The sequence below is a fragment of the Akebia trifoliata genome, chromosome 7 (assembly GCF_017979445.1).
Source record: "Akebia trifoliata isolate Shusen 1 chromosome 7, ASM1797944v1, whole genome shotgun sequence".
In the NCBI taxonomy this organism is placed as follows: Eukaryota; Viridiplantae; Streptophyta; class Magnoliopsida; order Ranunculales; family Lardizabalaceae; genus Akebia; species Akebia trifoliata.
Genome location: NC_141381.1, coordinates 8,563,590 through 8,635,678, shown reverse-complemented (window position 1 = coordinate 8,635,678; position 72,089 = coordinate 8,563,590). Strand labels below are relative to the sequence as shown.

The following is a 72,089-nucleotide window of genomic DNA, read 5'->3' as shown; positions in this document are numbered from 1 at the left end:
TCGTTTAGTGAAAAAAGAAAATGGTGTATTGATCTTTGCGGGTTTTACTGATTTGGACTTTAAGTTTAAACTCAATCTCTTTAGAATTGGGAGTTTACCCTTTCACCTTACCAAAAGAGTAAAATGTTTTTCACTGTTCTCAAGTTTGTCTTGGAAGTTGTTACCTAGACTTGAATCTAATACATAGCAGATGGTACGGTTTGTATTACACAAAATTTCTTAATGAAGATTATTATTTTATTTTTTACATACATCTTCCTATTTTCATCATTTTACATTATTAAGTTCAAAATGAAACTCCATTAAGGAAGAAGTTCCATTGAAGAATAAGTTTTATTCACAAAGCTCTATTATTAAGTACTGAAGCTTCATTTTTATGTAATGAATCTGCTGGTATTGAATTCTTAGGATTTTTATGCCTAATGAAATTGCTAGTAATGGTTCATTAACGAAAGTCTATTATTAAGTTACCAAAGTTCTATTTTTACATAATAAAGCTCTATGTTTACATAATGAAGCTATTGGTATTGGATTCTACTTCTAGAAATCTGCCTAATGAAGTTATTGATATTGATTCCTACATAACGAAGTTGTTAGTAATTGTATACTTACATTTTTAATGTATCAAAGCATCTGGTATTGATTCCTACATCCATTATTTACATAAGGAAGCTTCTAATATTGATTCTTACATCCATTTTTACATAACGAAGCTCTCGATATTGATCCATATTGCATGACTAAACTAGTATTATCTCCAACTCTTTTTTTACACTATTAAGTTTCTTGTATTAACTCCAACCTATATACTTTACATTCATTTGTCTCATTTTTCTCATAATAAGAAATGGAAAAAAAAAGAGGTTAACAATTTTATTATATAAAACAACAACATACTTTAACAATGCTCAACACTTTCATGAAATCTAATTATGTTCTGGTAAGAAAATTTATATTACTTGAATAGAAAAGGAACTGTTTTACACCATCAATTTTTGTTTATTTTCATATAAGTTTGGTATGTCTCAAGTATTGCCTATAGTTGTAATAAAGTATGTACACTTAAGTAACACCTTTCCAAATAAGCGCTTAGTCCCAGTATCAACATGTTGTGCTTTTTTACGTAGTGTTAAATATCCCTGATAAAAGTTCTATTATAACTTAAGAATATTTCACTTTATATTTACTTTTTTGTTGCAACAACTCCACTATTATTTCATTGTTAAAATGTAATCCACTGACCTTTCAACTCTCACTCCTGCATATCACTTGAGATTAACGCTTTCTCAACTTCGTTTGTCATTTTCGTATAATTATTTTACGCTTCTGTATATATGTTTCAATATTTTAATGTTTACTTATTTTCATTTTTATTGAATGGACTAGTTCCTTTACATTCCCACTTCGATGGAACACTAATACAAGAAAATTTATTTCCAACGCATCAAGGTGGAAAACGTAGACTTACCCATATTAAGTCTAATATCAATTTCATGGAGATCATTGGGAAAATGTATGAAATAAGTTATTCTAACCACGAGCAAACATGTCTATCATTTAGTTTCTCAATACATATTGAGGAAGAAGTGCTCAGGGTAGATTTGGTTAACTTTAAAGATATAAGTAATTTATTCCTTGCTTATCATCGTAATTGTTGAAAGATTATTAATGTTTATTTAACTAAGATAGTTAGTGAGGATGACAATATTGGGGCTAGTGGTACAACAATACTTACTGATACCCACATTACCAAAATCAATCATTGATGCATACGATCCCAAACAATTAGAACCAATAATCAATAGTTCACATATCCTAAATTTGAATCAAGATCTTAATACCCCCTTTGATGTTCCCAGGGATTTTGTTGGAAATGATACGTGTTTCGAAAGGAACGAGATCTTTAATGATGATGGAATTTGATCAAATATCAGAATATGCTTATGATGATTTGTTCAATCATATAGTAGATGATGCGATGCGTGAAGAGAATGATATCTTCAATCATGCCATGGATAGTGAACATTTCCATGATGAATATATGACTGTGTTCACTGATGCATCAGATTATTGCAATTCATCTAAAAATGAAAAATGTTACAGATTTATTGACTTGGCACTTAGTCAACAATTCAAAGACTGAGATTCCTTTCATAAAGTATTGAAAGAGTTTGATATGTACAATGATTTTGAATATAAATCATTAAAGACAGAAGAATTAGATCACTGTAGGGTGTGACACAAAATGATGCAAGTGGCGTATACATGCATATAAGGTTACTGGTAAGGACATTTTTAAAATCAAATCTTTGAACCCTTTACACTCATATAATAAACCTTGTATTAGACGTGGTCATCGGCAAGCCACAAGTATTTGGATATGTTGCTACCTAGAAAATCGTTTGAAGAACATCTCAATTACAAAGTAAGTGAAATAACCACCAACATTGTGAAAGAATTTGGTGTCGTACTCAGTTACTACAAAGCATGGAAGGCAAAATGACACAGCAATTGGAAAATTTTATGAACATTGAGAGAACCAGTATAGGACGTTTCCCGCATATCTTCTTGAGCTAAAAAGGGTTGATCATGATGTCGTGACAATACTCAAAAAAGGTGTTGATGATATTTTTTTCCAGATTATGACTTGCTTTTAGTCCTTGCATTCGTAGTTATGATATTATTCTTCGTTGAGTTGTTTCAATGGATGGAACACATTTGATAGGTAAGTATAGGGGGGCCATGTTAATTGCCATGGGAGTTTAAGGAAATGGACATCTAGTACCTCTTGTTTTTATAGTAGCTAAATAAGAGTACATTGATTGTTGGTATTGGTTTTTACAAAATTTAGGTGGCCATATTGTTGGATTTTCTTATGAGTTTGTTATATCATCTGATAGGCAACAGGGACTAATGGATGCCATTTTGAAGGTCTTTCTTACAACACATCACAGTTACTGTATAAGACATTTAGCTCAAGACTTATATGGTGTGAATAAGGATGAGAAAGCAAGGAAGTTGTTATGGGTTGTTACAAGAGCATATACCCGATTATCCTTCATTAGTATTATGCCTAAAATAAGATATTCAACCCCACAGAAGAACTTTGAATGGATTTATGAGATTCTAGAAAAGCATTGGGCTTGATTAGCATTTCCCAATCATAGATATGATCTGATTACCACAAATATTTTAGAAAGTGTGAATAGTCTAATTAAGGATGCTAGATAATTTCCCAATCATTGTTATGATAGAGTGTATGCATCGTAAGGTGGCTGAGTTTTATTGCACACGCTGCGAAGAAGGAGGAAAATGACTACGGTTCTAACACCTACCATAGAGGCTCACGTGGCCAAGGTAAATGAATGGTATCGTAGGAGGACTGTTCTACCTTATTCACAACTTGTTTTTTCAGATTGATTCCAGAGAATTTACTCATGAAGTCAATCTTAAGGATTAAACGTGGACTTGTAGACGATGGATTGTATGCGGGTTACCATGTTCGCATGCTTTGGCAGTAATAAGTCACAAAAATTTGGATAATCAATACTGTGAAATGTGGTTCACTGCAAATTATTTTCAGAAAACATATAAACATGCTTTATGCCCAACTATCGATGAAAGGCAATGGGTTGCCCCAGAGGAACTTGTAATCGTACACCCATCGAGGATGAGGATTCTTGTAGGAAGAAGAGAGAAGAGAATAATTAAGTTTATAGGGGATGTACTTCAACTTAGATGTGGTATATGCAGAGAATATGGATACAATCGTACCACATGTCATAACCCACTAGCTTGAAAAGCCTAGAGTTACAATCATACAGAAGCGTGACATTGTTTTATTGTGGCATCGCGCTTTCATACGATTAAACTATCAAAATGTGACTAACCTTTTTTTGTATATCATACACACACATACACCATTTTATTCAAGCATCGACTTTTTAAATGCATATTTGAATTACTTATACTACGATTCTCTAAAAAATTTGTCATTCTTTTGTATTGGAGTATTTTATATTTATATCAAAGCCCCAAAAAAAAATTGTATTTTACAAGCCTTATTTTACATACGTGTTTCAAAAATATTCGTTTGTTGACCAAGAGAATTTAAAAGTCGTTGGCTAGTTTCCTATTCTCTAGATATTTTATCCAAATAAGTAATAAAAACATAAGATTCTGTAGTACATTACATTTATTTTTTATCCATCTTCTCCATTAAAAAAACATATATTTGTTATATTGAATTCTTTCTTTTTTAGAAATGAAAAGTTTTCTTTCGTGTCAGATTCAATCTCCAAACTTAAATCACAGCCAATGTTTAGGAATGGAAAACCTTCTTTCTTAAGCTCATTCTTGGTGGGAATATTAACAGTATCATGAGTTCGATCTTCATTTCCCCTATCTTTCTCTCTCTCTTTATTGTTTTTAGGTAGTCTAATCTCTTATAAAAAAAATTTATGTATATATGATTTTCTTCTTTTTTTCTCGGAAAGTATAAGGGACATGTTTCACTTCTGAAAATATGTGTGACAACTCAGCATGACACAATGATATTAAGGCTTACGTCATTATAAAGTTTGATATTAGTAGATAAAATGTTGCATTACAAATACATTAGGCTAAACTAAAAATACAATACACTTTCGTAAAATAGCACATTTTCATTTTTCAAATACATTTTCTTCTCCATTTAAAATCTTCTTATTCTTCTACGTATATGTGTTTTCAAACTTCTTCTGAAATCTTCTTTCCATCTAAAATCTTATCATTCATTTTCAATTTTCTTCTTCAAATTTATGTCTTCTTCTCATGCTAGTCTTAATTCAATCCCCATCTCGTAAAATTTCTTCATTCCCTATCTTGCTTAGGTCTTCTTCTGTGTTTTTTTTTTTTGATAATTTCTTATTCTGGTGAAAACGGTGATAAGGTGAGAGAAATATATTTTCTTTTAAAATAATGTAACTATTACACTTATAAAGGACGACAGTAGTAGGTTTAGTGTCAGATCAGAAGTAAAGGGCATTTTGGATATAAAACACACTTTTTGATGATGTAGAAACTTCTAAGGGTAAACTTCTAATTCTAAAGAGATCAGGCATGAAATCTTAACTTATGAAAGTTAGGAGTCTGAATCACTAAAAAATCCTTGATCATTTACATCATAAATGCTTATTTATATAATAAATGTTACGAGCATTTAAGTATTTTGAATTAAATGTTTTTTGGTAATAAATACTTTGGAAATCAATGTCAACATAATAAATTCATTTATTAATGATATAATAATTGTATTTATTGTATAAAATACTAACATACCCTTGTTTTTTCACTAAAAAACAAAACAATGAGGGTGCTATTGGAATTAAAAATGATTAAACAATACTAACGTCACTATGAGATATTGGACATTATCATTCCCTTATAAATAATATTTTTTAAAAATACATATATATTATTAAAATAGTTGTACCACTTAAGTGATTGTCTTCATATCCAAATAAAAATCAAGTTTTTATAGTTCTTACAACTAAATAACGATTAAATAATTACATCGGATTAAAAAAATGGTAGCATTGTAGAGACTAGTGCATAAATGAGATGTATCTTTGGGATTAGAACGTTCACTTAGTGTAAATAATTAGAGTTTTCTCAAGGTTCTATGGTGAACTTGTCTTAAATCAAGGACCCTTAAAAACGAATTAAATTCTTTACACATACTTTTCTCCATGAGGTTAAGTGATCTATCTATTTTGCACATTAATGGCCACGTGATATCCTATTTTCATCAATATTTTTAGAAATGATCTAGTTTTTATAAGAAACAATTTGATTTTCTAACTCATATAGATAAGTTCACTTGGAGTGATTTCGTGAGTAATTTTAGATTTTATAACTTATTAAGGATTTATGTTCATCCTTTATCTTCTAGAAACCAATACTAGATATTGGAAATGAGGTAAAATTAATTCTACTGTCTTGTTAAACCACTCATTTGACTTGTTTGTATCCATTAACCCTTGTCTATCTTTTACAAGATTCCCATCAAAGGTGGTTGATTTATTTTATAGGCCTATACCTTTTAAAATTTTGGATATCAGATATGTTGGAAGTTTTTTTAATTAAAGGATATGTTAAATTCATATTAAATTCTACATAGTAAATTGTAAATACTTCATTTTTGAGTAATTGTCTCACCAAATTGTGCCTAAGGTTTATATGTCTTGATTTTTCATTATGCATTTTATTTTTTGACTTTGTACAGTGTTGTTTGGATATCACAATTGATCATTATAGTTGAAATGGGATTTTTCATAATAGTATATCTATTAATAAGTTCCTAATCCACTTTGCCTCTTTACATAATCTGCTAATGCTATCATCCCTGATATTATAGTAGAACCTGAAATACAAGTCTACTTTTTGGATGCCCAAGAAATTATAGTTCCACCTAATGTAAAGATATAGCCAGTTGTAAACTTTAAATTAGACTCTACATTATTCCAACTTGCATCAATGTACTCTTTGAGTACATTTAGATATCCTTAAAATGTAGTCCATATTCCTAAGTTCCCTTTAAGCACTTTAAAATTCTAGATACAATATTATAATGCTCAGTACTTGGATTACTAGTAAAACGACATAACACACTTACAACGTGTGCAATGTCAGGTCTTATGTAATGCATAGTATACATAAAACTCCCAATAACACTAACGTATTATAGTTGACTTTTAACACAATTAGTGTTCTTCATTAAGTATGGGCTAGTTTATGATCAAAATAACTATATTTTTAAGATTTGTTTTAACTGAATGAAACTAAGATAAAACCATTGCATTATCTTTCTTTAGGATTTTGATTCTTAGCATTATGTCAATTTCCCCTAAATTTTTCATATTAAAGCTAATAATAGAAACCTTTTGACTTCTTCCACATTAGCAAAATTAGTTTCAAAGATCAACATATTATCAATATAGAGATAAATAATGACATTGATATGTCATTTGTCAATGTCATTAACTTTAAAACCATGAGACAATACTATTTTGTCAAATTTCTCATGCCATTAAATATGACCTTGCTTTAAATCATGAAGAAATTTAATTAGTTTGCAAACTTTCTTCTTTTGATCAAATTTGATAAAATTTTTGGTTGTTCCATGTAAATTTATTCTGAATCAACGTTTAAAAAAATTATTTTTAAATCCATTTTATGGACAATTATTTTATGAATAGAAATAAGAGAAATAGTAGTCTAATAAATGATATTTAAACTACTAGAGCATAAGTGTCAAAATAGTTTATGACGTATCTCTAGTTAAAACCCTTGGCAAGTAATCTAACTTTAAAATTATTTATTGATCCATCTGCATTCAATTTTTTCTTGAAAATCTACTTACATTTTATATATTTTGTATTTGAAGATAAGTTTGAGAGTACCCAAGTCTAATTTGAGATAATAAAATTTATATCATCATTAATGCCCTATTTTCAAAATGATGAATCTTTATAGTTCATAAACTCAAAAAATGTGGAGGGTTCATTTTCCTTTATATTTAACACAAATCTAATAATATTCTTGACTTCATTTTATCTCCTACAATGAGATAACTAGAAAATTAGGTCTAAATATGCACTAAACTCTAGGTCTCTTATTCCTCTTAGGTTCAGGATCTTGTTCATGATTAGAACCTAGGTCGCCACTAATGTTATCTTGAACAGGTTGAGGAACATGTTTGAGAGTTGAATTTTCATAAGTAGGGTTATGAGGACTTGACTTATCAAAACTTAAAAAAATTCTACATCCACAAATTCAATGATATCACCAGTATCTAGGTCAAGAAAATGATAAGTTAGATTATTCTGAAAATAATCAATAAATACACTCTTATAAATTCTAACTCTTAATTTTGATCTTTTAAGGTTGGGTTTTCTTACATAAGTAAAATACCTTTACACTTTGAGACGACTTAGATTAGGGTTCCTTTTGAGCCATATGTCATAAGGAATAATATATGTTTCTATGTAGGAACTCTATTTAAAATGTAATTGGGAGACAAAATAACTTCACCCATTAACGAATAAGATAAACATTAAATTATAACATTTACCATTTCAACTAATGTTATGTTCTTTCTTTCTACAACTCCATTTTGTTATAACGTGTAAGGAGACGTAACTTGATGGATAATGCCATGAGTTTTACAAAAATTAATGAACACATTTGGATAGTATTCATCACCCCTATCAGAACATAGAATTTTAATTTTATGATTAATCTTATTTTAAACCTTTGCCTTAAAGATTCAAAATTTCTCAAAAACTTAATTTTTGATTTTCATTAAGTAAACATAAGTGTACCTTGAATAATTATCAATAAAAGTAACAATGTATCTATTATCTCCACGTGTTTGATTTTTAAGGTCGTAAACATTACTTTAAATGAGTTCTAAAATGGTAGAAGTTCTTTCAAATAATTTAAAGGATTTCGTAGTTATTTTAGATTGAATACAGATTTGACATTTAAAAAAATCTTTAAATTACATTTTGGAATAAGTCTTATATTAGTCACATATTTAATTGAACCACAATTAACGTGTCATAATCTACCATGCCATAAACATAATGAATCAATAATATAAATAATAATATAAATTTATTATCTAAATTTAGGCAAATTATGCATTTTCAAGAATAACTATGTCCTACAAATACATTGTTCTTGGATAAAGTAAGCCTATATGATTCATACATAAATTTTAAACCTGATTTGTTAACCATGTCTTCTAAAATGAGATTTTTGGTGATATTTGGAATATAAAAGATGTTGATAAGATAGATAGCCTTCCCAAAAGTGAAGTTAAGCTTTATAGACTCGATTATGAGAATGTTAAAAAGAGCATTGTTAGTGATCTTCACTTTTTCACCTTCTACGCAAGTTACATAACTTGTATAGAAACTTTTACCATTACAGAAGTATTTTGTTACTCTAGTGTAAACCCACCAATTATTGTTGTTTGACATGACATTTGCTAGTAGATGAGCATAGGAAATTATTGCAACCATTGCATTCTCAATCACTACCGCATTTGTTTCTTTCTTAAATTACTTATTTCAATGTTGGCATTCTCGTGCATAATGACCAGGATTATTGTAGTAAAAATACTTGTTGTTCTTATCAATTTTCTTTTTGAATGAGGAAGTCTTCTTAAGTTTTAACCTTAAATCAATCTTCTTTGATTTTCTCTTTTTGGTCATTTTTGTGTTCCTTCTTACGGACATCTTCTTCTATACGAAGATGACACTGTAGAGACTCCAAAGTATATTTATTCTCATCATATTTATTTTTCTTATAATATTTTCAAGATTAGGAAAGCTTTCAAATAACATCCCCCACTTGAAAGTCTTCTGGAAGATCAATCCCAACAATCTTAATATCCCCAGTGATTAATTACAGCTCATGTACTTGGGACAAAATTGATTTGTTGTTGAACATCTTAAAATAAAAATAATTACTAATAAAAAAAATCGATTACTTGTCTCTTCTATTTTGTACTTATTTTTCAGAACTTTTCAAAGTTCCTTGATTGAGTTTATAGTACAGTAAATATCATAAATCGAGTTGGAGAGTGCATTAAGAATATGATTTTTGCAGAGGAAGTTGTCAATATTTTTTTACTTTTTACACCTCCCTTTCAATTCAGTGTTGTCTTTTAGAGTAGCATGGGGATTGGATTCTAGATCATTTTCTAGAACGTAGGTAATATGACAATAGTAAGGAAAAACAACACTTTCTGTTTCCATTTAGTGAAGTGTTGTCCATTGAAGTGGTCAAAGTGAACAAATTTTGGTTAATGACTTAGAGAGAATGAAATAACGAAACCTCTATCGAACAATATATTTGTCTAAAATTGTTGAAATATTGTATATGAAAATGAAATAATTCGATGGAAGATATTTTAAGACTTCAAGGTTCTAATCAAATTCGATCCCTTTTAGACAAATATTCTCTCTTACTTGTTAGAACCAAGGTACACAAAGGATAAAAAAACAAGTGCCTTTAGGATACAGAGAAGTCTACATTCAAGTTGTTTAATCAGATAATATACGATTTGATTTAACCTAGAACACTTAGAAATAATTGAGAATTGAAGACACCAAGTTCTTAAGCTTGGAAATAGGAGAGTACAAAAATTTTTGGTGAAGAAATCTAATTTTTGGTTGGCTTTTTATAATCATTTATGTGTCTGTTGACTAAGAATCGTGTCCAAATGTCTCTTGGTTCAAAAGTCGTAGAATTGTATTTGATTTTAGATCTAATGATCTAGATCGCACCCCATCGAAGGTATGTAATCCGTTCGCTATCATCAACACCTATTGGTTGAAACTATGTGATCTAACGATTTCAATCGCATCTAATCAATCACCACTTAATCTAACAGATCCAATCATCCTTGATCTGATACCAATCACGAATCAACACACCTGATTGATACTAATCGGGTACTAACTTGACCCAACGCGCCTGGTTTCCAAGTGTTAAGTGCACCACAAAGTGTTTTTTCGCATGCACATGCACTTTCGCATGACGCACATGCACAAATGGTGTTTCGCACCACCTCAAAGCACCAGATCAAATTATTAAAGGTATGATACAAATATAACTAATTTTGTTTGCGCCTTCTTAATAAGTATCTCATATTCTCACTTGTGAGAAATGTGAGACTAACTCTTGTACACAAAAATCATCAAATTTCCAACTTAAGAAAACGCAAAGCAAAATCACAAAAATAGTAATTTTATTTTGAAAATTTTCAACATAGCAACCATGGGTTTGACTCCAAATATGAATTTGGGGTGGTAATCTATAAATTTCTTTTAAGAGTCAGGTTATGGGATCCGAAAGGTGTAGGCTCCATCCCATTGATCAAGATCGATTTTCATTGCGATCCATTTATTATTTAATGGCATAACAAAAGGGTTGGAGTTAACTTGTTTGATCATGATGGGTGATTAATTGATTCATATTTTTTGAGCATGCATAACAAAACTAGATTTTTGAAACAGTTAAAAGAGGTTTTAAAAATGCAATTGGTATGATGTGGCTGCAATTGCGGATGATTGGTCACTGAGGTTATTATGTGTTAACTTTTATGGTAAATGGCCAAGAATTGTGACCACAATTGTGAGAACATATCGGCCGGAGGGGTTCTGAAACACCAAAATCAATACAAAACTATCAAAATCAAGTGTAAACCAACCAAATTGATAAAAGAGTTAGAATACCTACCTAAATCCAATGTTCGTAGTGATTTCATTTAGATATTGAATATAAATACATGTGATTCCTTCACAATATTCTTCAAACTTTCTTCGATTGAGGATTACATCTAGAACTCCTAAACAGGGGATTTCTAAACTTATTTAACATTTTTTTATGCAATTTTATTAGTGAAACCCATAAAATGTAGTTTTAGGACATAATATTTTGGACTTTTCTTGCCTCAAGATCTCCATCAACATGACTGTTAGGATTTGAAGAAAAACAAAGATTTTCTAGAGATTAATTCCTATCATCTAGGGATTAAGATTGTATTTAAACTCTCTTTTCTAGTGATATTCATGGGGATCCCTAGCATCGCAATGATCATGTTTATGGAGAGCCTGAACCCACAGGTTGAGGAAAGAATTTTCCCAATGCTTTATTTAGGAGGGCATAAAATAATAGTTGGTGCTTTAGTTTAAATACAAGGGAATTTTTATCATTTTTTTTAGAATGTGAGGTGATTCCCAAACACCAATCCAACTCACCAAAACTTCTCACAATACTTCTCCATCATGTACATAATAATTTATAAATACAATTTAAAAAAAATACTATTAAATATAAGATGTTTAGGAAAGGTATTATTATTTCATTCTACAAGACAAATGTTAATAATACATATTTAATAGTTATCTTTTAAAAAAATATTTAAAAATGGGAGCTTCTATCGCCGCACCAACTTTTACTAATAACACCCCATGATGTGTACTAATTCTTCCTTAATATCATATGAATTGTTATGCTTTTAGTAAAGGTTGGTGTGGCAATAGAATCACTCTAAAAACAATTTTGTTATTGCCTAATCTAAGAAGATGGCTTAAGTGGAAGTCCACGGGCATTCCCTTCAAAAGAGAAATAAATTAGATGAAATTATTATTTGATAAAGATTTTATTTTTTCACATCATTTTTAAGGGAAATTTTTTGTGATTCTTTCCCTACATTTTTAAAGGAAAAATTACTTAATAAATCTCATGGGTGGGGTTTCTTTCTAAATAGTCCCTAACTTTTGAGCGGTGACTTGATAGTCCATTTACTAATATTTTTTTTCTTGATTTTGTGTGAACCTCATCTTTCCTTATGGTATTTTTTGAGTACTAAAACTACATTTTTCTCATCTTTTTTACATATTAGGTTTTTCAACGTTTATTAATTGCAATCATTTTTGACAATTTTTTATTGTGAATGACAAATGAAGAATGATATGCTCCTAATTTTAAAATTTATATGCATTTTTTTTTTATTTCAACGATTTATAACAAAAAAAAGAAAAAATTGACGAACAACGTTGGGATTTTGGAATTTTTAAAGATTAAGTTACAACTTTAGATTTTCAGTATCAGTTTCGTAACTATAATACATGAATTTTGGTTGTTTCAAGAAGATCTATCCAAAATGAATAAATTGAAAAAACGTAAATATATATATATATATATATATACGATCACATTCACAGTTTTAGATCACCACCTTTTATTGTCAAGCTCACCACTTTTTATTATCAAATTCGACATTTATTATTGTTGAGTTTGACAATTTTAAAAGTTGTTGTGAGAGCTATAACAACAACTATAACTCAACAATAAAAATTGTTAATCTTGACAATTATTAAAAAATTTGTTAAGTTTTGACAATTATTAAGTAAATGGACAATTATCATAAAATTGTTGAGTTTGACAATGTACTTTTGTTGAGTATGAATTGTTGAACTCAAAAAAATTAAAAAATAATAATAATTTGAATTCAACAATTTTTATTAGTTAGCTATAGTGGTTATGTTCGCTCTAATAACTCTTAAAAATTGTCAAACTCGAAAATAAAAATGTTGAAGTCGACAATAAAAAGTGGTCAACTAGACAATAAAAATGTTGAATTCGATATTGTAAATGTGACACAATTTTTTTCATGTTTTTCGACTTCAATGTTGGATAGATCTTCTTGAAATACCCAAAATGCATATATAACAATTGTGAAATGAACACTTGGATCATAAAATTACGATGAAATTTTCAAAAAATTTAGAATCCCAAATTTTCGTTTGTCATTGTTTGTTACAAATCATTTAAATAAATTATAAAAATACGTTTTAATGTTTAAAATTAGGAGTATATTATTCTCAATTTATTGTTCATAGTACAAATTTGTAGGAAATACTTTTAACTGCATTTGAAACACTTAAGTATGTGAAGAAGATTACAAAAGGGTACTTTAGGTAGTCCAAAAATATCATAAAAAGAGATGAGGTTCAATGACTATTAAGAAAGAAAAAATTAGTAAATGGACCATCAAGTCACCATGCAAAAGGTTGGGACTATTTACAAAGAAACTCTTCCCATTAGGTCTATTAAGTAATTTTTCCTCTGTTAAATGTTATGTAGTAGAGGCAATCTTTCGATTAGGATTAAACGTAGGGGTGTCAATGGATAGTCAAAAATTCGAATTCTAAAAATCGAATATTATCCAAAATTTTTGGATATCGAATTCGAATTTGGATAGTTTTATATATTTGAATCCTTATCGAATAAGGATATTAACATTTCGAATCTGATTCGAAATAATATATAATATATAATATATTTGATTTATTTATTATATAAATATTATAATATATATTATTTTATTTATTTATTTATTATATAAATAGTATAATATATAATAGGTTTTTTTAATAATGAAAAATCAATTGAATAAGAAAAAATTGTGTTTTTTTCAATATTCAAATTATTCGAATTCTAATCGGATATTATTTGATATATGATAGGATAATTGGATTCGAATTTGGATAGAATTTTAGAACATCCGTAGGATGCAAATTTGAAAATCAAACAAAAATTTTGGATTCAAATTCGGATATTACTGTATCCGAACCAATAAGCATTTGTTGGCAGCCCTAATTAAAATCGAGAAAATAAACATTTCAAAACATTTTGAAATATTTATGGGAGGAATGTTCATTCTTGTAAGCCTAACATTCATATATAGTAACAAAGTTCCTATTCTATTGGACTTCAAATCGATTTCAAATTAATAAGGAAAATTTTTGTATAAAATTGACAAAATTTTGTAAAATATTTTTTCGTTTCATGCCAAAATCAATCATCTTCAACCGATCTAAAAATCATAGTTTTCTTCTTGATGTGTATTATTATGTTGAACGATAAATAGAGGAATTTTCAATTAGTTCATGAATTCGTGGGTTCCAACACTTAATTCGGAGAATTTTACCAAATTTTTTTGCCATGCATTCATGTATACTTTTAAACTATATAATTGATATAAATCATTTTGTACCAAATTCAAGTAGATGTCCAGTGGGGGAGTTTTGGGTCTAGGCGTGGGTAGGTTTTTTACAAGTTTACATGCACTTTTGCGTATAGAGAGAGACCAGCTGGATGATTGGATATCTAGCAGAGTAGTACGAGCTTTAAAAGCTGTTGGGTTTTATTATTGATTTGAAATGGAAGGTCAATCTATTTATATATAAAAATAAAAAATGGAAGGTCAATCTCCAGCCTCCTATTATATTTAATTCTATTACTATATTTTCTTTCTGCCCTAAATCTCCATCTAATCCTACCAAAAGACTTCCATGCCCATTGCCTTCTATTTAAACACTCCAAACCTCATCTTTTCTCACTCACACCATTCTGTCTCTCTCTCGTTGTATATGTGTGATTGTGTGTGTAAGCATTTGTATGCATGAAAACCCTTGACATGGTGTGAAGTGTTCTACCCTTTGATGGCTTTGATTTTCTTCCTAAAATCCATCTTTGGATCACTAGATTATCCTTTGATATTGTGCTTCGTTTGTTAGTATAGAATTTTGGTGGGTAGTTGATTAGATTTTGTTATTAGGGTTTTGGTGGGTACTATTATTTATTCTTTTATTTATTTATTAAATAAATTAAAAAAAAAAAAAAAATCTCAGTTAGAAAGAAGGGTAAGAATCAAATTAATCTCTTCTCATTTTTTTTATTTTAATTTTATATTTTTATTGGGCTAATAAGTAGGCTGTTACTATTATTAATCATATTTTTTTTATTTATATTATCTTCTTTTGAATAAGAAAGATAAGGGTAAGTTTTAATTTATGCTGTTTTTATGTTTTTTATTTTATTATTTTGATTTAATAAGTAGGTTTTGGTAGAAGGAGCTCTCTTCAGTCCAGTCCAAGATGGTTTTAGGCTGTTCTCTGCTGTTGACTCGTTGGTTCATGAACTCATCATACGGCTGGGAGACGATGTGTTTTTGATCGAACGATGCAGGAGCCGAGTTCAGTTATTTCTGTCGTGTCTTGGACTGAAGGGAGCTCCTTGTAATCCACCCTTTCTTCTTCATTGATGATAAATCGGACTATACTAGTGTCCAGCGACGTTTTACACGGATTTTCCAACAAACATACCACGAGACATGACGTAAGCACATGTTTCCTAGGAATTTGTAAGGTTTCCTTAATCAATCCTTCTACATCAGCCGTTGGTTGCACATTAAAATTTGTTAAAAAAATCAAGTCTGACTCTTTTTTTTTTTGTTATAGGTAAAGACAGATGATTGGTTACATATGCATCATATCAAGGAAGATGTCGATTGCATTGGATGCATCTTTTCTTAGATAACAGTGCTATCTATCTATTGATTAGTGCAGGTTTTTCTAGGGATACATTCTTGGGAATCCCTAGCATCTCAATCGTGTGATTGGCCATCTTTGAGTATCTATTTACTTCTTTCAGAAGCGTGTCGCGGTGGTCAAAGCTTCAGTGGACCAGTGGTTGTTCCATGTGGAGCAAAGATGAGACATGGAGTCAGATATCTACCCAACACTCTGGAGCACCGGAATTTTCTAATCTTCCTTACTCTTTCTAATATTTGAAGAGACGTGAGGCATAAAAATATAACTAATTCAAAGGGCCGAGTAATTTTAATATTTTAGATAGGTGTATCTCGATGATTTTAGATACCAGTTGGAATCTTCTTTCCCTTTTATTTATTTATTTTTGTAATCGAATATGAGTTGATTACGCACTACAAATCCTTGTTAAATTACGTACCATACTTTAAATTATAATTAAATTCAATTGAAAAATGAATGATTGGGAGAGAACTTACCATGTTTTCATGAATATTTGTGATGTTAACCAGTTTTACATGCACCCTTGACCTCAGTCTGTTCTTGTTACATATTCTTAAAGTACAATCAAATCCATTTTAACAATTAGATTTAAATTTAATTTGTCTGATATGTAAAATAATCAATGAATTTGTCTTATATGTATGTCATCACATGTGCAAGGTCCTGATGGTATATATCAATCAGGATATTTTAGAATATTTATATTAGGGAGTACTCTAAAAAAAAAATCTTACGCGGACAACATGGGAAAGTAAAATTTATTTTATTCGACTTAAAAATTTTGGATTGAGCTAATTTTTTATTTTTTAATTTTTATAAGGAGGTTATTATTATTAAAAAAAAAAAAAAAAAAAATCGACAATCCACTATAAGACCAAAAAAACAAAAATCAGCAGTGGACAATTCTTCAATTTAATTTATGGGGTTTCTTTTTTATAACGATCTTTTAACTTTTTAAGTCAATAGGATAAATTGTCTCCCAATCCAAAGACTGCCTGTTGAATGCTCCCCATTTATATTAGATGCGTTATCCTAGATTTCATATATCTTGATTCAATACATCTTATTTCTTCAGCATCTCCAAGACTGAAAACTAAAAAGGTATTCCAAAAAATAGGTGCATCTGATTTTCCTCCCCCAGATGGAGGATCCCATGCCATGGAGGAAGGGGGGTGGGGGACAATGGGGCATGTAATCAGTTGAAAATATAAGGTGTCTCAGTTCAGTTAGGGCAATTGCCCCCATCAGCTCCTTCCTGGCTCATGAGGAAGCCTTGATTCAAAAGCATAGAAATGTTCGGATTGTTCAAATGTTCTTTAAAGAATTAAAATATGATTTAAGAATTGTACTAGAATATTATAAATCTTTAATTGAATTTTTAGATTGATAATGAAATCGTTCTATTGTTTGCTGAATTATGCAAGTCGTGGAGGAATTAAGTACTTTTTGGATTCTATTTTATTTATTTATTATTATTTGATAACAGGTATCCCTGTCATGATTTTTAAACTCGGTATCGCGTCTCATCTCGTTCCGCTCCGATACCGAGTCGTCTCGGACGAGTTTTCCGATATGTTTGAGACGTCTCGTGAGATAACTTAAAAAATTGTATATGAGATGTAAAACTCGGTCAAAAAAATCATTTTGTAAGTTGGTCTCGTTTAGCTCTGATACCGAGTTAACTTGGGTGATACGTTTCGGTCTCGGACGAGTTTAAAAACCATGATCCCTGTAGACAGTGGACCCGGCCGTATCTTGGCTTTGCCCAGTCCATGGAGGTCGGGTATGTGCAACGCCTGTGAAGGGGTACGTGTGATGTGCCCGGTCCATAGATCATGATCATGTCTAAGGACTAGTCCCGGGTATGTGCAACGCCTGGGCATCACACGCACCAGGTAAGTGAGGGTGAGCCCTCATGGATGGCTCCTGAGGAATTAATGCTTTGGATTCTAATTTATAATAGGTATGCGGTATGCCATGTATTTTAGATTCTAAAGTCAGCTCAGGGGAATTGTAAACTACGTAGGTTGGACTCCATTTTGAATTGAAATGTATCAAATAATTTGTTTTCGAATTTTTTATAAACATATAAAGTATATACTGCATATACTCTGTTTGGTGAATATTTTGACTGAATTTTTGCAACCAAAATCGAAAAAAGTTGGATTTTTCACGTACGGAATTTTTGCCCTATTCTGAACTTGGTCATCAATTGGAAGATGTCAACTCTTATAGTCGACCCAAGTGGTGCGCTAATGGTACCTGGTAGAAGATATTTAAGGCATTTATGTTTAAGTGACATGGAAATGATGAGCAAAAGGCCATGAAAGCACAACACCCAACTTGGGTGAGGGATCAAGATGCCTCTAAAAATCAAGCAAGAGAGTCGTAAGGCAACTATGCATAGCAAGGGCATCCACACAATAAGGTGGGGGAGTGTTGCCATAAGCTTACTCTGTAACATGAAAGTTACTTCTTTAGAAGCTGAAGTCTTGTAAAAAGGATCGAAAGATACTTGAACTTTGTGTAAAGTTATATAATAGCCTAAAGATGTTTCATCATGTAATACATCGATCAAATGATGTCTCATTCCAAATTAGACAAAAATGTATGGGCCTAAAGATGACTTAAGCTACATCAAGGGATTAGCACTAGTGTCACATGGACACCATTCATGATATAATAATCCAAAAAGCAAAGTGAAGTTTGACCGTTATAATTACAAATTCGAGACAACGTGCCATACATATTGTATTTTACATACTCTTCTACCCCATAATCCTAATTAGATCTATAAGATCCCACCATTGCTTGTACTCAGACCCTTAGTTGGAATAACAACTATTTTCTTAACATACCATATTTAAATGCTCAACTCATCATTATTATACTTGAATTAAAGATGATCAAATCTCAATGTGTTGCACAAGGCATAAAATTGAAGAAATTACGACACAAAGCTATCATCACTTTTCTTTATTTCCTTCCAAAACAATGATAATTAAAAATCTCCCAACATACAAGCTTGTTCAGCTTCCTACAATCCATTCCATTGACATGAAAAATTCATGAAGGAACTAATGGCATGTTTGCATAGAGAAGAGTGTAGAATAGTTCAACTTCGGGTAAGCTTCCGATGATTTGAATAAAATTGTTCCTGCTTGGCTCCTCAAGAAGTAATGGACTCATTTGTGCAATTCGTGGCAAGAGCTTGGCTAGTGGAATTCCTGACGACAAACTTTCTCCTCCAGTGTGCACACCAATTTCGTCCACCAGAGCATCCACCACTGACCTTAGTGATATTTCCATAACATTTCCAAAGTCCGGACTGTAAGAACATATAACCCAAGAAAGAAAGGTACCGATTAGCGAAGTGTTTAATAAAAGAAGATGGCTGCTATTGGCACCCCAACTTTACTTATGACACCCCAATTACCTATATTATTTCACTGTATTAAAGATTAGAAAACACCATTCAAGTAAATACAAAAGTTTGGTTCAGGTTACTCCTTCAACATTACAAAGAATTAGAGCACATTCAAATTTCAACAGAGACTTTCTATTGGCACCCCAACTTTTACTTATTCTCGACTATTGAACTAAATTTTATTTTTTTTAATTGGCATGTAATAAGTAGAAGTTGAGGTGCTAATAGCAGCTCTCTTAAAGAAATGCTGGGTCCAGAAATCTTTCCTACGATTTTTTTTCTTTTCATATGTGTGGAAAAAATGAGAGTATTTACAATTAACTTTTTTAATTCACAGAGGTTTTTGATTCATTACTCCTCTTACATTGTCAAATCTTATTTGTCATGGGCACAAGTTGGATGTCTAATTATCCACTTTTTTCTAAGTAATGGAGAAAGGACCAAAACAGGCCCCTGAAAGACTATTGAGAAAAGATGGGCTGTTAGAATGTAGAGAAGGTAGGATGCGCAGTTGGGTTAGATCTAGTATGGATTAGGGCTGTCAATGAATTGGATCTGGATCGGATCAGGGTCGATTTGGTACCGATCCAATAAGGATCAGATCCAGGGACTGATCTGAAAGGCATCGGATCGGTTCTCAATATTATGACCCAGATCCAATCCATTAAAATTTGGATTGGGTCCAGATCGAGCCAAACCTGATTTTATATACAAAATCTAAATAAACATTATATATCTCAACAAATATATAACAAAATTTATATAATATCTAACATATTTTCGGATTGGGTCCTAATCAGATCGGAACATGGTTGATCCATATCCGATCCAATAAGATATCGGATCAAAAGCTTATCGGGATCCAAACCCAAAGTTATCGGATCGGATTTCATGTCTGATCTGATCCATTGACAGCCCTAGTATGGCTTGTCTGGTCTTTCGAACTAAGACACAGTCAAGGTTCTCGTCTCCAAAATTCCAAATGAAAGCCTTCCTCTTTCTTTTTCCTTTTCTAATGGTCTTTTTTGGTTTGCCTTTTTTGTCGATAGAAAATCAAAAAGAAAAACCCTACTTCTATTGAAACTTGCAGAGCATTTCACTCTGTGGCTCGAACTCTTTGCTTGATTCTTATAAAGAAAAACTTTATAAACTAGATGAGGAGCTAATATAACTCCCCTCGTGCATTTGTGATCACATGCCAAGGTGGCAACCGTTTAATGACTCACAATTCACTTTGAGAAGGTATAGATATATTAGGAAAACAAGAAAAAGGTAATGAATACCTCGATAGAACAGCACGTGCCTCCACCATGAGTTGTTCAAGTTTGCTGATATCCGGAAGTGGTTTAGTATCGTCAAAGAATTTGGAGGATGTGGTCGTCAGGTGTTTGTATATTAAGGCATTTTCAGGCACTAAGTAGGTCACCCAGTGATGAAGCCCCCCATCATTTATGAACATGTCCAGTATCTGCATGACGGTGTCTCGTAGTATAGAAGTATTGAAGGGATCCCTCAGTTGCTTCCTGCATATAACATAACTCAACATTTAGAGATTCGCAATTTTGACATGTCTTCCAATGCATGTTAGACCCAATCATAAAAACTGTGCATAGGCATCTTAGAAGTACATTTGGAGTACTGACAAATGGGCTCTGTTTGAACAGGAGTGAAGAAAAGCCTGATTTGTTGTCTAAAGATATAGAAAGCAGAATTTCATTAACCGTTTTCAGGCCATGTTGATCCTTAAAGAGAGGAATCACCATTAACCAGTTTGACTTCAGAAACATTGTTTTCGTTTGGTGGTTGTATGTTTTTTTTTCCAATAAATGTCAAGCTTATTGATGTCTTACGGTTTGAATCCTGTTTTCCAAGAACTCTGTGTTACTCATATTCTTTTCCTTTGTTAATTAAACTGGGATTCTTTTCAGATGGACAGTGTAATCTTCCAAAAATTTGACAGGGCGCACCAGCCGAGAGAAGAAATATTGGATACGGATAAATACTTGAAGAGATCCTATTTTGGATACGGATGGTTTCAATCTAACCAATTGATGAACAGGCTTTTTTGGAGTGTTACCAAATTTTGCAAAATTCTAGGGGACAAATTATTTGCAATGAATTTTTAGACACTACAAAGCTTATATGAAAAAAAAAAAATCAGGACTCAAAAGCTTTTTAGTGTCGAAATATTGGAGAAACAGATCTTGGTCAAGGAAGATCGAAAGGAAGTTAGTAACCCGGACTATTCATTCACAAAACTTTATGACAGATGTCACAAGAGCATTAAGGAGTTCTACACATTTAATAACTGTGTTGAGATTAATGGATGGTGATGAGAAGCCACCAATGGGCTATATTAATGATTACATGGTAAAAACTAAAATACAAATAATGGAAAATAATTTACATATAGCCCAACATTACAAACCTGTTCTAGACATTATAGATAAGTTTAATCATCCAATTTTGAATTTAGAAAATAAAAAAGTAAATATATTTAATATATTTATTTAAAATATATAATTTATTATAGGGATTGAAGAACTTGAAATGATTGGTTTTGGAAAAAAAAAAAAAGAGTTTTTTTAAAAAATGTAATGAACCGATTTTGAATTTAGAAAATAAAAGAGTAAATATATAATTTATATATGTTTAAAAATAATAAATTTACTTATTTTCTAAATTCAAAATCAGATCATTACAATATGAGAAGGGAGAACCAAATGTCATATCCCCCTTGTAATCAATTACCAACATCCTTTACATATATGTATACTCCAACGACACCAATCGGGATGAGGCAGAATCTATGCATATGGTTGATTTTCCTGATTTTTAAAGATGATTCCTACTAAGGTGCAAGACAAGATATCAACGCAGCTTGACTACGACATGAATTGTGAAAGGATATTTGGAAGAGAGATTGCCATCCGGTAGGAAAATATGAACACAATAAGTATAAAATCATAATTTATTCATTTAAAAGTTAGAACAATTATTTTATTTTAGAGTACTGAAAATTCAGCTTTATAAATATAATACAACTGACAAGTGGGGTCCTACTGAGTGGATCTAGTTACAAAGGATCCTGTCTGAAGAGATTGACCATAAATTATTGGTCTCATGTGTTCTGCGTTGAGATGTGAACGCAATTGGAGCACATTTAAGAGAGCAAATATATATTTTTTGTTTTATTAATCTAGTTTGTATATATATATATATATATATATATATATATATATATGGGAAGCGTTCGGAGGCTCTAAAGAGAGCCAAACATTGTGCCAAACATTTTTCAAAATAGGGGTTACAAGTTTAGGAGTGGGCTGATTTTTTTATGAGGATGATCTCTATGGTGAGGAGATCATCCTCACCAAAAATCAGGTCATTCCGAAACTTCTAACCTCAGTTTACAAGTTGAAGAATCGTGGACTGCCCAATTTTTGTAAACCACTTTTGATGGGGTTACAAGTTTTGGAATGGGCTGATTTTTGGTGAGGATGATCTCCTCATCATAGGGATCGTCCTCACAAAAAATCAGCCCATTCCGAAACTACTAACCCATACATTGAAAAAATGTTTGACTCTCTTTAGGGCCCCTCCAAACGCCACCCTATATATATATTTGGGAAACATAAAAGTGGTCTAGCTATTAAACTTTGTGGAAAGGTGGAGAGTTGCACCAAGAACAGGAATACACTGGAGAAAAATAAACTCAGTGACTTCGTCCAATACAACCAATGGCTACGCAAATGATTCCTAGAGAGGCAAGAGAAGTTGGGATTCTATGATTCTATTGCTCATTCGCTATTTGAAGAGATGAATGCAGCTGATCCATAGGTTAGTAACACAACATATGAGCTTGTGTTTCAAGGGAAAGATCTAACATGGGCCCAAATTGACCAAGCAACATTTGTACTAGAACCAGGAGAAAGTTCAAGCTAAAGAAGAAGAGGAGCGTGGTCAAGGCCTATACAACTACAAGATGAGGACGAGATACATGAAGTAGAAGATGAAACTGAAGAACCATTTGACATGGATGAGGTATTGGTGAGTTCCAATGATGAATAATCAGTAGAAGAATAACATACACAGAGTAAGGTGATTCAAATAAAGACGACACAAGCGACAACCATTATGGCGATAATGGTGCAGATGTGCCACAATGGTTTAGAGATCAATGTCATGAGAAACAAATTACCACTAGTACCAATAAAGATTTCATTTTTTTTTTTCCAAATTTTTTAGTTTATGCAATCTTGGCTTTCTTGCATAGTTCTTACATATGCAAATGTCATAAACTATAATCAAACTGGTAACAAAAGTTTACAAAAAATATATTTCTGGGGTGTTTGTAATAATTGCCTATTTTCCTATTTTTCCATATTTATATATTTTTTTAATTTTTAATAATTTTCTTTTTATTATGTCATCACATATGCAATGTGTGAATCATATATGTGCATAGCATATGCTTGGTTGTATACCATGGAACTACTTGACAATATTGTGCCTTGCTACCTCAGATAAAATCACCTCCAACATTACTACATCTTTTGAAAATGGCTATAGTGAACCCATCTGAACCGGGAACCAAATTCTCAATTCTTCTCCCCAACTACTTGTTTGCACCATAGATGTCTTGTCCATTTCCAATAGGGTGTGAAGGTGTCAATGTGTTGGGAAGCCCATTCCAAAACCATCAATTATTATTTTTCCAGGAAAATTGAGGGATTAAGCAATATTTTAGTCATTATATGAGATAGATAAAAGTTATTTCATATAAACGGCTGAGATTAGATTCCTAATCCTTAAGATAAATTTTATTTTTGGTGATGAGATTATTGAAACTGGATATGTGCCTAGTTACTAAACAAACCCTTTTTAAGCTTTTATGCTTTAAGAACTTTTGGGTCTCTTTAGAAACACCTGCAAGAAGCTTAGCCTAGTATAATCTTAGGAACCTAAGCTTTGACGATATGTGTTAACCGATGGCTTCGTAACCAGTAATAAGGAGTGTGAGACCATTGGAGGTGATCACAGGAAATGGGTAAGATCCAAGCCATGCTAAAATGAAGAAAACAAGGAACGCCTTATAAAAGGCCACAGGACAATGAAGGAACAAATAGTTCACAGACTCCATTTCTCAAGTATAAATAGAATTAGTCTCGCACAATTAAGCCCTGAGATCAGAGATTATCAATAGCGAGAACTTTATTGAGAGAAGAAGTCTAAAAGAAGAAAGCTACCTTGGAAAGAATCATTTAAAATTTTTCTGAAACCAAAGTCCAAAGAGACATTCTATCCATTCTAAATTGTGAAATCTTGGATTAGGTTACTGAGTTATCAAAGTTTCCTTCAAGGTTTTAGTTCCCCTGATAATTTTTGGGGTCTCAATTGTCAAGTCGAGCACTTTCTCCAACATAAATGGTTTTTCTAGGCAGTAAAAATAATTTTGAAGTCAACTAACAAGTTAACTCACCCTTTAAGAACTTCTGTTGCCGCTGTCTGCATATTTGGAATCAAAGTAATCATTCCATGGTTGGAAAGATAATCTGCCGTTGCAAGAAACTCTTGTTCACCATTCCTGTCAAATTGGTCATCGGCTTCTTCCTGCACACACAGACATACAAAGCCGTCTTTTTAAGGACAAAACTAACACAATCTCCAAAGTAAATGAGTAAAATTTGGTGTGATAAAATTAATAAACAAAATCAAACAAGAAAAAGTAAAAAAAAAAAGTGGGATACCAGCCACTTGATTATCACTTGTCACATATAATGTTTTAAATAGGGGTGCAACTTGGTACAGTTTGGCTCTAAATCGGAACCGAACCAACAGAGGTAGGTTCCACTAAATAAGAACCAGAACCAAACCAAGATGCCAATAGAACCGATCCAAGCCCAAACCATTCTAAGGTCGGTTTGGTTCTATGGATTGCCAATATCCTAGAAACCTAGATGGAAACAACATATTTATAATGAAAATAAATAAATTATAAACATAAAATTTCATATAATAAATCATTAATCTATTCATAAAAAGCATTAATTTATCCATACAAAAGTCCTTAATCTATGTCCTAATCCTAATATAATTCATAATAAATCAATATATTTATTTATTTATTATATAAGGGTTCGGTTCTCGGTCTAGTTCGGTTCCATACAAGCCTTGAACCGAGAAATGAACCAAATTGATTGGTCCTTCATTTTCTTAACCCAGAATAGAATCACAACTTGTTCCAAACCAGCGCAAAGCTATCGGTTTGGTTCGGTTGTCGGTTTGAACTGGACCAAGTTGCACCCCTAGTTTTATATACTCCATAGCATAAATATTTGAATTAAATGATGGTTAAGCTCAATGTTTTCCACCAGGCACGAAGCACTGATTCATGAAATATATTGTGGCATTTTTCACATGAACTGATAGTGTTGCAATTAATTGTAGCTTAGAATGTAAAGCAGAGAATGCCAGCGAAACATGCCGACATTACCCAATATTTAAGTTTCACAAGCTTGAAACCTCTTTGTACTTCTTGTAAAGAAATATATATGCTTTGTGTATTTATTTATTTCCATTTTAGATGTCTCAAGCTTACTTAGGTGTGATATTTTCGTTAATTTTTTTTTAATGTTTTCCCATATATAATGCAATAAACAACAACAACAACAACAATAATAACAATAATAAATTCAATCTGTGTTGCAATACTTTGGATCAGTATTCTTGGGTGCTTACTGGAGTTAATGCCCCAATACACAGTTTAGAACAAATTTTGGGAGGAATTTGACAATACTCGTCTGATTTTCGTCAAGCAAGACCAATGTAACACATGGATGATCATCAAAGAATGAGACAAGATAGAGATATCCAAATACAAACAGAATTGAGGTGTGATCTCAAACATCAGAGTGGGTAGTTTTGACTTTCAACTATGGAATGGTCCGCCACTCTTTGATCTCATCAAATGGAGGATAAAGAGTACAGACATGATTAATTAAGACCTAACATAGAAATTGTATCAAACTGAAAAGGAATCAAAGGTTATAAACCATTTAAAGAATTTGGCCTAAGCAAGATGCCACGACATGGATACAACTATCGGAGTCAAAGTATGGAAAAAGAAGAGGACTAGGTCAATGAAGCAATTGAGATGACCAACCAAAAAACAAAGCCCTCGAAAATTAACATCAAAAGAACTACTCTGAGTGCGTTACTCGAGAGAACAATATTGATTATATCAAAAAATTACAAACTCCCACTTAAAAAAACAAAATCCTCAAAAGTATAAAAGTCCCTATGAATTCCTCGTTTGACTTGGACCAAAAGAACAATAATATTATGGTAGCCCAACAAATAGCAAATAGAAACGTACTCTACATGATTCTAACTCTAGCATTAAAAACATTACATAGAAGGAGGCATACTCCATTGTAAGTGAGAAAGCGGAGAAAAGGGAAATTTAGGAGGTTGCCAACACTTCTAGCATTGCTCCAAAGAGGATAAAAAATCCCTTGAGATTGCAATTTTGTTGCATGAAAAATTGACTTTGAACACCTCAAAAAAAAAAAAAAACCTAATTTACACACAAATTCACCAACAATTAGAAGGTGCTCTTGTTGCCTAATAGGGTGTTATGACCTATCAGTCTCAGTTGTACAGCAGGTTCGCACCAACAATGATGTGTCCCTATATGTGAGAGATTTACACAAAAATATTATCTCTAGTAAGTAACAAAATCTCTCTTAAGTTGGAGTAATTCATACAACTATTCAAGAAGAGAACTCAGGCTCAAAAGTGATGAATCAAGATTTGGTCGAGGCCTTAGTACCAATTGGGGTTAAGGTATACTCGAGGAGGCCATCAGAGAGGCTGCACCAATTGCGATAATCCCATCACACGCAAGAAAATTGTAGGAAGCCTCCATGGCCATTGTAGTTTTGAGAGTGCACAAATTTCTTCTACCTAGTGTAATAAAAATCGTACGTCTCTACGCCTCATGCCTTAGCAAACTTTAGTGAGGCTTACACGTCAAAGGTATGAGGCGTACGTCTCAACTAGTTCGGCAGAACCCAATTCTGAGGGTCAAAATATCAATTTTTTTGTTTTACTTTACACAAATAACCCCCCCCCCCCCCCCCATGTCTCTTATTTACGTAACTGTACTAAATAGACGTGTTTTTTGTTTTCTAAACTTGTATTAAGAGATCTCTCAAAATCTCTCTTTGAAACACTAAAATCTCCCTACACCAAGATTTCTTCCTCGAGGCTGCAATACTCATCCGAATTCAAATATGCTGGTTCCTACAACTTTCTTACAAAGATTGCGATCAAATAGAACCAAGAAATCAAAGATTTTCTAAGATTTTGAGGTATGTGATTTTTCTATGTACATTCTTGAACTTTTAACCTATTTTTTTCAAAAACTCATATTTTTGTGTTAGATTCTTTTTATTTTTGTATAGATGATATTATAGCATTTTATGCATTTTCTTGGACTTCTGAATCATTGATTCAGAAGGCACCAACCATATGAATGATGTGTCCAAATTAGTTTCCACATTTCAACTCAAATCCATCTCTCTTGCAAATGGCTTTAGTTCCTCCATTAGTAACCTGGTACCATTGGTTTTCCCTTAGACCCAGAAAAGATTGTATGGAAGAAAGAGTTATATATTGAACTCCCTACAAGACAACCCGAGAATTTCTTTTTCATCATGGAACTTGTTGATAAATTCAGCTATGTTGTGGTTTATACGCTCGCTTAAGGTACCTTCTTTACCTTCTCAATTCCACCCTGTTATACCATGTTGGAATGTAAATTTCACATTGTCAATTGGCTAAACAAATGGGTACTTTTATCTTCTATCTTCTACTCAATAAGTTCAAGAGTAATGAACCATTATATATCTTCCACACTGATGTTTGTGGTCCCACCAAGTTCATTCTACATTTGATTATCAAAATTGTGTATCTTCCCTCCATGTTTACCAAGAAACATGTTTCCCTCAATGGTAAATTAAAACTGCGAAATGTGTTCCGCACACAAGCAAGTATTCCTTGGGAAATGGGTGTGATCCTGTTTCCCCAAATCCAAGAAATGTTTGAGAAACAAAATATAAAATGCCAAGGGATAGGTATTGGAGAGGTTCAAGAAAAAGAAATTGATAGGTAAAAGAAATTTGTTAAATCAAAGGAAAACGGCGATTGAGATAACCGCCCAAGTTCAAAGAAAAACTAAGCTTAAAATACTACTATGAACACAAAGACTCCCATCTAAAGAAAAATTCCTCAAAAAACACTCCTTTAAAGTCCGGGTCTAGTTTACTCCAAAAAAGTAACCCCAAAACCAACTCTTGGAAGCTAATATCTACCCCTTCGAAAACCCTACAATTTCTTTCTCAACAAATGGCCCAGCAGATGACGAAAGGGATTAGGGCCCAAAGGGATCTCTTTCTACCCAAGAATACATTATGACTCTGTCGATAGTCAAAAATGAGTTGCTCTACATATACACCATGTGTATTGACCGTACATGAGGTGGCAAAAACAAAGTCAATGTGGGGGAACAAAGAGACCACAAGTGTGGAGGCCAAGAGATTGTTATGACCCACTTAATCGCAAATTCTACCATTTTATCTTAAAGAATTCGTCACTTTATGGTTCATGGGAGAGAGGGGCATTTTAGTAACTTTTAATGCTTACTTGTCAATAAAAGAGAGATCTAGGGCATCAAAGAAAGCTGGATCTTTCCCCATTTTCCTCCCTCACAAGGGAGTCTCTCTCTCTCTCTTGGATCCTCCTCCTTCGTCTTCCCTTTGACAAGCCACTGACGAACATCTCAATAGGCGTCGTCCATGTCATTTACATTGGACAAGGCTCCAAGTAAGAGTGATCCCCCTCACACCCCAAAATACCTATGAGGAATGTTGTTAGAGGGATGAATTTCAAGCAGAAAAGACCTTAGCTGCAATTTTCTTCATTAATGTATTTTTGATCCATTACATTTTGGCGACTTTGCTGGGGACATTTCACAATGCTATGACCATGAGAACATTGTTAAAAGCGGCATGCCACGGTCAAATTCCAATCAAGGTGTCATCCAAGTGAGGATAGTATGCCCCATGGTCACGCCATCAACAGAAGTGGATGACCCCCCCTTGTTTATTCTTCTTACTCGGGAGACAACATCGCATCTTCTCTTATCGAGGCCCTTGGGTTTGGGCGATGACACCAATCCTCTGGCTCATCATCAACCGCTCTTGGGTTGGCATTGCAACACTTTAGGCAATGACGCTACAACTCTTTTACCTCAAGGCGTAGTGAACTGTTCCTCTTCCCTTGGCTTCGGATGACACCATTGGGTTTTGACAACTGCACCTTAGTTCCTTTACCATTGTTGGTCTGAGGCGACAACGCCATAATAATTATTTTCGTTATCAGATTTAGGTGATAATGCCACAAACTCTTCAAAAGATCAGGAGCTGGCGATAACAACCAAGGCGTCGTCTAAGTGAGGATAGTTACGATCCATGGTCACGCCGCCAACGAAAATGGACGGTACCCCTTGTTCATTCTTCTCACTTAGGTCATCGACTCTTCTTTTATCAAGGCCCTTGGGTTTGGGCGATGACACCAACCATTTTGCTTGTCATCAACCGCTTTTGGGTTGGTATAGTAAGGCTTTAGGTGACGACTACACAACTCTTTTACTGCATGACGTCGTGAGATTTTCCACAGCCCTCGATTTCGGGTGACACCATTGAGTTTTGACGTCGGCACAGTAGTTCCTTTACCTTCGTTGGTCTTCGACGACGCCACAATACTTATTTTCATAGTAAGATTTAGGCAACAACGCCACAAATTCTTCATAGGATAAGGAGCTGGCGACAAAAACCAAGGCGTCATCCAAGTCAGGATAGTTATGGCCCATAGTCATGCCACCAACGAAAGTGGGTGATGCCCTCCCTTCATTCTTCTCTTATCGGGGCCTTTGAGTTCGGGAGATGACACCAACCCTCTTGCTCAACATCAACCGCTCTTGGATTGACATTGCAAGGCTTTAGACAATGGCGCCATAGCTATGTTACCGCACGACGATGTGAGTTGCTCCACATCCCTTGACTTCGAGTGACACCATTGGGTTTTAGCGACGGCACCGTAGTTCCTTTACCACTGTTGGTTTTAGGCAACGATCCCACAATACTTATTTTCATTGTTGGATTTGGGTGACAACGCCAAAAACTCTTCTTATTATCTTTGGCATTGGGTGACGACGCCCCCTTGTTCAATCTCCTGGTTGCGATTACTCTTTTTCATGGCATGCACGCCCCCACGTAACACTTTTGCCATCTTTGTGAGAGTCGTGATGTCTACATTGTCTTTACATCACTCAAGTCGTCCTATCAACATAATTTTTTTTCACGACCCTCACATCTTCGTAGTGCTTATTTCGTCGTTACAACATCTAAGCCATACTTGTGACATCTATTTTTTCTTCACAACGATTATGCTATCGTCGTAACGCTTATGCCTTCGTCACCACATCTAGGCCACTACTGCGACGTCCACGTATTCTTCCCAACAATCGTGACATCGTCAAAGTGCTTATGTTGTCATTATGGCATTCAATCCATTTTCATAACACTCAATTTCTCATGGAGCACATGTTGTCTTGGCTCCTTGGCGCGCTCTTAGCCACAACCGCTCTCTTCCTTAGGTGCTCGTCCTTCCCATACACTTACTAGCTCCTTGGCAAGCTCTTTGCCATAGTTGATCGCTTCCTTAAGCGCTAGTCTTTCCATGCACTTATGGACTCCATGGTGCACTCTTTGTCATAACCGCTCACCTCCTTAGGGGCTCGTCTTTCAAGAAACCTATTAGCTCCCTAGCACATTCTTAGCTATAGCCGCTAGCCTCTTTCGGTGCTCATATTTCCAAATGCTTACTGGTTTCTTGGCGCACTCGTTGCCATAGCCACTCACCACCTTAGGCACTCCTCTTTGTAAATGCCTACCAATTCCCTAGCACACTCTCAGCCACAGGCACTCCTCTCAGATGCTTGCTGGCACAAATCTACATACTTAGACAATAGAATTAGGAGCTCAAATTTATGGTGTGCCCATGAACTAGGGGCTCGAACGCCATGACTCACAATCGCTAGGCTCCAATGCTACGATTTACACCAAAGATAGCCCATCGCAAATGTCATTACAACCTCCGCGTCATGCAGGGGGCTAAATGTTGATAGTCAAAAATGAGTTGTTCCATATGCCATGTGGAAAGTCCATACATGAGGTGGCAAAAACATAGTCAATGTAGGGGGCAAAGAAACCATAGGTTTGGTGGTCAAGAGATAGTTATGACCCGCATAATCGCAAATTCTACCATTTTATCTAAGGAATTCATCACTTTAAGAACCATGGGATAGAAGGGCATTTTAGTAACTTAACACTTACTTGTCTATAAAAGAGAGCTCTAGGGAATCAAAGAAAGGGCCGGATCTTTCCCCATTTCCTCCCTCGTAAGGGAGTCTCTCTTTCTTGGATCTTCCTCCTTCGTCTTCCCCTTTGACTTGTTCCACCGATGAACATCTCAATTGGCGTCATCCATAAGCATCGTCCATGTCATTTACTACATTGGAGAAGTGAGGCTCCAAGTAAGAGTGGTCCCCCACTCGCACCCCAATATACCCATGGAGAATGTTGTTAGAGGGACAAATTTCAAGTAAAAATGACCTTATTTGTGATTTTCTTCATTGATGTTTTTTTACCCATTATAGATTCCAATCTTGTAATAAAGATAAAATTGAATTGGGGGGCACCCACAGACGTTTGAAAAGGCACAAGAAATGAAACCAAAGCTTTGCCACAAAAGGGAAATGAAGTAGAAAATGTGAGTGATCGACTCGCCATTTGCCCTATACAGAAAACAAAATTTGGCCCAAAAAAGCCTCTAATAATGAGGTTATCAAGTATAAGTCTTTTGCTGGAGAGGCTCAAGAAATTCCAAGGGAAAAGTTCATGAAATATACCAATAATGCCATAGAAATGCACTTTAGTTTATTTTAGATTACTTATATGGGGGGGGAGTTTTTACTCTTTTAGAGTGGCTTCTTTCTATGCATTCAAAACTCATGCATTATGTATGCAAATTAGTAAAATCGGTGTTCTTTGTTATGGGATTGGATATACTAGATGTGCGTTTGCAGATATTTATAAGGGTGAATGAAGGGTTATGATCCTAGGACCTCTCACAAACTTTACCAACTGACCAAGTTGGTACCTTCAAAATTAGCAGGAGAAAAACAATGCATATAGGTACTAAAGGACTGAAGTGCATTAAAAAATAGTTGAAACTGAGGCGCCCCGTCCAAGGAGTGACTCTCTCTCAGCTCAGAACTAGGATAGATGGATGAACTATTTTAAGAGGGAAGAACCACTTGTGATCTGCTTCCCTCATCACTACACTTCTCCCCTTTCGAGAATCCCCATAGCAACCTATGAACTAGGACCCTACTATTTTAAAAGAATCTGTTCTTGAATAAGATAGGGGGAGACTCCTCGTAGGCAAGGGAAGCTCAATAATTGTATTTTATAGTAGAAGTAAGGCGATGCAGACAGAAAGATCGATGTAATTGAGTCTAATTAAATAGATTAGTTGGCCTGCTGAACGGACACCGAATTGAAGGATGGTTTGATAGTTGCACACTCGCTTAATGATTGATCCAATGCCGGGGAGGACCCCATTTGATACTAAGGCTCAAACACTAAAAATCAAAAGTGCCTAATTTGATAACTCACTCCTTAAGACCTTGATTACCAATGGACATAGAGGATGATGCTCATTCTTACCGATCCAAAATTTTACAATTAATGGGAAAATTTTAAAAATTTCTATTAAGACCAACAATCATTGCAAAAAACCAAAGAACTAGATCCATAGCTTTTGAATGCCGCATCTTATGCAATCATCTCCCATTTCCCGCATCAGCTATAACTTTTAGAGGCAGAAGTAATTGAGTGTGTACACACATTCTTAATGTTAAAATTCTTGTTCAGAAGTCGAAGCCAAGTATAGGCCTGTTTCTGATTTTGCTCCAACAAATTTTCAGTGTGGTGTGTCCATAATCATGATCCCTCATGAATATATATTATGATAGATATGTCAAATGTGTTTTTTTTGGGTAACCCCAATACTCATCATTAAGGTTATGAATGCTACCTTCCATCTCGTAACCAATTTGTCTCTTTCTATGTAACATTTTCCTGTTTTATCTTTCCAGTATGTCAATTATTCTTTTTCATGGTTTGAAGATGTTTAACTACCAGACCCAATCCCTCCTACTGCTTTTCACCCCACTAATATGTATTTAGTTGGTGCTGAACCGACTTATATTCAGTTAGCTAATCTCTTTATTGATGATGGAAAGTTTCTAGTGGAAACTAACAGCTATCTAAAACACCCCATATATAGGTTGCTCACTGCATACTCTAAAATGAAATTTTGTTATAGATTGCAGCTTTGTCTCTCCATAGGTATCTTTCGTATCTTCTTCTGTTCTAATGCTGACTGAACTGCATCAATGTTTGATCCTCATTTTACATTACACAATTGCACCTTTGTTGGAGGTCAACTAGTAACTTGGAAATAGACAGCCAATGCTAAGTAAAGCGCGAAGGCATACTAAAGATTTATGGCCTAAACTGCATAAAAAGTTCAGTTCAGTTTTATGGTTGAGTAAGGAACCTTCGTCAAACCAATGAAATGATATGTGAAAAAATCCTGTACTCAAGGTAATAAATTTCAATTCTGATATCTATTTGATCATCCGAGAAATGGATCTATAGTCTTGGGATTTTTTCCTGAATTCCTAGGACCATACCCATGAAATCATTGTTTTTTTTTATATCTCCCAACAACCCTTAAAAAAAATTCTATAATGAAATGAACTGACCAAAGCTTTGTCTGCGTTCATGCTCCTAATGGTCTCCCATTCCTCATCTTCCTCAAAGGGCCTTCAAAGCCACCTAAGCTGTTCCATACTGATGCTATCAAACTAAATGACATCCAAGCACAATCTAGAACCTCACTTCTATTGGAAATATTAGAATAGATAGTTAGTTCTAGTTTGTTTTATATGAATTTATTTCTATTATTCTTGTATAAGGGCATTTATGTCCATTTCCTTATTATGTGTTATAAATATATACCAAGCTCTCATTATGAGACTTGTGATTTTCTCTTCTAAAATTCTTCTTGGTATCAGAGCCAAAAAAAAGAAAAACCCAATCACCTAACAGTCTTCTAATTCACATGCTGCAATAGAGATTTGCACTGTGATCAATAAATTTTTTGTTCTTCTCTCTCTTCTCTCTACGATAGAATTACCCTTGGCAATCAGCCTTGTGTTGTTGGGTGCATGTCTATTAGCCCCAAAAATTTCTTGCGATCAGCCTTCAGGCTACAGCAACAACTATAGATCACACACATCACTTCAACAGTATCAGCAGGCTATCTGTACATTAGTATCTGGCTTGCGATTAGCCTTTAGGATCTTACAATACCCTGTGACTGTAGCAGTAGGTCTGAATCTCATCTACGATCAGACCTACAAGCCTTAAAGTTCTCTACGACAACAACAGGAGGTTTCTCCAGGCCTGTTTCCCACATGCAATCAGATCTAGATGATCTACAGTGACCTGTGACACCAACAGCAAGTTCATACTTGAGTTGCGATTCAACCTACATACTCTAGAGTGCCTGCGATCAGGTCTAGATAACCTAAAAGAACCTGCGACAGCCTGCGATCAGGTCTAGATAACCTAAAAGAACCTGCGACAGCAGCAGTAGGTTATTGGCTGAGTTGCGATTCCATCTACTGTGATCTAGAGATTCGTTTATGACTTTCGATCAGTCCTACAGGATCTGATTTTGCTCTACGATACTTCTACAACACATAGTCAGCCCTAGAACACTTCTTAGGGTATATACAGACCTGCGACAGTGACTATTTTGGTTGGTTCAATCTCACAACAGTGGTATTTGTTTGGTTCAATCTTATAACAACAGTAGGTGTTGGTTCTGGTGTTGCCGACAGCAATTAATAAGATTATTTGGCCTTAAACAGTACTGACACGTGACATCTCTCTTCAATCCAAATACAGTACTAATAGTGTGCAATGACTACGACTCACGAGACTAAGGATTCTACCACCACTCTTGGGGCCAATTTCTCCGTCCAGCGTATCACCAATGCGCCACTAGATGGTCGCAACTTTCAGAGCTGGTCTCGGTCTGTACGACTTTATTTGGGTAGTCGGGAAAATCTGGCTGGCTGTTAGGTAGTATTCCTAAGCCACCCCCCATTGATCCCAAATTTGAACAATGGGAAATTGATAATTGCACTATTCTTGATTGGTTATTCAATTCCATGGAGCAATGCATCTACACTATGTTTATGTATCATGAGACTGTCTCTTCTTTGTGGTCAGCTCTTACTCAAACATATGCACATGCTCGCAATGACTCAAGGATTTATGAACTTTACCGCGATGTTGCTCAAGCATCCCAAGGAAATCAGAGTGTTGCAGATTATTTTGGATTTCTTCAGTCTCGTTGGGAGGAGCTCTTGCACTATGAGTCCATGGCCGAGTTATCTGCAGAGGCAGCTGAACATGTGGTCAAGAGGATTGCTCGACATCAGACATACCAGTTCCTCATGGATTTACGCCCTGAATTTGAGGCATTGCGGACCCAAATCCTTAATACCACTCCTCTACCTTCATTATTTGAAATATTTGCGACTGTTGATAGCGATGAGCGTCGTCACCGTGTCATTCCCTTTCAGACTCAGTTTCCTGTCACTATCTCAGCTCCAGATACAGATCAGATGGTTCTTGCAGCCAACTCGGGTTTTTCTAATTCCCGTACTTTAGGATCTGGGAATCGAGGCCGTGGGATTCGTGGGTGTGGTAAAGGAAAGTCTTACACGTAGTCATTGTGGGAAGATTGGCCATGAGAAGGCTCGTTGTTGTCAGCTCTATCCCCACCTGTTGAGATCTTCTGGGGGACAGCCCCGTGCTACTGTTGTGGAATCTACCTCTGTTGATCATGCTTCCCTGGGTACTATTGATTTGCAACATCTTCAGACACAGATTACAGCTATTGTACGGGATCAGCTCCAGGCTCAGACTCCCTCATCCTCGACAGTTGCATCCACTCCTCCAAGTACTTCTGCATTTCATGCCACTCAGTCTAGCTCTGCTCCTCTGACCTGGGTCATTGATTCTGGTGCCTCTGATCACATGACCGATGAGTCCAATCATTTTATTTCTTCTATTTTTCCTACTACTCATAAGGAGGTTCGCCTTGCTGATGGGTCTCTTACCCCTGTTCACAGTAAGGGTTCTATATCTCTAACTCCTGGTTTTCCTCTTGATTCTGTTCTCCATGTTCCACACTTATCTCTTAACCTTCTGTCTGTGAGTAGTATTACAAAATCGCTTAATTGTTCTGTAACATTTTTTCCTACTCACTGTGTCTTTCAGGACTTGACTTCGAGGAGGACTTTTGGCAAGGGATATGAGAGGGATGGGTTGTACCTGTTTGAAGCTCCACCTACTGCTGCCCCAGTTTCGGTGTTCCCACTCACTGACTTTTTCTTTTCAGACTTTAGACTTATGGCATACTCGCTTAGGACATGCTAATTTTCAGCACTTATGTTCTTTATTTCCTGTTTTAAAACAATCTTGTAGTGGACACAAATTTCAATGCTCTGTGTGTGAGCTTTCTAAACACACACGTGCCTCTTATATTCCTCGCATGCATAGAGTTAATGCTATTTTTGATTTGGTTCATTCTAATGTGTGGGGGCCTTCCCCTGTTACTGCTTTTAATGGTCATAAATATTATGTTACATTTATTGATGACTATTCTCGTTGTACTTGGGTTTATTTAATGCGTTCTCGCTCTGAAGTCTTACCTATTTTTGTTAATTTCCTTAAAATGATTCAAACCCAATACAACATTACAGTCAAATCTCTTAGAACAGATAATGGTGGGGAATATATTTCTGATGGGATTCGCTCCCATCTTCATGAGCGTGGTATGCTTCATCAGCTAACCTGTCCATACACTCCTGAGCAAAACGGGGTGGCGGAACGTAAGAATCGTTACCTCATGAACATAATCCGTTGCCTTCTACGATGTCCTATTGGAATATGACAGTTCTTACTACTGCTTTCCCCCTGAATCGTGTTCCGAGCCGTACTTTAGGGGTACAGGTACCTCTTCATGTTCTTCGACCTAATAGCACTCTCTTCCCTATTACACCTCGTGTTTTTGGGTGTACTTGCTTTGTTCAGGATAGAACTCCTCATCGTACCAAACTAGATGACAAAGCTACCCGTTGTGTCTTCTTAAGTTACTCTTCTATGTCAAAGGGGTATCAGTGCTATGATCCCCTCTCTCATCGTATTATTCATGCCCTGGATGTTACCTTTTTTGAAAATGTTTCATATTTTCGTACTTCACCTTCTTTGCAGGACTCTTCTTCTTTACAATATTCTTCTCCAACAGTGCTACCATCTCCAGTTTTCTCTCCATCTTCATCTTCACCGCCGCTGCTGCAAGTTTACTCTCGTCGCCCTCCCCCCTCTCAAACTTCGCCAACCTCCTCCTTGGACTCAGGTATATCCCCTTCTACATTTACGCTTGTTCCTTCTATTTCTGACTCTCACTTACCGATTGCACTTCGCAAAGGTAAGCGAGGGTGTGTTACTAATCACCCTATCGCTCAGTTTGTTTCTTATCAGGGTCTTTCTCCTTCCTATCGAGCCTATCTTGCCACTACTGACTATATTCGAGTTCCTCGGTCTGTATCTGAGGCTTTACGTGATCTTATGTGGACTAGAACCATGACTACTGAGATGGATGCATTGCAGAAGAATCACACCTGGGATCTTGTTTCTTTTCCTACTGGGGAGCAGACTGTTGGTTGTAAATGGGTTTTCACAGTCAAGTATCTCGCAGATGGTACTGTTGATCGCTACAAAGCTCGACTTGTTGCTAAGGGATTTACACAGACTCCGGGAAAGGACTTTGGAGCCACATTTACCCCTGTAGCCAAACTGTCTACTGTCGGTCTACTTATCTCTTTAGCGGCCTGTCACTCATGGCCTCTTCACCAGTTTGATGTGAAGAATGCATTTTTAAATGGTGATCTGACAGAGGTTATTTATATGGACCCCCCTCCTGGCTTTCGTTTTCAGGGGGAGTATTCTGGGAAAGTATGTCGTCTTCTTAAATCTCTATATGGCTTAAAGCAATCTTCGCGAGCCTGGTTCCAGCGTTTCTCTGAGGTCATCTTATCTATGGGATTTTTCAGATGTCACTCTGACCATACTTGCTTTATTCGACGAGGAGTAGATGGCCGCAATACCATTGTCTTGGTTTATGTGGATGATATTATAGTAACTGGAAATGATGCACAGTGGATTGACATGGTTAAGAGGCAGTTAGGTAGTGCTTTTGAGGTTAAAGACTTAGGTCCCCTCAAGTATTTTTTGGGGTTAGAAATAGCCCGCTCACGCCGTGGTATTTCGTTATCTCAACGTAAATACACTTTGGATCTTCTTCAGGACACTGGTATGCTTGGTTGTCGTCCTGCATCTTCTCCAATGGATCAAAATCATCGCCTTCATGCTGAATCTGGGGAACTTTTATTTGATATTTCATCTTACCAGAGACTTGTAGGCCGTTTAATTTATTTGACTAATACTAGACCGGATTTGACTTTCGCAGTTAGTGTAGTCAGTCAGTTTATACATGCTCCACGTACCTCACATCTTGATGCTATGTATCGTATCCTTCGCTACTTGAAGTCTCGTCCCGGTCTAGGCTTATTTTATTCATCCACTGCTCAGCTACATCTATCATGTTTCACTGATGCTGATCATGCGGGTTCTCTTACAGATAGGAGATCTACATCTGGTTTCTGTACTTTCTATGGCAGTAATCTTATCTCATGGAAAAGTAAGAAACAGAGTGTGATTTCTCGTTCCTCTGCTGAAACTGAGTATCGTGCTATGGCTCTAGGCACATGTGAGCTTCTTTGGCTTAGATCTTTGTTAACAGAGTTGGGATTTCCTACTGTTGGTTCCTCGTCACTGTTCTGTGACAACAAGTCTGCTATCATGCTTACATCTGACTCAATCCTTCACGAAAGGACTAAGCACATTGAGGTTGATGTTCACTTTCTCAAGGAGAAAGTTCGGTCTGGTGTACTTAAGACAATCTTTGTTTCTTCCCCAAATCAACTAGCAGATATGCTTACAAAATCTGCTGGACCTTCAGTCATAAATTCTCATCTCTCCAAGCTAGGCTTAGTTGATATATTTGCCCCAGCTTGAGGGGGAGTATTGGAAATATTAGAATAGATAGTTAGTTCTAGTTTGTTTTATATGAATTTATTTATATTATTCTTGTATAAGGGCATTTATGTCCATTCCCTTATTATGTGTTATAAATATATACCAAGCTCTCATTATGAGACTTGTGATTTTCTCTTCTAAAATTCTTCTACTTCAATATAGAATTTAATGATATAATCCACAATTCCAAACCCAAGACAACCTTTTACTTCCACAACATATCCCCACTAATTCTGAGCCCGGAGATCAAACATTTTCTTTTGCGAATCTTAGCTACCTTATAAAAAGAACTTTGTTTCATCGTCCTATTCTTTTAACCATTTGACCCTAGCTTTTTGCCCCCAATTCATTTCTTTCAATTTTGATATCCTAAATAATTCATCTTTATCCTTCATTCATCTAATATTTGCCTCGAAAGTATTGGAAATAATCTAGTGTAATTGTTGTAATTGTTCTTTTTTATTCTTTTATTTCTTATAAGGGCTTTTTAGTCTTTTAACTCTTTTATTATTATAAATTTTGTCAAGCTCTCAGATTGAAACTTGAGAATTACCTTCTACAATTCTTCTTGGTATCAGAGCCTCTAGAGGCTCCAACGTCCTCTCCTCTTTTTCTTCTCTTTTCTTCTCTCCGAGATATAAGTTGCTATTTGGTGTTTCAATAGCTACTAGGGTTATCTTTTTAGGCCCTACGACAGCAGCTAGGGCTGAGTGGAGGACCAACAACAACAGCTATGTTGTTTCTGGGATGTGTTTTCCGATTTCTGGGCTATTCTAGACCTTACGACAACAGCTAGGCTGTGTTTTCCTATTTCTGGGTTGTGTTTTGCTATTTTTGGGCTGTTCTAGACCTTGAAACAGCAGTTGTGTTGTTTCTGGGCTGCGTAAACCCTACGGCAGAGACTTCAGTGAAGCCCTTTGAGTGGTGCTGCGACAGCAGTTGTCCTATTTCTGGGTAGTTCTAGACCTTGCGACAACAACTATGGTATTTCTGGACTGTGTTTGAGTCTATAGTAAAGCTCTTTGAGTGGTGTTCAACCCTGCAACAGCAACCACATGTGTTGAACCCTACGGTAGCAGCTACAGTGAGATTCTGAGTTGTATTCAACCCTGCGACAGCCACCACACAATGAGTTTTTTGAGGTTCTTGAGTTGTGCTACAGTTCAGCCCTCTCATTCTCTCTACTGCAACGAGTTTGTTTTTGGCCTTCTAGTATAGATCTCCCTTCAAGCCAAATCTACTCGTCTTATTTGTTCTCATAAGCATGACATCACACCAAGAAACCAACGACATAAACACTAGTGTTCAGGCAAACTTTTCTACTCAATGTATTACTAATGCTCTATTAGATGGTCGAACTTTTCAGTCCTGGTCTTGATCTGTGAAGCTTTATTTGGGTAATAGAGGGAAATCTAGATGGCTTTTAGGCACCATCACTAAGCCACCCCTCACTGACCCCAAAATTGAACAATGGGAGATCGATAATTGCACTATTCTTGTATGGCTTTTCAATTCCATGGAGCTGCGCATCTACACTATGTTTATGTATCATGAGTCTGTTTCATCATTGTGGTCAACACTCACTCAAACTTATGCGCATGCCAGAAATGATTTAAGGATTTATGAACTTTATAGAGACATAGCCTAGGCTACCCAAGAGACTCAGAGTGTAGCTGATTACTTTGGTTTTCTTCAGTCTCAGTGGAAGGAGCTCTCTCATTATGAGTCTATGACTGAGTTGTCTGCAAAAGCAGCTAGGTATGTGGTTAAGAGGATTTCTCAACACCAGATATATTAGTTTCTCATGGGTTTACATCCGAAGTTTAAGACACTTCAGACCCAGATTCTTAACACCAACCATTTGCCTTCACTGTTTGAGACATTTACAACCATTGACAGTGATGAGCGTCATCGCCATGTTATCCCCTCTCAGGCACTTGGTATTCTCTCTGTTCCGACTACAAATCAGATGGCTTTAGCAATCAACTCGAGTTTTTCCAAATCTCGGACCCCGATATCAGGGAGTTGTGGTCGTGGTAAAGGTAATGGTCTCACTTGCAGTCATTGTAGAAAGACTAGTCATGAGAAGGTCCGTTATTTTCAGTTTTATCCTCATCTAATATCACGATCTTCTTCCACTCCGTCTTTGGGACAGTTTGTTCCCTGTGCCGCTGTAGTAGAGTCATCATCCACTCCTCTCACTGATCCTCCTTCTTCACTTGGCACTATTGACTTGCAACAGCTACAGACTCAGATTGCCATTATTGTTCGGGATCAGATTCATGCTCACACTCGCTCCTCCCCTACAGTAGCCTCGAGTACTACACCTTCAGGTACATCATCTGCCTTCCATGTCACTCAGTCTGACTCTACTCCTTTGACATGGGTTATTGATTCTGGTGCCTCTGATCACATGACCGGTGAGTCTACTTATTTTACTTCATCTATTTTTCCTCCTACTCATAGGGAGGTTTGCCTTGCTGATGGATCTCTTACACCCATCCACAGCAAGAATACCATCCCTTTATCCGCTAAGATTTCACTAGACTTTGTGCTTCATGTCCCTCATCTATCTTTTAATCTTACGTCTGTGAATAGTCCTAATAGATCTCTAAATTGCTCAGTTATTTTTTTCCCCCTCAGATGCATTTTTCAGGACCTGACTTCGAGAAGGATTTTTGGCAAGGGGTATGAGAGGGATGGGCTGTACTTGTTTGGATCTCAGCTTACTGCTATTCCGACTGTTGTGCTTCATTCTTCTAGGAGTCACACGTTTTCTTCTCGAACCCTAGATTTATGGCATGCTCACTTAGGACATGCCAATTTTCAGCACTTACGTTATTTATTTCCTGTTTTAAAAATTGCTTGTAATGAACACAGATTTCAATGCTCAGTGTGTGAACTTTCTAAACACACACGTACTTCTTATATTCCTCGTATGCATCAAGTTAATAAAATATTTGATTTAGTTTATTTGATGTGTAGGGGCCTTCCCCTATTACTGCTTTTAATGGTCATATATATTATGTTACATTTACTGATGACTATTTTCGTTGAACTTGGGTTTATCTGATGCGCTCTCGTTTTAAGGTGCTTCCCATTTTTGTCAACTTTTTTTAAATGATTCAAACTTAGTACAATATTACGGTTAAATCTCTTCGATCTAATAATGGGGGGGAATATATATCTGATGGGATTCGCTCCCATCTTCATAAGTATGGTATGCTTCACTAGTTGACTTGTCCTTATACTCCTTAGCAGAACGAGATGGTGGAACGTAAGAATCGACATCTCATGAACATTGTTCGATGTCTTCTCCGAGAAATGCACGTTCCTAAGGCATATTGGAATATGACAATCCTCACTGCGGCTTATCTTATTAACCGCGTCCCTAGTCGCACCTTAGAGGGACAAGTACCTCTCTATGTCCTTCAACCTGATAGTATATTTTTTTCCATTACACCTCGAGTATTTTGGTGCACGTGTTTTGCTCAAGACAGAACTCCTAATCGCACCAAATTGGATGACAAAGCTATTCGGTGTATTTTCTTAGGTTATTCTTCTATGTCAAAAGGGTATCGGTGTTATGATCCAATTTTTCATCGGATTATACACTCTCTTGATGTTACTTTCTTTGAAATGTCCCATACTTTTGTGTCGCATCTATTTTGCAGGACCATTCTACTTTGCAAGACCTGTCTCTTATAATGTTGCCTTCTCCAGCTTCGTCGACGCTTAAGGTCTACACTCGTCGCCCTCCCCCTCCTCCACCTATGCCGACCTCCTCCTTGGACAGGTATATTCTCTCCTATCTCTACATCTATACATGTTCTAACCCCTTTGATTTCTGACTCTCATTTGCCTATTGCTATTCACAAAGGTAAGCGGGGGTATGTGACTGATCATCCTATTGCCCAGTTTGTTTCTTATCAAGGTCTTTCTTCCTCTTATCAGGCCTACCTTGCGGACACTAATTTTATTCAGATTCCTTGGTCTGTATCAGAGGCTTTGAAAAACCCTCAGTGACTTAGAGCTATAACTACCGAGATGGATGCTTTGCAGAAAAATAATACTTGGGAACTTGTTACCCTTCCATTTGGGGAGCGTACCATTAGGTGTGAGTTTTCATTGTGAAATATTTCTCCGATGGGACTGTTGATCAGTACAAGGCACGCTTCATTATTAAGGGATTTACACAGACTCCTGGAAAAGATTTTGGTGCCATGTTTGCTCCGGTTGCCAAACTTTCCACTGTTCGCCTTCTTATATCTTTAGCAGCGTGTAACTCCTAGCCACTACATCAACTTGATATGAAGAATGCTTTTTTGAATGGTGATTTGACTGAGGTTATATACATAGACCCTCCTCCTGGATTTCGTCTCCAAGGAGAGTATTCTAGGAAGGTATGTCGCCTCTTTAAATCTATATATGGCCTGAAGTAGTCCCCAAGAGCCTGGTTTCAACGGTTTTCTGAGATTATTTTATCTATCGAATTTACTAGATGTCACTCAGATCATACTTTATTCGTCAAGGAGTAGATTGTTGTTGCACTATTGTCTTGGTTTATGTGGATGATATTATTGTGACTGGAGATGTTGCACAGTGGATTGACAGGGTTAAAACGTAATTGGGTCGTGCTTTTGAGGTTAAGAACTTGGGTCTACTCAAATGCTTCTTGAAGATAGAAGTAGTCCGATCTCGGCGTGGTATTTCGTTATCTCAGCATAAATACACATTGGATCTTCTTCAAGACACGGGGATGCTAGGTTGTCGCCCTGTTTCCTCCCCTATGGATCAGAATCATGCCTTCATGCTGACTCTAGTGATCTTTATCAGATCCTTCTTCTTATCAAAAACTTGTAAGTCGTCTGATTTAGTTGACTAATATTAGACCGGACTTGTCCTTTGCAGTTAGTATGATCAGTTAATTCATATATACTCTGCGTACTTCTCACCTTGATTGTTTATCGTATTCTTCGCTACTTGAAGTCGCGTCCTGGTCTCGGGCTTTTCTACTCTTCAACTCCTTAGCCGCATTTGTCGTGTTTTACAAATACTAATTATGCTGGTTCTCTTACAGATAGAAGATCTATTTCTAGTTTCTGTACTTTTTATGGTGATAACCTGATCTCGTGAAAAAGTAAGAAACAAAATGTGATTTTTCATTCTTTTGCTGAAGCTGAATATCGTGCAATGGCCCTTGGCACATGTGAGCTGATTTGACTTCGGTCTTTACTGAGAGTTTTCCTATTTCTAGTTCTTCTACTTTATTCTATGACAACAAGTCTGCTATCATACTTGCTTCTGACTTAGTTCTTCACGAAATAACGAAGCATATTGAGATTGATGTTCACTTTCTCAAGGAGAAAGTTCGATCTGGTGATCTTCAAACAATCTTCATACCATATTCAGATCAGCTTGCGGACATGCTTACGAAGTCTATTGGTCCTTATATCACTAATTCTCACCTTGTCAAGCTGGGTTTAGTCGATATATTTGCCCCAGTTTGAGGGGAAATATTGGAAATAATCTATTGTAATTGTTTTTTTTATTCTTTTAATTCTTTTATTTCTTATAAGGGCTTTTTAGCCTTTTAACTCTTTCATCATTATAGATTATGTCAAGCTCTCATATTGAGACTTGAAAATCAACTTCTACAATTCTTCTGAAAGCCTCTTTACTCCTATTTGCCCTTTGAAATCTTAATATCTTGCAAAATCTCCTTTTTTCGATATACTGTACCAAACGGAGTTGTCCAACATTTTTATCATCTTTAACCTTTGGGAAAATTACTTGGAGGACCCTAGCAAAAGGACATCTTTTTAATTAGTCCCTAAGTTTTAGGGCTTCTCTTCATAGTCCATTTAGTAAAACTTTTCTTTCTAATTAGTCCCTTAACCTCACTCCCCACATTTCTCACGATTGAAATGCTGAATGTGTCCTAACCGTTCAAACTCACCATTTTCATCCAAAGAAATGGATTTTCAGCATCCCAACCGAGTTTCAGAGACTCCATTCCGAAGTAAAAGATTTGAGAAGGAAGAAGAAGCAATTTTCAAGCATATTGAAGGCGTATGTAGAAAACTAGGTGGTTTTTTTGCTTCATTTTTGGATGAAAATCGATCAAAGATGGTTCTTTTGGATTGAAATCATCTAGACAAGTCATCATGTCAAGTTTTTAGTTGTGCTTTCCATGTATTTTAGTGGAAAAATCTCGGAAAAAAAAAAAAAACAAAAAAGGGGTGGATTTTACAGTATCGAGTTCCAACAATAAAAAATGTCAAACTCAACAATAAAATGTGGTGACCTCAACAATAAATAAAAAGCGGTGAGCTCAATAATAAATAAAAAGTAGAGAGCTACAATAGTAAGTGTTGAGTTCGACAATAATAAGTGTCGACCTCAACAATAAATGAAAAGTGGTGAGCTTGACAATAAAAGTGGTGACACGACAATAGTGAGGGACCATTACGAAAAAAAAATTTACTAAATGGACAATCAAGCTACCGCTCAAAATTCAAGGACTATTTAGAAAGAAAACCTTCGCCAGGGTCCTCCAAGTAATTTTCCCTCAACCTTTTCAATTTACTTGATTGTAACTTCGTCAAGGTCCTCCAAGTTACTTGGGTGACTAGTTATTCCGTTGTGAAATAACAAACTACGTCACTATGCTCATGGTTAGTGAGTCAATCTATTAAGATACTGCCTGATTATAAACCTGGAGGATTACAAATCATTGACTACAATCACCGACTCCAAATTTCGCCAAGTTTCCCTTTTTCTACTCACCGATTTTCCCATGTTACAACCTCCCCTCTCTCTCTCCCTCCCACGATTTTTTCCTCCTCTTCCCCTTAGATTTATTTCTCCTTAAATAGAATTCAGATTCCTTCCAAGAAAGAGCCCTAATATCTTTAAAATAAAAATTCCCAAATCCTTCTTAGACTACATTCTAATCAAGAGTTGAACTTAAAAAAAAAAAAAAAAAATCACCCAAATTAAGAAAAACTTCTATCCAAAATTTGAATGCCATGTGGCCGATTTGATAAAATTGGAAAATAATATTTTTTTCATCCCCACACATTTCCAAACTCGACACATATCCCTCATCTTGGTTTTCCAAGTTGGACTAATAAAAATGCTTTAAATGCTCTCATCTTCAAACTCTAGCCAAACACACTTGATTTTCATAAACCAATCAATTTCAACTTTCCCAAAAATACTGCCTTGTTCATGAAATTTAATGGTTAAAGGTTTTGTTGAAGGGGAGAGAATTTTTTTTAACCTAAATATTAAACAAAACATTTTTCAAGAAGATAAATTTAGGCTCTTTTTGCTAGAGATTGAAGACAAGGGCATTTCGATAATTTTCTTTAGTCGAAAAGATATGTCATCAGTTTGAAAACAAAGCAGACATCTCAAATATTCACAGAGGCCTCCAAGTAATTTTCCCTCAATTTTTTCTGCTAGGATTCCCCATCTTTGCCACTAACAAGAATAACTTGTCACTAGTTCCCAACCCTTTTCACAAAATTAGGATGTTTTAACCATGCATTCTCTAATCAAAACGAAATAGACTAGCAACTTTAATCCACTACCTCAAGGGTTATCTTTCCCTGAAGATGGATCTAGAGAGAACCTTTTACCTAGCCAAAGGGAAGTTTATTGAGAACTGGTTCATCCGGATTGTTTGACCACATGTACAAACCTTCTACAAGAGGCACATCCATCAACCATTGTGTATAACACACTACACAAAATCTTTTATACAACTAGACACTCAATTGCCCTACTTTCTTTTGAAAGATAATCTAATAACATTGAATCACCTCCTATGTACCATGATGCATTCTGCATATATATTATGTCGTCAAGCAGCTCCCAAAGTTGACTTCTATACTCCCGATCCATCAGCCCATACATCCATGTAAAAAAACCAATGAAAACCATCTACTCTACACCAATGCAAAATTTACATAAAAATTTCTCCACAATTGAGTCCTCAACATAAATGCTCCATTTGTCCTACGTTATTCCTGAACTATACCTATGTTGAGGGACCACACCACCCAACCTCCCTACTAACCCCCCCCCCCCCCAACAAATCTTTCATAATATGCTCACCACACTCCAACTTGGACTCTTGAACCAAAATCACATTTGTTAGGATTGTAGCCATTTTTTTGTATCCAAAACTATGAGCCATTTTCTAATCATCTAGAGTGTGTGAAAATCAATGTTGAAAGTTCAAGCGCGTTGCACAAGGATCTGAAATTCCCACCGATTCCAAAATAGGATGGTGACCTAGAGACCATTCAATATTAGGTAGTTTAGAAATGATTCATAAATTTAAAAGGTTTTGTTATTTTAAAAATGATAAATCAAATTCAAATGAAATAAGATCCCATAGATCGGTAACAACGTTCTGATCAATCAAATTGAGCTTATAACTGATCGATCGGATTACAGAAATTCAGTTTTTTTTAAATCCAATTTTTTTAACCTTATAAAAGGACCTCCCATACCTTTAGGGATTCCGATTAGATAGTGCACAAAAATATTTATTTATGTACCATCTGAAAATCCTAGCAACCCTCTCAAACTCTAGAATTTTTTTTACCATTCATAAGTGTTTGAGAGATCAAATCCGACAACCATAAACCAAAGATCAGTTCAACCTTGGTCACTAGAAACAAATGTTTAGTGTGTGATCCGGGTGTTGGATTGTTCACTATTATAGTTGCGGTTGTGGATTCGAATCATGGAGTTACAGAAGGCATGTGAAATCGCATCGTAATAGATTGTTGAATCGAGTCTAGTCAGTCAGTCTTGAGCAGGGTAACTTTTGTAAACTCAATTTAATTGTAATTGCTTTCTCTCTAAACTAGGTCCTGTGGTTTTTTCCCTTACGGGTTTTTCACATCAAAATCTAGTTTTGTGGTTGCATGATTTATACTTGATTATCTATTTAATCCACACAGGTTGCTAAATTGAATAGAAAGGACTGAGTTATTACGTAGGTTAAAATTTCAATTGGTGTCATTTGAAACAACTTTTGAAGCGCCTAAACACCTAATCCATTGGAATTGTGGTTCACCCTCTAATCTTCCCATTGAGAAACAAATCATCTTGGCCAAAGACCTTCTCAAGATATCCCAATCACCACCCTTGATATGACAAAATCTCTTATTTATGCCACTACTATGCTATTTTCTTGCGATGCCACTCACTAATCATTTGTCCCTTGGATTATCACGCTCACCAATTAGAAGATATTTTCCTTCAAATTGATGAACAAGATGAATCCTTAACATGCATCTTCGATCTAACAAACCATCACCATTGAATAGTGATTCAATAGCACATGGGATAAAAGGAGCATCAAAAACCCAAACTAGATTACCACCATAAATCTTAGGATGGGCCGGATTTGGACGAGAAACATATCCACTATGTCCTATAGTGCCTTGATCGACTTTGGGATTTACGTTTTTGAAAACCAAAAAGAATCTCAAAGGATTGGTTAAATTGAGACTATGACTAAGAAATATATTAGTTTTACAAAAAAATTGATGCTTCCCCTTTATGCTACTCGCACATACCTTGTTGTTTGATAGAGGCAGACTAACCCCAGACCCAAGTGGTTCGGTACAAGAATGATGCCCCAAAATAAAAAATCCTACGTTTGGATCCTTTTACTCCCGCATTTTAAAAGATACAAAGCTTTATATGTGTGATGTAGGACATCTACAGTTCTAAGTAGATTTCTAATTTTGTTAGATTTCTATTTCTACTTCTAGTAGGATTTCTATTTCATAGTTATGTTAGGAGTACAATTCCTTGTTAGTTTCTAATTTGTTTTAAATTCGTTTTTATTATTTAGACTATAATTATAAGTACTTAGAAGTCTCAAATTTGAATTCTAATAGGATTAGAAAATTAGTATTATATTATAGATAGGTTAGGAATATTAATTTTTAGTATTTTGGTAGGATTACAAGTTGTTATGATGGAGTTATCTATATAAGGAGCTCCAAATCCGAAAATTAATATTCAATCAATAATCAATTCAATTATCTTTTCCTTTTTAATTACTTTTTTTTAGTTTTATACTTTATTTTCTTTCAAGCTATTGCTTGTTTATCAATTAAATCTATTGATTCAAATTGATTTTGAGTGTTCCATTGAATACAATCTATCGAATCTATTGATTCGCAAGCTTCCGCTACGTCAAGTGGTATCTACCAATTCAAAACCCAAAACTACCCAACCAGCCAAAGAGAATGAAACAGGCTTTGTTTCTACCAACATCAACGAGGACTTAAAAGAAGCAAGCCAAGTGTTCCCGATGGTAGTGCAACCTTTCAATCGAGACCCTCCTACTCAAGTTTCTCATCAGGTGCAACCCCTCGACGAATTTGCTCGTGTTCTTCCTTCAAAATTGTCGGATTCATTACCTCCAAAGGAAAATATCCAACACCACATCGATTTGGTATCCGGTGCAAGTTTCTCAAAATTGCATCATTATATGATGAGTCTGAAAAAGCATGACACATTGAAGAAACAAGTGAAAAGTGTTAATTCCATATTTTGTCAATTACAAGACATATGTTGAGTGTCAGATCGATCTACCATTGAAGACTAATGAAGACTCCGGTAAAGCTTCTCAATCGCACGTGGCTCGATAAAAACCTCCATTGTGTGTACAAGAAGCCCAAAAGGTAATGAGACCACCCAAGACCATTTTCCAACATTTAGATGAATGATAGGTCGACCCATAATTATTAGGGAAACTCGTTCTTTGACCCATTCTATCATCGGACTTTTTGGGAACCAAATGGCCATAGAGGGGACATTAAAGTTTTGACCACCCTAAACCCATTTTCTATCCTTGGTGCTTTATATGTGGCATTATATAGATAATATCTAGTACACCTTCGAACCATTTTTGCACCGGCCTTCCCGAAAGCCCAATTTGATCCAAAAAGGTAAAAAGGGTATTTTGATCATTTCACTCATTATTCTTAGATCTAACCCTTTGTTTCAGTTTGGGGATGTTCTATATAGTAAGATCTATCACCTCCCCGAACGGCATGCAAAACGGACTTACCGTTTGGAAGTTATGGCCAAAATACTCCTCCAATGGCATTTCTGTAATTTTCACGGTAGCACTGTTCATTAGGCACGGTAGCACCGACAGCAACTACCATTTGAGCACGGTAGAACACTGTTGGAGCACGGTTCCACCGAAAGAGCCGTTGGAACTTCGAAAATGACTTTAAAAAGGCATTTTTGGCTCATTTCTATTATGGTTCTAGCCCTAGAGAAAGCTCACACTTCATATCTACATCCCCTTGCTCTCTCTAAGCTTGAATAGGCTACATACTTAGTTGAACAACCTTAATCCAAATTTATTCAATGGTGAACCTCTTCATCTAACCACACCCTTGCTTGTGCACACATTGGTGAACCCAAAAGGAAGCTTGAAGCATCTCTTTGAAGCAAGGAGTACAACAAGATGAAGATGTCACTCTCAAGGACATGAAAGAACTCAACGCTACATCGTGGTAGATCGATCCATTGAGTCGAGTCCTTGTGAGTATGATTTGTTGTTGTTAGATTTCTATTTTTCTACAACCAAAAAGGAGTTTCTTGGTTTCATCCTAAAACCAAGCTCTTGAGAAGAGTTGAGGACTCTACTCAAGAGAAGAGTTGAGGACTCTACTCAAGAGAACAAGGTTCTAAGTTTTCCAAAGAACAAAACTTAGTGTTTGGATGAGGTGGTACCTCATTTGAACAAATCGGTTTGGGGATTCTACCGATAGAAAAATCCCATTTCGAGAGAAAGTCATTTTCTCGATCTTAAGGTTTAGAATTTGTCCTAGGCTTAAAAAATTCTGTGTAAGATTTCGAGGTGAACCATAAACCTCCATTTTGATAGTGAAACCCAAGACCCAAGAGTAGGGTACTTGGTAGTGGATGTAGGCAAGTTGCCGAACCACTATAAATCGTGTGTTTCCTTTACGATTATGCTCTAAGCGTTAATTTATATGAATGCAACTACTTGCTCATCAAATGCTTGATAAAATGCTTATCTTGTGATGTATGATGTATGATGTAGGGTTTAGCTCATAAGATATTATTCTTGTACATCTCTAAGTTGTATACATTTTAGTATAATCGAGAAAGTTGAAACTTCGTGGGGTGTTTTGTAGACTTAAATTTTAATTAACCTATTCACCCCCCCTCTAGGTTTAGACACGGTACAAAGCCCGTAATTTCAAAAAGGAACCTTTAAACCTCTACTAACAAATACAAAATCGGTGTCGATAGAAGATTCAAGAAGTATGAAAAAGGAGACTTGGTCATGATTTATGTTAGTAAATCTTACAACAAGACTAAGTTGAAGAAAATTGAACCTCTTCATCTCTTGAAGAAGATAAACAATAATGTTTATATGAAGATTTTGCCAGATCATAAGCTATGGTCAATTATTTTCTCTAATCTAAGTCTGAAGAATGGATATTACTGGAAGTGGATTAGAGTGAAGGATGAATGGAAAAGCAAAAAAAAAAAAAAAGACCTTCAAGATCAACTCGAGGATGAGTTTTTTTCAAAGAAAGGAGGCTTGATGTAGGACATCTACAGTTCTAAGTAGTTTTCTAATTTTGTTAGATTTCTATTTCTATTTCTATTTCTATTTCTATTTCTACTTCTAGTAGGATTTCTATTTCATAGTTATGTTAGAAGTACAATTCCTTGTTAGTTTCTAATTTGTTTTAAATTCGTTTTTATTATTTAGACTATAATTATAAGTACTTAGAAGTCTCAAATTTGAATTCTAATAGGATTAGAAAATTAGTATTATATTATAGATAGGTTAGGAATATTAATTTTTAGTATTTTAGTAGGATTACAAGTTGTTATGATGGAGTTATCTATATAAGGAGCTCCAAATCCGAAAATTAATATTCAATCAATAATCAATTCAATTATCTTTTCCTTTTTAATTACTTTTTTTTAGCTTTATACTTTATTTTCTTTCAAGCTATTGCTTGTTTATCAATTGAATCTATTGATTCAAATTGATTTTGAGTGTTCCATTGAATACAATCTATCGAATCTATTGATTCGCAAGCTTCCGCTACGTCAAGTGGTATCTACCAATTCAAAACCCAAAACTACCCAACCAGCCAAGGAGAATGAAACAGGCTTTGTTTCTACCAACATCAACGAGGACTTAAAATAAGCAAGCCAAGTGTTCCCGATGGTAGTGCAACCTTTCAATCGAGACCCTCCTACTCAAGTTTCTCATCAGGTGCAACCCCTCGACGAATTTGCTCGTGTTCTTCCTTCAAAATTGTCGGATTCATTACCTCCAAAGGAAAATATCCAACACCACATCGATTTGGTATCCGGTGCAAGTTTCCCAAAATTGCATCATTATATGATGAGTCTGAAAAAGCATGACACATTGAAGAAACAAGTGAAAAGTGTTAATTCCATATTTTGTCAATTACAAGACATATGTTGAGTGTCAGATCGATCTACCATTGAAGACTAATGAAGACTCCGGTAAAGCTTCTCAATCGCACGTGGCTCGATAAAAACCTCCATTGTGTGTACAAGAAGCCCAAAAGGTAATAAGACCACCCAAGACCATTTTCCAACATTTAGATGAATGATAGGTCGACCCATAATTATTAGGGAAACTCGTTCTTCGACCCATTCTATCATCGGACTTTTTGGGAACCAAATGGCCATAGAGGGGACATTAAAGTTTTGACCACCCTAAACCCATTTTCTATCCTTGGTGCTTTATATGTGGCATTATATAGATAATATCTAGTACACCTTCGAACCATTTTTGCACCGGCCTTCCCGAAAGCCCAATTTGATCCAAAAAGATAAAAAGGGTATTTTGGTCATTTCACTCATTATTCTTAGATCTAACCCTTTGTTTCAGTTTGGGGATGTTCTATATAGTAAGATCTATCACCTCCCCGAACGGCATGCAAAACGGACTTACCGTTTGGAAGTTATGGCCAAAATACTCCTCCAATGGCATTTCTGTAATTTTCACGGTAGCACTGTTCATTAGGCACGGTAGCACCGGCAGCAACTACCATTTGAGCACGGTAGAACACTGTTGGAGCACGGTTCCACCGAAAGAGCCGTTGGAACTTCGAAAATGACTTTAAAAAGGCATTTTTGGCTCATTTCTATTATGGTTCTAGCCCTAGAGAAAGCTCACACTTCATATCTACATCCCCTTGCTCTCTCTAAGCTTGAATAGGCTACATACTTAGTTGAACAACCTTAATCCAAATTTATTCAATGGTGAACCTCTTCATCTAACCACACCCTTGCTTGTGCACACATTGGTGAACCCAAAAGGAAGCTTGAAGCATCTCTTTGAAGCAAGGAGTACAACAAGATGAAGATGTCACTTTTAAGGACATGAAAGAACTCAACGCTACATCGTGGTAGATCGATCCATTGAGTCGAGTCCTTGTGAGTATGATTTGTTGTTGTTAGATTTCTATTTTTCTACAACCAAAAAGGAGTTTCTTGGTTTCATCCTTAAAACCAAGCTCTTGAGAAGAGTTGAGGACTCTACTCAAGAGAACAAGGTTCTAAGTTTTCCAAAGAACAAAACTTAGTGTTTGGATGAGGTGGTACCTCATTTGAACAAATCGGTTTGGGGATTCTACCGATAGAAAAATCCCATTTCGAGAGAAAGTCATTTTCTCGATCTTAAGGTTTAGAATTTGTCCTAGGCTTAAAAAATTATGTGTAAGGTTTCGAGGTGAACCATAAACCTCCATTTTGATAGTGGAACCCAAGACCCAAGAGTAGGGTACTTGGTAGTGGATGTAGGCAAGTTGCCGAATCACTATAAATCGTGTGTTTCCTTTACGATTATGCTCTAAGCGTTAATTTATATGAATGCAACTACTTGCTCATCAAATGCTTGATAAAATGCTTATCTTGTGATGTATGATGTATGATGTACGATGTAGGCTTTAGCTCATAAGATATTATTCTTGTACATCTCTAAGTTGTATACATTTTAGTATAATCGAGAAAGTTGAAACTTCGTGGGGTGTTTTGTAGACTTAAATTTTAATTAACCTATTCACCCCCCCTCTAGGTTTAGACACGGTACAAAGCCCGTAATTTCAAAAAGGAACCTTTAAACCTCTACTAACAAATACAAAATCGGTGTCGATAGAAGATTCAAGAAGTATGAAAAAGGAGACTTGGTCATGATTTATGTTAGTAAATCTTACAACAAGACTAAGTTGAAGAAAATTGAACCTCTTCATCTCTTGAAGAAGATAAACAATAATGTTTATATGAAGATTTTGCCAGATCATAAGCTATGGTCAATTATTTTCTCTAATCTAAGTCTGAAGAACGGATATTACTGGAAGTGGATTAGAGTGAAGGATGAATGGAAAAGCAAAAAAAAAGACCTTCAAGATCAACTCGAGGATGAGTTTTTTTCAAAGAAAGGAGGCTTGATGTAGGACATCTACAGTTCTAAGTAGTTTTCTAATTTTGTTAGATTTCTATTTCTATTTCTATTTCTGTTTCTAATAGGATTTCTATTTCATAGTTATGTTAGGAGTACAATTCCTTGTTAGTTTATAATTTGTTTTAAATTCTTTTTTATTATTTAGACTATAATTAGAAGTACTTAGAAATCTCCAATTTGAGTTCTAATAGGATTAGAAAGTTAGTATTATATTATAGATAGGTTAGGAATATTAATTTTTAGTATTTTAGTAGGATTACAAGTTGTTATGATGGAGTTAATCTATATAAGGAGCTCCAAATCCGAAAATTAATATTTAATCAATAATCAATTCAATTATCTTTTCCCTTTTAATTACTTTTTTTTAGCTTTATACTTTATTTTCTTTCAAGCTATTGCTTGTTTATCAATTGAATCTATTGATTCAAATTGATTTTGAGTGTTCCATTGAACATAATCTATCGAATCTATTGATTCGCACGCTTCCGCTACATCAATGTGGATCAATTAGAGAAATCCAACTGGAAAACCATGTTAGAAGATACTCCAACACACCTTCCACTTTGCCCAAGGTCATCCACTTTAGCCATGCTACTATGACGCCCCAAAAAATTGCACAATTCCTCTGACCATCTTCGTAGCAAAGCAAGCCTACCACTAATTTCAAGAACAAAGTCATTTGGCCCACGTTTGACATACTAGTGAGACACCGTGTCAGCAGACACTCCAACACACCTTCCATTTGGGCATGGCCAACCACGTTAGTCATGCAGCTATCACGCCCCCAAAATTGCATAATTTCTCCAACCACCTTCGTGGTAGAGCAACCCGTTCATTTTTTCCAGAAGCAAAGTCATTCAGTCAATGTTGGTCATACTGGTTCCCCATTCCCTCCTCTTCACTGTCCTCTTCTCAAGTTCCTTGTTCAGATCTCAAATGTAACCACCATTCACTCATACATACCTTCTTCCACTTAGAAATTGCTAGAAGACCCAACTCAACACGAATTTTGTCTCCAAAAATTGATGGACTGGGCCCCAAACTCCTCATCCACCTTAACCAATCCTCTCAACTCCCCACCAATATTTGAGAAAACCTCTAAAGACCAAAGATGAAAGGGGAACTTTCGACGTGCTAATAACCCCAACTTTCACCACCCCCTTTTGATCTTGATGAGCACATTACCGATAAGGAGTGTATATAGAAAGAATTTGGGGCAAGTAGGATAAATCTGTCTTTCGACTAGAATTACATTGATCCAAACATTCTCACACCAAATAACATCCTTAATGCCTCAACTAGTCATTCCACATAAAGTAACCTATCAACACCCTTTCCCAATCTCGTAGCTCCTTACTACATCATTAATCAATCTTCCTCTACTAGAAGCACTTGACTCAACCATCTTCATAATTTGATGTGTTGAGAACCCCCAAACATGGGAGTCCCATACATATTAGCACATTCATTTCTTTCCTAAAGAAATGCCCATCTTGAGTTTTGAAAATCCTTACGACTCACTACAACCATTCTTTTCATGCTCAAAGATCATTCATATATCTCTCAGTGGCATGGGCAACACCTTTCCTTTATTTTAATTCTCCCACACAACACTAATTTTGACCTTACATTCTTATCCAAAACAACCTTCATTGCCTCGTCCAATATACTGGCAAACCAACAAAATTTCTATGGAAGAAGACAATGAACCCCAACCATTGTTTGCCTTTCTCTAAAGATTATGGTCTACTTGGAACTTTTTATCTTTACCCAAAGATCATCCATTGCAAATAGCTTTCAATCAACCGTTACAACATTTGCCAAAATTGCCATCCTTTGTCTAACAACAAATCTGACACTAAACTTTCCACAACCAAAATCAAAATAACTCTATTCCTAGTAGTTCAAAGAAACATGAAAAACCTAATTTTTTTACTCTAACGATCAGAGTTATGTCCCAAAAAAAATTTAAAAAAAGTTTTGATTTGATAAAAAAAAAATAATCAACCAAGACTACCTCAAGCATAGCTTACTAAATCGAAAACTTGAATCAACTCGATAGACTTGGGTGTCATTGGAATCAAAATTTAAAAGAAATATATGCAACAATTAGATTCAATATTGTCTATGGATCTTCTCATTAGAGCGTCATACATAAGCAAAAGCAATATGAGATCTGGTTTTAGAGAGAGCGGAATGTCGTCTTAGCTTGGAAAGGACAATTCCTTTACCAAGGGGGAAAGATGACATTGATACAAAGAACTCCCGTTAGTATCCCAATATAGGTCCTATCTTTTTTTCACAATTCCTAGAAGTAAGAAATTGAGATTCGATAGGTTGATTAAATATTTTCTCATGTGAAATGGCATGTAAACGTAAGTTCCATCTAGTCAAGTGGAAGGTTATTTGCAGGCCTAAAAATCAAGAAAGTTAGGGCGTGTACTCATTTAGGGAGATGAATGTTGCTTTGTTAGGGAAATGGTTATGGAGGTTCAGATTGGAAAGTCATTGTACGTGGAGAAAGGTGATTTAAGGCAAGTTTGGGATGAGTAATTTTAGATGGGATAGTGGTAAGTGAGATTATCTTATGGGTGTTAAGCATAGAAAGGCACTAACAAGGTTCTTCAACCGTTCCATAAAAGGATTCCGTACAAGGTTGGAAAGGGGAATATAATTCGTTTCTAGGAGGATATGCGGTGCAGTAGATCATATAAGCAAGATCAATTTCCAAATCTCTATCCAATATCATCAAAAATGCAACTTCCAATTATTCAATTTACGGAACAAATCGAAGACTAATTATCTTAGAACTCTAGGTTTAGAAGGCATTTCAATGATGGGGAGATAGCATTGGTTGTTGAACTCATCGATTTTATTTCCAATGTGATGACCTCTCCATTGGATGAGAAAAGGGTGATTGGCTTAGCACTCGGGATAAGTTCTCTATCAAATCCTTCTAGAAATCTCTAGTGCAAGCCTCTGACCAGCAGACTTTATAGTATATGTTGTCTGGAGTAAAAGAAAGAATCATCCAAAGCGGTTTTCTTCATATGATCCATAGTTTAAAATAAATCAATACCTTAGATAACATCATAATCTGAGGTATCACTTCAATCAATTTTAGTTCCATGTGAAGAATCCAATAGTGAGTCAGTCAATCATGATCTGGCCCTCGTAACCTTACACGAGAGGTGTGGGCTCATTTTCTATCTCTTTTTCACAATTTTGAGTGTTTTCCGCGCTCCTTATTTGAAAGTTGGCGATCTCGGACTTTCTAGGTAAAGGAAAGGATGCTATGGTGCTTACTTCCTTTTGTGGTTTGTTGAGGCCTCGGGAAGGAACAATCCATCTAGGATGTTATTATAAGTATTTGGGTTTCTATCTTTTCTTGGTGTAAACTGTTTGCAGAACTTAAGGGTGTATTCTATGCGGACTTGCTATTTAGATCGGATTCTCTATGCCAATCAGAGGTTTAGGTAAATATTGCATTGTACTTAGATGTCAAGCATGTTTTTCTCATTAACATAACTGCGTCTTATATCTTGCTAAACAAAATAAAGCAATACAAGTAAATCTACAATAGAGAATGCTATCAAGCAACTATACTTGTACTTAACAACTTAATAAGGTAGCATACAGAGGATGTAACACACCAGCCCTCTTCTAAAAATCATTAAAAAAAATTAAAATTACTGTAGAACTACTGTAGTATGTAGGTGTCAACATGTGTATGGAGGCGGCCAATAATAAATATTTTTATACTTACAAGAAAATATTTTTGGAGATGCATCAGCACATGAACCCATTAAATATCCAACACTTCTTTTCTAATCTGTTATACTTGTCAAAAAAATTGTCATTTTTCTACTTGATGCATCATTGGTAAGAGATTTTAATCAAAAATGTGTATTTAATATTTTATCTGTTTATTAGGGTTAGAGTTTGCTGAATTTGAGTTCATCTACAAATCGTAATATAACACATACTTAAAATATTAAAAAAAAAAAAAAGTATTATAGGAGCTATTCTTTTGATTTTTTGACAATTTCAAGCGGCATTCAACAGGGGGCAAGTCATATGACTAGGGTAGACATTGGGCTATAGGAGTTAACACAGAAATCAAGGTGTCAAGAAACTAACTTCGCCAATATTTGGTACGTGAGGAGACATCCCATAGACATGAAGAATTGACTCAGGAAGTCAGAAAGCTATGAGTTTAAGCTTAACCATGACCAAGTGACAAATGGTAATCAACCAAGTTGGGCTGTAAGTTTGATAGGAGTATCTTGGACATGTCTCAAGTGCTTTAATCGACTTTCTTAAACTATAACAGTATGACCTTTGCGACTTACACATCAAAGAAATGGTTTGTGGGTCTATGTGGTAATCAGCTCACCAACAGATACACTTTGAGAATATGACCATTTCAACAAATCTCAACCATCAACACTATTTCTTACCATCCAACTGAAAGTACCATATCAATCTGATCACCTACTAAACAAATTGGATTAGAGCTTGGACTGGTTTTCATGTAGGATTTATATTATTTCCATCAAATGTAACTAATTATGCTACCCAGATGAAACATAACTAGTATGAGTGTGGATATAGATATCAATGTACAAAAGGGAAACTACAAGAGCTCTTACAATTATATGAGAGCTTCCCAAACCCCGGGCTGTATCAATGTAGAGATGTCTCCCTAAGATGTTGACCTGAACTCTTATATATAAGCTGAGCATTGTAATCGACCACAACGACAACACCATTTTTGTGAAACCTAGTAGGGAAAAAAATAATAAGGGAACAAACATCTGAACTCAATGAAACACAAACTAACAATTTATGTGGTTAGATTAAACAAAACCCATAAACTAAGAAAACACAAGCAAGTTGAGTAAGCGAATGGACGATATATACAGAGTGCAACTCCATACTTAAAATTTTGAGTCTTTCCCATAGTTCGAGCTTCTCCGAATACGTCAAAGTGTTGGGCTGATCCTTCCCTTGCATTAATCTCTTCGTCAAGGGAGAAAGATCCAACTCTTCTGATATCCGACTCCGCAAATAGTGCATTGCATAAGGCAACGTTGAAGAATCGGCTATACTTTGTATGTTCTCAAAATGGGCTTGCAGTCTATCAATCAAAAACAACAGAATTACAGAACCAAGAAAATATAATTGTTTTTTTTGGAGAATATGTAATGAAAGTGTATATATGAATTTTTATTCTCTTAACTGTGCCTTCATGAGTTCATCAGTTTCTTGCTCCCCTTTGAGTTCTTTCTCCAAATCAATCAGTCTTTGCTTGTGAGCAGCATAGAGCTTATACAGAACATACCCACTCCCTAAAACTCCTACTGAGACAAAAACCTTCCTCCTATGCCTTCTCCAAAAATCCCTAATTTTATAAAAAAATTACAAACAACATATATCAAAAATTAATAATGGACAAATAAAAAGCAACCAGATCATACAATAAGCAATTATGGCATAAAAACAGCTCCTTTGAAGATACCCATATGAGAGAGAGAGAGAAACTGACCTTAAAGAGAGCATTTTGATGCTATGAAACCCAGAAGTCCATGGGTGAGTTTTCATTTTTTGAGATAACCCATTTGGATTTCAAAGCATAAGAGACATAAATTAAGCAGTTGGAAGCCTTTCTCTATTGAGATGTATCAACGGTGCTCTCAAGGAGAAAGTGAGAAACACGGAACAATAAAAATAGAACAGAAGATAAAACCCCCTGCAGGGTTTACAGAGAGGCGTAAAAGATTGGAGTTTGTGTATGAGAGTAATAGGTTAAACCTTGGGTTTGAAGCGTCTTTCGGAGGGCGACCGAGAGAGAGAGAGATTGTGGGTTGGGACTTGGTGGAGCTGGGGGGTCCGTTAATGAAAGTAGATTTGGGGATTTGGTTTCCGTCAGTCCAGGCTCCAGACCATTGGATATTTATCGAGATTCGTGTCAATCATCAAAGATCAACATCCACACTTTAGACTATATATATATATAGAGTTGGAGAGACATCTGTCCTTGCTCATAGTATTATGAATTTCCCAGGACATGGTTTGAAAACTCAGTATTGAGTCTCATCTCGTCTCGCCAACGAGATACCGAGTTAACTCATCTAAATCCCTTCAACTTTATTCCTCTACCAATGTCTCGATTAGTAATTTCAACTTTAACTCGAAAGACGATGACCATGCACAAGGCAAAATCAATGTAGCTATTGTCAATTGTTGAGAGTATGCCAAATTATCAATTGCATTCAATCGTTTAAATTTAATAATTCAATAGCCATCCATTTTCAAATTCTTTAATTAGAAGAAAAAAAAATTATTTATTTTTTAAAGCACCCTCTCAATCCGCAAGGTGTGCAGATCCGCTTTTGATTTTTGAGGTTTAGGAATCGTCACCTAGTTATTATGGTCTAGGAACCAAATATTGACTCTATCAATAGATAAGATACTGATCTACACAGAGAATAGGTCCAAGGATCATGTTATAGGGTTGGAAGGTGTTGGGTACCAATTCCGCCCGGCAAACGTCGATCTCTACTTTTTCCAAATAATACCTACATTACAAAATAGACCTAAAAATAATTAAAAATAATAATAATAATAATAATTACTTAGCGGATTACGACGGTTCCCTCAGTACTGGCAGAAAGTGTCCTTGTATGAGTTTCCTTTCTATTCCTCCATCACTGGATCTGTTTCTGATCTCCAAGTTGAAGTATATTTTTTCTAAATCTGAGTATTTCTTGACTTTTTAAAAGGATTTCTAAGTATTTTTGGAGGGTTTCTGGAGATTTTTTTAGTAAAAGTTGGGGTTTGGATGATAGGTAGGGAGTTAGGACTTCAAAATTAGGGTTTAGAGAAGGTTAGGGAGACTTTTTGACTTACTTTTTCTATGATTTATTTTGACCTCCGAAATTAGGTTATGAAGGCTCTTATTTATAGATTTTTTTTTTCAAGAATTAGGATTTGACTAGGTCTTCTTTTAGATAAGGTGAATTAAGGTTTTGACTTAAATCTTATTTGATTGACTAGGTTTCTTTAGATTAGGATTTTAACTAGGGTTTTAACTTAAGTCTTATTTGATTGACTAGGTTTCTTTATATTAGGGTTTTAATTCTTACGTACAATGAAAGAATATATTTTTGATTTTTGGAGAACCCCCCTTAATTATATTTTTAATTATTTCTATATTTTTTGGGTTATATTTTCCCATTGTAGTTTGGTTTCTACAGTTTTGTTAGTTTGAGATACTTCATCCGAATTTCTGAAACATATCTAGTAACAAATAAAATATTGGAATAATCATCCATCATTGAGAACCATCGCAATCGGGTTGACGAGTTGATTAATCAAGTGAGTGCAAAAATGAGGTGTCTACAGATGTCCCTCTTTGGCAAAGAGTTGAAGCAAACTAGATAGTAAATCTATTTTGGTAGATAGTGCGATATCTGAATACCAAAGTTAGTGACAGTTCATTTTGTAGTCTCATTTAGCAATTCGTCGAGGTGTTGGATCCTTGAGGGTAAAACTCTCCCTGAACTAAAAAATTGCCAAGTCCTTGAGCCTGAACTCTCACTGACGATGTCAAATCCTTGAATTTTAGAAAATTCACCCTGACTAATACAAAAGTGCACGTATGTGCAATGGTGTGATACTTACTGAGTATTCTATCGGATCATTGAGAATAAACTCTCCTCGATTAAAAAGGAATGTCAGGTCCTAGAGATTTTCTCTCACTAATAATGATAATTCAATTTGAAATGCACATACACAATGGAAACAATCACACAACATTGAATTATGGTAAGATTGAATAACGAGATAGGTGATGTAGAAACTTTATTAAATCCTATCAAAGTTCTTTTTTAGAGTTCGAAAAAATTTGAGTCTCGTTTATCGGACTTTAGTTAAGGTTTACAGGAACTTAAACAATCCTGTTAATTCGTTTTATGATTCAAATAGTTGGAGTTTCGTTTCTCGGACTCGAACTTAGGTTTGTAGGTACTTCAAAAAACTTACTCATTCTATGATTCAAAAAGTTGGAGTCATGTTTCTCGGACTCGAATTTAGGTTTGTAGGCACTTAAAAAAACCTACTCATTTTATGATTCAAAAAGTTGGAGTCTCATTTCTCGGACTCGAACTAATGTTTGTACGTACTTCAAAAAACTTACTTATTCTATGATTCAAAAAGTTGGAGTCTCGTTTCTTTGATTCAAACTTAGGTTTGCAGGTATTTCAAAAAACCTATTCATTTTATGATTCAAAAAATTGGAGTCTCGTTTCTCGGACTCGTACTTAGGTTTGTAGGCACTTCAAAAAACCTACTTATTCTATAATTCAAAAGGTTAGAGTCTCGTTTCTCGGACTCGAACTTAGGTTTGTATGCACTTCAATAAACCTACTCATTCTACGATTCAAAAAAAATCGGAGTCTCAATTCTTGGACTCGAACTTATTGGAGCCACACTTTTCAGGCCTGAATTAGTTAAAGACTCGGTATTATCAAGTTTAAAGTTTGAAAGATTGGGTCTTTATTGGCTTATCTTGCATCTGGATTCATAATTATCATTGGGCTTCGCCGAACTTTTAAGCTTTTGTAAGATTTTCCTTTTTATCATGTGATCAAGAATGAAAACTTCGGAATTACAGTTATTCTAAAAAAAAACCCTAGTTTTAAGGTTGACTTCTAAATGGAACTTGACTATGAAACTGATGAAATAGATTGCACTTGGAAAATATGAACAAGTAACTATGAACTTTGATATATGACAGACAGAAGAATCGACATTCCTTTAAATTCAAGACTCTTAAGATTATCATATGTGCAATAATGAATTTAATCAATTTCTTTTGAGAAATGCTTAAGTTAAACTTAAAATCTTGATGATTATTAGAATATAAGATCTTTCTTTTCAAAGTAGTCGATGGTTCTACATTTCCCTTTGGCGAACACTTGAACAAGTAAATAATCTCTTAAATATCTTACAATATTCAAGATGATTTCTGAGTTTCTTCGACTTCAACACTATTTTCATCAGATGTGAACTTTCAACTGATAATGAATGTTGTAACTTGAATAATTTTCTACATCCTCTAGTAAACTTCTTTCTGGATTTTTTTTCTTGATGGGATACTTCTTCCCATTTGATGATGCCCTAATTTTTTTCTAGATCTCCTCTTCAAGTTTTCAATCTAGCGGACTTTATTTTTTTCTTTTGATTTTTGCCTAGGTCATCTTTTCAGGTTTTCAACTTAGTATGCCTTCATTTTTTTATGGTTATACCCTAACTTTTGCCTAAGTCGTCCTTTCAGATTTTCAACTTAACGGGTTTTTTTCTCGATGATCTTGAATAACCAATTCAACAACTTCCTTTTGATTCCCTGCGCCTTAACCTAGTCAATTAGCATTCAGAAGAACTTAATAGGTGGGATAGGACATGGTTTAGAAAGAAAATGTATAAAGGCTCAACTTTCCCAAAATGCCCCTAGTATGATATTTTTTTTTTCAAATGCCCCTAATTTGGCATTCTTTTCTTTTTTTATTATTTTTTTAATGTCCTTAGTTTGACATTACTTCTTTTGAATATTTCAATAGGGGATTTTCCTTTTGGATGACACTTTTCTTAAGAGAATATATTTTTTTACATGACCGGGCCTAAAGTAACTTCTCAGGTTGTCTACGTATCCCAAATATTTCTTTTCTCATTTTGGGATCAAGTCAAAACGTAGTTTATACTAAGATTTCCCTTTCAAGGTTGGTTGGTGTGATTTAAAAATAAAAGGTTATTGATTTTTTTTATTTTAAAAGGCTATGAGGGGCTAAAGAAGGTTATCTTTTTCTTGGTAAGATAAGAAAATGGTTCAATCAAATAAGGCCTCCTTTGAAGAAATGCTACTTTATTTGGTTAAGATTATAGGAATTCAATGTCTTGATTACTCTGTCGAGTATGGTCTTCTTTTAAAAGGAGTAATCTTCAGTCTTCTTCTACGAAATTGAGTGTGATTGAGTTCTTTATTTTTGACATTAACTCATTCAATTTTTTCCAAACTTCGAAAGAAGTCTTATATTCTTTTACTAATGAGAAAACATGATGAATCCCTTCTTGTGGGTCTTAACACCTTTGTCGATGGTTTCAACTACATCATTCTTGACTGATAATCTTTGATTTTGAAGTTCATCATCAACTTTAGGTCTTGATTTATTTTTGTGCAATCTATCAATATATCATCATGAGATGAAGTAGGAATGTTGTTGAATTTCTCAAGTAAGTTTATAATTCTCTCATATTCCCCTGAGGATAATGTAGTACCCATTTGCACTTTTTGAGTATACTCTTTAATTCTAGTATTTATCAAATTTGATTAAAAAGTTTTGAGGCATTCCTCATGTCAAATTTATGTTCACATCATTATTGTACACATGATAATCGAAAGCTTCTTAATTTTATTGGAATAAAAATACATAGACTAACAAACCTGACCAAAAGTTAAAAATTAATAAATCTTCAGATAAAGGAATTGATCGATTGAATTTAAAGACTGACGCTTAAAAGAAAAATCAAAATGGGGATATGATTCTAAATGAGAGGACACAATGCTAGGGTTTATGCCACTTTAGATATTTTCAGAATGGATGATTCGAACTCGTCCGCTTTTGTCACATTTTCATGTTATGATTCAAGTCTATCTAATATTGAAAAACCTATTTCTTTAATATTTTCTCTACTTTTCAATTCTGCCACTGCCTCAGGGTATATGGGTTCATTCTTACATGGTGAAGATGTATTATTAAGACTAATCGAGTGAATGAAGGAAATCGAGTTAATTGATTCGGGTTTGCTTATGGATATTAGGTTCAGAGTAGGAGGAGGTTGATTTTGAAATGTAGGCAAATGGTTAGTTTTAACATTGAGCATAGTAGGAGTGGGTATGGTGACATTTCCTTGCTCAATAAGGTTTTGAATAGCATGACGGAGACTAAGGCATCTATCAAGAATATGACCGGACATTTGATGGAATTCACAGAATTGCCCATTGTTCATGTTTGGAGGAAGAAGATTGGACAAAAGCTTAGGTTTTAATAGTATCAACAATCCCCTTTTCATCAATTTTTGATAGGTAACACTAAGGGATATTCCAAGATTAGCGAATTGTCTCATAGGCTTGGCTTGTAAGGGCTGAGTGGCTTGAGGAGCTAGTGCGAAAGAGGTGTTGGCTATTTGTAAGGAATTGGCACTGAGTTTGAAATGTTTGGGATTTGACTTAGACGAGCTACCAAAAAGTTTCGAAGAGTAGGCATCCTCAACTTGATTTCTAACCTCAAGAAGGGATTGAAAAGTGGGAAGGTACTGAGGCATAAAATACTTGGCATAATTTGGAGTGAGATTCCTAAGGATGATCTTGACTTGTTCCTTCTCTTGAGGTCGGTCCCATAATTGAGCGACTTTAGCTCTTCATCGAGCCATGAACTTAGTGAAAGTTTCCCTAGACTTCTGTTTAGTAATTTCTAGATCTCTTCTTATGAGTTCAATATCTGTGTTAAATGAATACCGACCAATAAACTCCTTCATCAATTCATGCCATGTTCTTACCCGAGATGAATCCAATGACGTTAGCTAGTGTAGGGTAGGACATATAAGGGTTCTTTGAAAAAGTTGTGCCATCTATACTTTACTCAAATCCTGAGATTGCATGATGTCGACATATACTTTTAAGTAAGTCCTAGGGCATCCAATCCTATCAAACTTCTCTATGTCTGGCATTATGAACTTCTCTAACAAACGGACCATGAAAAATAACATCATTGCCCCTAATCCAATAGTAAGATCATCGGGGTCATTGATATTTTTCAAAGTAGTTTCAACCTGAGTTATTCGATGAGCTAAGACAGGGTCGACGTGTAATTGATCATCTTCTTAATTTTCGACGAGGTCAAACACATCCCGATGTTCTATAGCTTTATCTTTTTTTCTTTTTAGTTTTCAAGGCTTCAATTTATGTTTGGACAAAAGTGATAATTTGTGCTTGAAAAGATTCTAAAATCTAACGGAGCGCTGCTTCATCCATGATACTTATTTTTTCTTGTGGCAATGGTATTCTAGAAAGATGACTTTTTTTACGGACCCAAAGTGGTACAGATGGAGGTTGAGAATGTTTGGGACCAATTATCATCTAAATGGAAGTACACAAAGATTAACCATTAATTCTGAAGGTTTGATTTTTAACCACGTGATTAAAATTTTGAGATTAGCCTAAGTCTGGTGGGAAACATTGAATCCAATTGCACTATAAGTCTATAGTGACCAAGAAGGTGAGAAAGGTTAGTCAAAGGTTTACCCCTGATTGGGATTGAACCTTTGATCAGACAAATTAATTTGACCCTAAAATCGAATCTTTTTGGTATAATAGTCTGAGTCTTTGAAAGTAAAACCAATTGGTCCAACCGGTTTGGTGTTGATCAGTTTGATCCATTTGTTGATTGGGCCAATTGATTTACATTTCACACATTGGGTCGGACCGATATTGCGGGTCTAGTTTGAACAGTCTGGATCAGTTCACCCACTTACCTGTTAGGTGGATTGATTAGAGTAACTTGGGAACACCCATAGTCTGTTCTGATCGTAACCTATAGGAAGGTTCATAGACTCTAGGTTTACTACGTGCAATGTAATTTATCCGGCCACTCTTGCCTAAGTGTACCTATATCTTTCTTGAGCGTACTCAATCAAATGATACGTGATGACATGATTTGATATATCGTATAGGTGATAATCTAAGACTCTAACCCACTTCTCTGAATCAAAAGCAGCCAATTTAATCCTCAGTTGAGAGGTAGCGCACAATGCTGAGCAAGGGCACTCTTAAGTCACCTCTCTTCTAGAATAGACGTAGTCTATCCCCCTTGTATAGTAATACTTTGGGGCAGGATCTCGTTTAGGCACTGATTTTAACCAAGAAATGCAGTTGGTGAACTTAGATTAACTTTGATATACTGTATAGGTACGAGTCTAGGGTTGGCGATCAGGACATGTGACGTTGCAGCTTATAACAGGACAAAAGCTCAGATCGTTCCAGCCTGGGTGTATGAATATACCTTTCAGTGTTACCTGATCGAATGGTACTGATGCCCCGTTTTATATACCATAAAGGTATGTGGTTGGAGTTGTGGTTTTCAGGCATAATGTCGCATCTCACGAGGAAACCGGGCCATACACTAGTGTCACGTTGGCTATAAGGGACATGCAAGCCTGCAATGCAACAAAATAAACGTGCTAGTGGTGTGTGCAAACAGGGTGGGTGTGCCCGGGGCATTTTCAGATGAATGAGCCTATGGGCCAGATCAGATTATCACAATATAGATTTCAAATATTAAACAAAATACCAACAACATCCATAATATTCAATTCAAGATCAAAGCATGCACATCATAGAGATATATCAGATCATGACATATTAAATGGGCAATCACAGAATATTCAATCAGACTTAACATTGAAACCGACATAGAATGAATCAAAACATTTTTTTTTTGTTTTATCTTTATGGTCCAATCAAAGATCATTTTGGACAACCTTAAACAAGTTGAGACTTCAAATAATATATTAAGTTAAGAATGGAATGATAATTGTCGAGATAATAAATTATGATCATTATTTAAAAAAAATTATTTTTTTAATATTTCTTTAAAGAAAACAAATTGATTTTTATTTTGCCGAGCAACACCAAAAAACTTCTCTCTTATTTGAAGAAATTTATTTTTTTTAAAAAAAAAAAAAAAACTCAAAAGAACTCCTTTTTTTAATATATGTTGCTGGCACAACGCACAACGGTAACAACAACACACAACATCAACAACAACAACATTCAGAAAAAACTGAATTTTGTTTTATAAAAAAAAATATATTTTTTTAAAGAAATAATGAAAAACTAGATTCAGTTTAAAAAAAAAATTGTTCTTTTTTTATTAAAGAGAAAAACCGAATATTGTTTAAAATAAAAAATTTTGAAACGAAGAGAAAAATCAATTTTTTTAACGTTTTTTTAATTAAAAAAAATTTACTATCAAAGAGCAATGCATGTACCCTAAAAAAATAAATAAGTAAAAAAAAAATTAAAAAATAAAAATAAAAATAAATAAATAAATTTTTTTTTATTTAAATAAAAAGTTTTTTTTTATTTAAAAAAAATCTTTATGATCCAACCACCCTCATTTCATTTTACCTCATTATTTTCCTTTAAACCATTAGATTATTTGGGAGTCTCCCAAATCGATCTTTAATTGGGACCACAAAAAAAAAAACATCCAAGAATATGATCTCCAAACTTTTGTAGCCAATTCAATATCATCCCATCCTCAATTCATACATCAATTTGAATATTTCATTGTTTAGGGTCATCCCAAATGACCCTAGATTGAATTATAGAAAGTGATACTCCAAAATAACATACCCAAAATAAATCCAAATAATGCTAAGAGAAGATAATACAACCCAAAAATATAAAATAAACTAGATAAAAAGAAAAAAAATGGGTCAACAATTATTATTTCATATCATTACCGAAATCCTGCATTATTTAGGGTTATTCCGAGTGACCTTAGATTGAACCATAAAAAAAAATGTGCCAAAGTAAAATATTCATCATTCAAATAAGTAATCAATAGTTGAACAAAAAAGAATGATAAAAAATACAAAATAAACAAAGAAACAAACAACTAAAAATAAAATAAAAAAAAACTAAGTCGTTCTAGCAATGCTTCCCATACTTGGGGTTTTTCAAGTCTGATCCTCAATAATCCTCAGCGGAGTTGCCACTGAAAATGCCCTCTCAATCTACGGGATGCGTTGATTTGCTTTTGATTTTTGAGGTTTGGGAGTTGCCACCTAGTTATTATGGTCTAGGAACCAAATATTGACTCTATCAATAGATAAGATATTAATCTACATAGAGAATAGGTATGAGGATCAGGTTACGGGGTTGGAAGGTGTTAGGCACCAACCCCGAACGCCAGTCTCTACTTTTTTCAAATAATACTACATTGCAAAATAGACCTAAAAAAATTAAAATAAAAATAAAATAATTATCTAGCGGATTACAACGGTTCCCTTAGTACTGGCAGAGAGTATCCTTGTATGAGTTTCATTGCTGTTCCTCCATGATTGGATCTGTTTCTGATTTCCAAGTTGAAGTATCTTTTTTCTAGATCTGAGTATTTCTTGACTTTTTAAAGGGATTTCTAGGTGTTTTTGGAGGATTTTTGAAAAAAAAATTTGAGTAAAAACTGGGGTTTAGATGATAGGTAGGAAGTTAGGACTTCAAAATTAGGGTTTAGAGAAGGTTAGGAAAACTTTTTGACCAACTTTTTATATGATTTATTTTGATCTTCGAAATTAGGTTGTAGAGGCTCTTATTTGTAGATTTTTTTCTGGAGAATTAAGGTTTTAGTAGGTCTTCTTTTAGATAAAGTGAATTAGAGTTTTGACTTAAATTTTATTTGATTGATTAGGTTTCTTTAGGTTAGGGTTTTAATTAAGGTTTTGACTTAAGGGTATGTTTGATTGCACATGGAAAATAGGGTGGAAAATCAATTTCCATGGAAAATGACATTTTTCAAGTGTTTGATTGCACATGGAAATGAAAATCATTTTCCACCCCATTCAAAAAGTCCACTAAATCATGGATTTCACTTTCCCACCCATATGGGTAGGAAAATGAAATCCGCCCATATTTTCCATCCTCAATTCTTCCCTACCACCATCACTATCACCACCACCACCACCATTACACTAACCTCGCCGTCGTCACCATCGTCATTGCCGTCGGTTCCGCCTCCGACCACCTTCTTTCTCTCTCTTCTTCTTTTTCTTTTTCATCCCTTACCCCCTCCGCCACCACCACCACCACGTTCTCCCCCCATCTTCCTCACTTACCTCCGTCGTTGCCATGGTCGCCGCCGCCACCGTTATCGCCTCCGCCATCACCGCCGCAATTGCCACCACCGTCACCGTCGTATTCGCCGCCATTGCCGCCACCGTCGCCGCCACCTTCATCGCCACATCCTCCCCCCTCCCTCTTCCTCGTCATCTTCTTCTTCCTCTCCCCCTCCTCTCATCTTCTTCCTCCTTCTCTTCTTCTTCTTTTTTCTCATATTTTTCCATGATTTTATCCAAGTGAAATCAAACAATGGAATTTGATTTTCCAACCCTACCTATTTTTCACAACTAATTTTCCATGGATTTCAAATTCCATGGAAAGTGACTTTCCATGCAATCAAACATACCCTAAGTTTTATTTGATTGATTAGGTTTCTTTAGATTAGGGTTTTAATTCTTATGTAGAATGAAAAATATATTTTTAATTTTTGGAGAATCCATTTTAATTATATTTTTAATTATTTGGACCCCCAGATGGAAGAGTCTTTTAATAAATATAAAGGAGGCTCCACTTAAATAAGTAGACAACCATCAATAATTGTGTTTGAGGGCTGGATTGATTAATTTTCTTAGTTCAGATTTTTAAATTAATTTCAAGGTTTCACTTTATGTTAATTAATATTTTATTTATTAATTTTAAAATTTAAAATTTTTAAAATTAAAAAATTATCGTTTTGCCCCTGAAGGAATTTTTGCGTTTCAAGTCATTTTTCGATGTTCCAAGATGTTTTAGAATTGATTTTTCGTCTAGAACTCAATGAGAGTATCTG

The 72,089-nt window shown here is 35.1% G+C and overlaps 1 protein-coding gene across 1 annotated transcript; it reads right to left on the bottom strand.

Moving 5' to 3' along the window:
- Window positions 1-18,818: 18,818 nt before the first annotated feature.
- Window positions 18,819-61,239, bottom strand: LOC147398176 (peroxisome biogenesis protein 3-2-like). The gene is made up of 7 exons (XM_086447327.1): window positions 60,908-61,239; window positions 60,602-60,763; window positions 60,300-60,499; window positions 60,012-60,142; window positions 24,866-24,996; window positions 20,667-20,906; window positions 18,819-19,284 (listed from the first exon to the last, which is right to left on the bottom strand). The coding sequence occupies exons 1-7, from the start codon at window positions 60,961-60,963 to the stop codon at window positions 19,023-19,025; spliced, it is 1,182 nt and encodes a 393-aa protein (XP_086303453.1). The 5' UTR covers window positions 60,964-61,239; the 3' UTR covers window positions 18,819-19,022.
- Between the last annotated feature and the right edge of the window lie 10,850 nt (window positions 61,240-72,089).

What these genes read in the sequence shown, in the direction of transcription:
- LOC147398176 (XM_086447327.1), bottom strand. Translation starts at nt 60,963, where the DNA reads ATGAAAACTCACCCATGGACTTCTGGGTTTCATAGCATCAAAATGCTC. An exon ending in GATGAACTCATGAAGGCACA is followed by an intron (nt 60,500 to 60,601) that starts GTTAAGAGAATA and finishes TTTGATTGATAG; the next exon opens with ACTGCAAGCCCATTTTGAGA. An exon ending in GCAACAGAAGTTCTTAAAGG is followed by an intron (nt 20,907 to 24,865) that starts GTGAGTTAACTT and finishes TGTTATATGCAG; the next exon opens with GAAGCAACTGAGGGATCCCT.